General features: G+C 50.2%; 1 protein-coding gene across 1 annotated transcript; it reads left to right on the forward strand.

The window, feature by feature from the left end:
• The first annotated feature begins 12,057 nt into the window (after positions 1-12,057).
• LOC127587172 (dual specificity tyrosine-phosphorylation-regulated kinase 1A-like) lies at positions 12,058-60,550 on the forward strand. Its single transcript, XM_052045365.1, has 5 exons — positions 12,058-12,764; positions 46,340-46,572; positions 48,879-48,998; positions 54,936-55,124; positions 60,161-60,550. The coding sequence occupies exons 1-5, from the start codon at positions 12,629-12,631 to the stop codon at positions 60,548-60,550; spliced, it is 1,068 nt and encodes a 355-aa protein (XP_051901325.1). The 5' UTR covers positions 12,058-12,628.
• The last annotated feature ends 1,239 nt before the right edge of the window (positions 60,551-61,789 follow it).

Raw genomic sequence — 61,789 nt, forward strand, 5'->3', positions numbered from 1 at the left:
GGGTGGATTGGAGTCATACTCTTAAGTCCTAGAGTCATTTAACACAGAAACAGGCCCTTCGGCCCACCATATCCATACTGCCCAGCAAGTATTCGTCCCTACTAATCCCATTTACCAGCACTTTGTCCGTAGTCATCTAAGTCTTGGCAGTCCAAGTGCTCATCTAGACACTTGAACGTTGTGAGAGTCTCTGCCTCCTCTACCTTCTCGGCCAGTGCGTTCCAGATGGCAACCACCCTCTGGGTGAAAAATGTCTTCCTGAGATTTTCTCTGACATCTATGCCCCTTTGAGCATAGTCATAGAGTTATACAGCATCCCAAGGTTTTGGGCTGTGACAGAGAGAAATCTCTTCATTCAGGCAGTTGTGAACTTCTCCACCTCCGCAATGTACCTTGTACATTGAAAGTGGCAACACAAGTGGTTAGGGTGGTACAGAAGGCGTACGGCATACCTGCCCTCATTGGTCGGGGTACTGAGTATAAAGGCTGGCAAGTCATGTTGCCGTTGTATTAAACTTTGGTCAGAACACATTTGGAGTATTGCGTGCGGTTCTGGTCGCCCTCGTTACAGGAAGGAAGCTTTGGAGAGGGTGCAGAAGAGGTTCACCAGGATGCTGCCTGGATTAGAGATTATTAGCTATAAAGAGAGATTGGACAGACTTGGGATGTTTTCATTGGAATGTAGGAAGCTGAGGGGAGACCTGATAGAAGTTTATAAAATTATGAGGGGCATAGGTAGGGTCAGAATCTTTTTTTGCTGGGTAGAAAGGTCAAATACTGGAGGGTATATGTTTAGGGTGAAAGTTTAAAGGAGATGTGCGGGGCAGGTATTTTACATAGACTGGTGGGTGCCTGGAATGCACTGCCAGGGGAAGTGGTGGAAGCAGATACAATAGCAACGTTTAAGAGGCATTTAGACGGACACATGAAGAGGCAGGGAATGGAGGGATATAGACCTGGTGCAGGCAGATGGGATTACTTTAGATTGGCATCATGGTCGGCCAACACGGGCCTGTTCCTGTGCTGTACTGTTCTACGTGCCGTGATACGTTTCTCCTTGTTGAATCATCTAAAGCTTAGGGGGTCACATTCTCAAAACAAACGGTGGCTGTTTGGGACTGAAATGAGAAGAATTTTCCTCACAGGTTGTTGAATCATTAATATTCTCTATCCTGACGGGTGTAGAGGCCAATTTAACGAGAGACCAATAGATTCTTGAACGTTAAAAGGAACCGAGCAATGTTGGGAAGTAGAGTTTGGGTGAATCGGCCATGATCTCAGTGGCAGAAGTGGGGCTGAATTGCCTAGTCCTGCTCCCATTTCTTTTTTGTTCTTATGACAGGGTTATCCTGCTGAAGCTAATTTTACTGCATCCACTGGGAGCACGTTCTCTCCAGAGAGCATTTTGAATGCAAAGTTGCAGCTTCTATTTTGGACGCTGTTAGGTGCTGCACGAGAGCACTTTTTAACCCAGGTCATAGAGTTATAAAGCACGGAAACAGGCCCTTCGGCCCAACTGGTCCATGCCGACCACCGCGTCCTCCCTGCTAGTCCCAGTTGCCTGCGTTCGGCCCATAGCCCTCCAAGCCCCTCCCTTCCATGTACCTATCCAAATGTCTCTTAAATGTTGCAGTTGTACACACCTCAACCACTTCCTCTGGCAGCTCATTCCAGGTACTCACTCCCCTCTGTGTTAAGAAGTTACCTCTCAGATCTCTCTTAAATCTCTCCCCTCTTGCCTTGTATCTGTGCCCTCTAGTTTTGGACTCCCCAACCTGGGAAAAAGACTATGACTGTCCACCTATCTATACCCCGCTTGATCTTATAAACCTCTGTGAGGTCATCCCTCATCCTCCTATGCTCTAAGGAATAAAGATCCAGCGTGGCCAACCTCTCCCTATAACTCAGCCCCTCTAGTCCAGGCAGCATCCTCGTAAATCTCTTCTGCACCCCCTCCAGCTTGACAATGTCTTTCCTATGACAGGGTGACCAAAAGTGCACACAGTACTTAAAGTGCGGCCTCATTGTATCATCTGAGCTTCTTGCTGCACCTGACCTTTTCTTAAGAGGTTGGATTGCAGTTTTGATGTCTCATCAGGGTGATCTGGAACACACTGCCTCTAAGGGCAGTGAAAGGGTATTCAGCCAGAACTTTCAAAAAGGGAAATACTGTTTGAAGAGCGCTGGGGGGGGGGGGGGGGGGGTGGGGGGGGGGGAAGAGCTGCCACAGGCCTGTATCATCCTGCAAGTACAACTCTTGAGTACAGGAGTCGGGACGTCACATTACAGCTGTACAAGATGTTAGTGAGACCGCACTTGGAGTACTGTGCGCGGTTCTGGTCACCCAGCTACAGGGTGACCCTTCGGCCCACCATGTCTGTGCTGAACATGTGCTGAATTAAACCAAATCTCTTCTGCCTGCACGTGATCCATACCCCTCCATTCCCTGCGTATTTTAAGATTTTTTTAAGATACCTTTATTAGTCACATGCACATCGAAACACACAGTGAATTGCACCTTTTTGCGTAGAGTGTTCTAGGGGCAGCCCGCAAGTGTCGCCACGCTTCCGGTTCCAACATAGCATGCCCACAACTTCCTAACCCGTACGCCTTTGGAATGTGGGAAGAAACCGGATCACCTGGAGGAAACCCACACAGGCACGGGGAGAACATACAAATTCCGTACAGACAGTGGCCGGATTTGAACCCGGGTCGCTGGCACTGTAAAGCGTTACACTAACCGCTACACTACCATGCCTGCAAGCAGCCTGTCTAACAGCCTCTGGAACACCACTATTGTATCTGCTTCCACCACTCCCCCTGGCAGCCTGTTCCACTCACCCACCACTGTGTGTGTGTGTGTGTGTGTGTGTGTGTGTGTGTGTGTAAAAAAAAGTCCCCCATAGTTCCTTTAAATTTTTCCCCTCTCATCTATGCCCTCTAGTCTTTGACATTTCTACCCTGGGAGAAAGATCCTGACTGTCTATCTAATAATTTTATAAACATCTATCGGGTCTCCCCAGCCTCCGACGCTCCAGAAAAAACAAGTGTGATGCTATTACAGCGCCAGCGATCGGGGTTCAATTCCCGTCGCTGTCTGTAAGGAGTTTGTACGTTCTCCCGTGTCTGCGTGGGTTTCCTCCGGGTGCTCCGGTTTCCTCCCACATTGCAAAGACGTACGGGTAGGTTAGTTTGGGTTTAAAATGGGCAGCACGGACTCGCTGGGCTGGAAAGGCCTGTTACCATGCTGTAAATAAAATTTTAAAAAACCCCAAGTTTCTCCAACCTCCAATCCTGGTGAACTTCTTCTGCACCCTTTCCAAAGCCTCCACATCCGTCCTGTAACGGGGGAGGAGGGGGCTGGAATTGCATGCAGGCAATCCGTTATCCTAGTATCAGGAGAGACTGGACAGGCTGGGACTGTTTTCCCTGCAGCATAGGAGGCTGAGGGGTGACCTTATGGAGGTTTATAAAATCATGGATGTTGTGGATGGTCAACATTCTTTTTCCCCAGGGTAGGACAGTCTAAGACTAGAGGGCACGGGTTTAAGGTGAGAGGGGAGAGATTTAAACAGGACTCGAGGGGCAAGTTTTTCACACAGGGTGGTGGGTATATGGAACGAGCTGCCAGGGGAAGTGGTAGAGGGGGGTACAATTACGACGTTTAAAAGACATTTGGACGGGTACATGGATAGGAAGGGTTTAGAGGGATATGGGCCAAATGCAGGCAAATGAGACTTACTCAGGTAGGCACCTTGGTCAGTTGGAGGCTGAGCCCAGATGAAGGGTCTCGACCTGAAACGTTGACTGTCCGTTTCCCTCCACGGATGCCGCCTGACCCACTGAGTTCCTCCAGCATTTTGCTTTCCTTTGCTCCAGATTCCAGCATCTGCAGCCTCTTGTTGCCTGCAAGTTACCCGAGCTTGACTAACTCAATATCAAGTCCCGCAGGTTGCAACCGACCCAGACGAAAGGCGAGGTGCTGTCCTTCAAGCTTGTGTTGGGTGACCACCAACTTGTCCCTTGCTGGCTCCCGCAAAGCAGTGTGACAGTGATCAGGCTGCCTGTTTCTCAGTTCTCTGTTCCTCCCCAGCTCATGACAGTCCTGATGAACGGTCTCGACCTAAAACTACGACTGTTTATTTCCCTCCATAGATGCTGCCTGACCTGCTGAATTCCTCCAGCATTCCATTTGTTGTCTGGTACAATAGTTGTCCTTTAAAAGATGGCAAAGATGGACTGATGTGTTGATATGGACGGCATTACACACAAAAAGCTGGAGGAACTCAGTGGGTCAGGCAGCACGTATGGAGGGAAACGGATGGTCGACATTTTGGGTCAAGACTCTTCATCAGCATGCAAAGACTTTTGTACACTCCACCTCTGGTACATGTGACAATTATAAACCAATTCACCAGAGCTGTGCTCCTACTGAGCTGCCCCTCAGACAGTGCAAGGGGTTCCCATTGCAGCGTGGGGCTCGCGAAGGAGCATCAGTCAGATGAAGTTTCCCCAGGGCTGAAATGGTGGCCACAAGAGGACACAGGTTTAAGGTGCTGGGGAGTAGGTACAGAGGAGATGTCAGGGTAAGTTTTTTACTCAGAGAGCGGTGAGTGCGGGGAACGGGCTGCCAGCAACGGTGGTGGAGGTGGATACGATAGGGTCTTTTAAGAGACTTTTGGATAGGTACATGGAGCTTAGAAAAATAGAGGGCTATGGGTAAGCCTAGTAATTTCTAAGGTAGGGTATTGGTATTGGTTTACTATTGTCACTTGTACTGAGGTACAGTGAAAAACTTGTCTTGCACACCGATCGTACAGGTCAATTCATTACACAGTGCAGTTACATTGGGTTAGTACAGAGTCCATTGAGGTAGTACAGGTAAAAACAATAACAGTACAGAGTAAAGTGTCCCAGCTACAGAGGAAGTGCAGTGCAATAAGGTGCAAGGTCACAACAAGGTAGATCGTGAGGTCAGAGTCCATCTCATCGTATAAGGAAACCGTTCAATACTCTTATCACACGGCTTTGTGGGCCGAAGGGCTTGAATTGTGCTGTAAGTTTTCTATGTTTCTAAATAAGACCGGGCCACATCAGGGGAGATGAGGTGGTGGTTATTTTAATGTGCTTCTCGGAGAGGTGTGTATGGTGGGGGGAAGAAATTCCTGACTTTGTAGCGCATACTCCTGCTGAGGTTTGTGTCTCTATAAATACCCGTGTAATGTTTGGATTTGCATGGGTGCACAGTGACAGAAGCCGTTTGCGGTTTGATCTCTGGTGTATTTCTGGACCGCTCTGCATTGATTTCAGTCTGCCTGCATCTCACGGCCACAAGTCGCCAGGGCTCAAGTGTGCGCCCTCGGCCAATCAGCCGCCCCCTCTCCCCGCCGCCGGGCCCGTCCGATTGGTGCTCGCCGGCGGCCGGCGTCCAATCCCCGGGCCGGCTCCCGGGCAGCCGGCTGGTAACAGCGGGAGCGCGCTTGGTCGGGTGTGTGCCGTGGGGGCGGCGGCGCGGCCGGGAAGGGGTGCTCAGTCAATAAAAGCCCCTGGATTTGGGAGTTCCTTCACACCATTGACCCGGTTATAACCCAGGCTGTGTTGCACAAGATGCACTCGCCCTGGGTTACACCGACCTTCTTCAGATCATACACCCGCGCTGGAAAATATCTTGTATTATTTCACCGTGCTTTATTGACACACGGGTCTTCACCGTGATCATTGGACTTGCCAAAGCGCATTCTACCCAGTGAACTTCTTGTGAAGTGTACCTCCTGTTGCAATGCCAGGCAGTGGCTAGGTTGCACACAGCAAGATTCAGTAATACAGATTTAGATTAGTTTATTGTCATTAGGGGCGGCTGCACAGGTTGACTCTGTGATTAAGAAGGCATAAGGTGTATTGTCCTTCATCAGTCGTGGAATTGAATTTAGGAGCCGAGAGGTAATGTTGCAGTTATTATAGGACTCTGGTCAGGCACGGTAGTGTAGTGGTTAGCGTAACCCTATTACAGCGCCAGCGACCCAGGTTCAATTCCGGCCACTGTCTGTCAGGAGTTTGTACGTTCTCCCCATCTCTGCGTGGGTTTCCTCCTGGTTCTCTGGTTTCCTCCCACATTCCGACGACATATGGGTTAGGAAGTTGTGGGCATGCTATGTTGGTGCCGGAAGTGTGGCGACACTTGCGGGCTGTCCCCAGAACACTCCATGCAAAAGATGCATTTCACTGTGTGTTTTGATGTACATGTGACTAATAAAGAAATCTTATCTTGGAGTACTGTACTCAGTTCTGGTTGCCTCACTACAGGAAGGATGTGGAGGCCTTAGAAAAGGTGCAGAGGAGATTTACAACGATGTTGCCTGGATTGGGGAGCATGCCTTATGAGAACAGGTTGAATGAACTCGGACATTTCTCCTTGGAGCTACGGAGGATGAGAGGTGACCTGATAGAGGTGTATAAGATGATGAGAGGCATTGATCGTGTGGATAGTCAGAGACTTTTTCCCCAGGGCTGAAATGGTGGCCACAAGAGGACACAGGTTTAAGGTGCTGGGGAGCAGGTACAGAGGAGATGTCATGGAGCGGTTTTTTACTCAGAGAGTGGTGAGTGTGTGGAATGGGCTGCCTGCAACGGTGGTGGAGGTGGATACGATAGGGTCTTTTAAGAGACTTTTGGATAGGTACATGGAGCTGAGAAAAATGGAGGGCTATGGGTAAGCCTAGTAATTTCTAAGGTAGGGACATGTTCGGCACAGCTTTGTGGGCCGAAGGGCCTGAATTGCGCTGTAGGTTTTCTATGTTCTATATACACTAGGATGCAACGGAATTCCCTGCTCGCGTGAAGCTCCCAGAGTAAACCCTATGCATGGTAATAATAACTACAATACATATAAATCAGAATGGTGCAAAGATTGCAGTGCAATCCAAACATGGTGCAAAAGGAAATGCTAAAGTGACAATAATGGAATAACCAATAGATGGAGAGTTATGAGTCTGAGAACTGGGAAAGGGATGTGAGAGAGGTGATCAGTTCAGGAGCCTGACAGCAGTGGGGAAGAAGCTGTTCTTTAGTCTGGACGTCCGGGCTTTCGAGCTCCTGTATCCTCTCCCAGAAGGTAGAAAAGGGAAAAGGGAACAGCCAGGGTGGCAGACATCCTTGAAGCCAGGTCCTCCCCAGCTTACGACTTCCTGAGAGCTGCTCGTAACCTGAACAGTTTGCAAGTCGGAAATGGGGGTACCCCACCACATATTTAAATAGGATGACCTGCAGTTTAACTCGGCCAAGTTCCCACCCGGCAGAAGGTGCCTGCGCCCCTGCATCAGCCAGAAAATCCATCCACTAGTCTCTCAAACGCTCGTTCGCGTGTACGGACTGTACATAAGTTGGGGGTCCATAACCCCGGGAGGACATACACAGTAACTGAAAATCAAAAGAACTGCAGATGCTGGAAATATGAAACAAAACCCAGAAAACGCTCGAGGACCTTTTGCGTTCAGTTCTGCGAGCAGTTGGCTTTTGAGTTGAAGTCCAGTCCAAAAGGCAACAGGCAACCCTTTTCGTCATCTCTCCTGCAACAGTGGCTGCTTCCTCAGCACAGCTCGAGGGTGGTCCCACCTCCTCCCCCACCCACCACCCCCCCCAACCCCAAGGTGTTTATAGTGCAACCAGCTCTCAGTGTATGATTAAAAATGATCAATCCTGTGATCTTTAAAGAATTGCCATACGATAGAGTGTGGGTCCCACTCCTCTCTTTCTGGGCAGGCACGGTAGTGTAGCGGTTAGCATAACGCTATTACAGTGCCAGCGACCTGGGTTCAATTCCAGCTGCTGTCTGTAAGGAGGTTGTATGTTCTCCCCATGTCTGCGTGGGTTTCCTCCGGGTGCTCCGGTTTCCTCCCACATTCCAAAGACGTACGGGTTAGGACGTTGTGGGCATGCTATGTTGGCGCCAGAAGTGTGGCGACACTTGTGGGCTGCCCCCAGAACACTCTACGCAAAAGATGCATTTCACTGTGTGTTTCGATGGACATGTGACTAATAAAGAAATCTTATCTTTAATTCATCCCCCTCACCAGTTTGACATCACTCCATTAATCTGTATGCATGATACAATATGAAAGCTGATTTCATTACGAGGGTACAAAATAACAGCAGGAGTCAGCCATGGGTTCCCTCATGGCTGATCCTTTGCACCACCTGAATCCCCTTATCATTTCCAACAATCTGTCGATTTCACACAAAAGTGCTGGAGAAACTCAGCAGGTCAGGCAGCATCAATGGAGGGGGATGAACAGAATCAGGTTTATTATCACTGACGTATGTTGTGAAGTTTGTGGCAGTAGTACAGTGCAAGACATAAAATTACTATAAGTTACAAAAATAAATAAAGTAGTGCAAAAGAGGAATAACGAGGGAGTGTTCATGGGTTCATGGACCGTTCAGGAATCTGATGGCGAAGGAGAAGAAGCTGTACCTGAATCATTGAGTGTGGGTCTTCAGGCTCCTGTACCCCCTCCCCGATGGTAGTATCATGAAGTAGGCATGTCCTGGGTGGTGAGGGACACCACCTTCTTGAGGCACCGCCTCTTGAAGATCCAGTCCTGATGAAGGATTTCGGCCCGAAACGTTGACTGTTTATTTCCCTCCATGGATGCTTACTGACCTGCTGAGTTCCTCCAGCATCTTGTGTGGTTTGCTCCAGATTTCCAGCATCTGCAGTTTCTCTTGTACCTATCGATCTTGGCCTTGGAATACATTCTCTAACCCCTTGGGATAAGAGGGTTGTCCTACCAAGAGAGACTTTGGGTCCATATTCCTCGGCAGTTAGAAGAAGGAGGAGTGACATTCAGATGTACGAGATCCTAAGGGTGCTCGACGGTGTCGATGTTGAGATTTTTCCACTAGCGGGAGAGCTGCAAACAAGGGGGCACAGCTTCAGAATAAGGGGCTGGTCATTTAAGATTGAGGTGTGTAGAAATTTCTTCTCTCAGAGAGGAGTGAGTCTCTGGAGTTCTCTTGCCCCGAGTGTGATGCAGGCCAGATCGTTAGATATATTTAAGATGAAGAGAGATAAATATTTGAAAGATCGAGGAATTGAGGGCTGTAGGGGAACTGTCACAGGGGAAGGGTTGAGGCCACAATCGTATTGAATGGCAGGGCAGATGAAGCGTGGTCTACTATTTTTTTCTGTTCATGGTCCCTGGGGGAGAGAATTTCAAAGATTCACAAGCCTCCCATTCTGAAAGGTTACCCCACCGCGAACCTTGAAGTGTCTGACCACCTCTGGGGCGCAGGTTCCAACGGTGAAGCTCCTATTTCTGCTCCCATGGGTTCGGGGGGGGGGGCGGGGGAGGGAATCAAATGACTCTGGGCCAACACACAAAAGATGCCAGAGAAACTCAGTGGGTCAGGCAGTGTTACAGAGGGAAATGGACAGTCGATGTTTTGGGCTGAGACCCGTCATAGAGCAATGGGACATTCCAGCACAGTTCACTGGGATGTGGTCTGGGGTGATTTGCAGCCCTCTAACTGGGCTATGACCCATCTTTGAGTATTTCATTGTCCTTCTGTCTTTGATACCTACAATTAGCAAAAGTGTGTGTGTGTGGGAGCCATCCCCCAGTGAGGGTCAGTGTGTGTGTGTGTGGGACCCGCCCCGCAGTGAGGGTGTGTGTGTGTGTGTGTGTGTGGAACCCTTCCCCCAATGAGGGTCAGTGTGTGTGTCTGGGATCCATCCCCCAGTGAGGGTCAGTGTGTGTGTGTGTCTGGGATCCATCCCCCAGTGAGGGTCAGTGTGTGTGTGTGTCTGGGATCCATCCCCCAGTGAGGGTCAGTGTGTGTGTCTGGGATCCATCCCCCAGTGAGGGTCAGTGTGTGTGTCTGGGATCCATCCCCCAGTGAGGGTCAGTGTGTGTGTGTGGGATCCATCCCCCAGTGAGGGTCAGTGTGTGTGTGGGATCCATCCCCCAGTGAGGGTCAGTGTGTGTGTCTGGGATCCATCCCCCAGTGAGGGTCAGTGTGTGTGTCTGGGATCCATCCCCCAGTGAGGGTCAGTGTGTGTGTGTGGGATCCATCCCCCAGTGAGGGTCAGTGTGTGTGTGGGATCCATCCCCCAGTGAGGGTCAGTGTGTGTGTCTGGGATCCATCCCCCAGTGAGGGTCAGTGTGTGTGTGGGATCCATCCCCCAGTGAGGGTCAGTGTGTGTGTGGGATCCATCCCCCAGTGAGGGTCAGTGTGTGTGTCTGGGATCCATCCCCCAGTGAGGGTCAGTGTGTGTGTGGGATCCATCCCCCAGTGAGGGTCAGTGTGTGTGTGTGGGATCCATCCCCCAGTGAGGGTCAGTGTGTGTGTGTGGGATCCATCCCCCAGTGAGGGTCAGTGTGTGTGTGTGTGTGGGATCCATCCCCCAGTGAGGGTCAGTGTGTGTGTGTGGGATCCATCCCCCAGTGAGGGTCAGTGTGTGTGTGTGGGATCCATCCCCCAGTGAGGGTCAGTGTGTGTGTCTGAACCTGTAGCATTTTCAGTCTATTTTTCCTTTTGGTCGCCTCCAAGTTGCACGTCTATGTAATACTCTTGGATGGGGTGGTAGTCACAGTTGGTGTCGCGGGGCTGGGCTGAGAGGGAGGTGGGTGGCGCTGACCCGCCACTCCAAGCGTGGCTTGACATGACTCCACCCCAGCAGGGTGGGAGAGGGGCAAAGAGGCGAGGCGGTTCTTGACTTGCTTTCCACCCCCCCAGCCGGGGTCGCGTTACGGACCCTCCACCGTAACCCGCAGCCGGCTGGGAGGGCTTATATTCTGCACCTTTTCTCTCCCTCCCCTCCGCCTCTGCCTCCCCTATCCGAGGACAGGGATTCCCGAGGACATGCCCGGGCTGAGGAGGAGGAGGAGGTGGTGTGGGGTGCGCCTTTTGCTGCTAAATTTACCGCCTGCTCCCTGACTATAAATGGAGGTGGTGCGGGCGGATCCGACCATCCCGGGACCAAAAGGGGAAGAGGCTGAAGGGATCTCTCGGCACTCGAATGCAACCGCTTGCGTTGCCGCCGTTGCAATGGAGCCGGGGCTGCATCGGTGCCTCTTCTCTCGCCCGGAGGGGGAAAATGAAGCCCCCAGCGCCTGGCGTGCACTTCTCCCTCGGCGCTGCAGGTTCAGGGTGTTCTCGGTGGATTTTTTTCCCTCCACCCACTCCCTCTTCGCCACCCGCCCAGCTGCTGATGTCTGTTCCTCCTCCTCGTCGTGGATTGCACCAGCTCGCTTCAACCCAACCCACTCCTCCCCTTTCTCTCTCTCTCTCCCGGCCAGAGAGTGAGAGAGAGACATACACACACACTGCAAAAAAAAACACTGCAGCCGCTGAGTGAAGGCACCACTCGCCCGGGAGCGGCCTCCCTCCCCCACCCCCCCAAGCGCCGAGGCGATGTGGCCAAGCTCTGGCAGCCGGGAGACGGCGACGAGGGAGCGGCAGGCACCGCAGAGCTGTGAGCTGGACAAACTTTGCGTCCTCAACCCGTGAGGGGGGGCTCTTTTTCCGTAATATATAGACCATTTCTTTTGCATTTTATCCTCTGGCGTCGCGGCTTGCAGGCGAGCAACTTTTAACCCTGCATCTCAGTGGGGCGGATTTTTTTTTGCAGGAACACCCCACCCCTTAAGACCTGCGGACTAACTAACTGGGAAATTAAAAGGACACAAAAGGTCTCCACCTCTTTCTCTCTCTCTCTCTGTGCCGGGAAGTGATTCACACCAGGGCCCTGCCTCTCAAAGGCAGTTGTGAGAATCATCTTGTGTTCCGTCCACCCCCACCGGCTCTGTGTGTGTGTCTCTCTCCAAGACTCACCGTGTCAAGATATTTCGCCCGAAGAAGAGCCGCCAAGTGGGGAAGAGAGAGACTTGTTCGAGAGACTCAGTTCAAGTTTGGGGGGAGGGGTCTTGCATCCCGAAGGAAAGGGGAGTTTTCTCTCCCCCCCCCCCCCTCCAATAACACGGCAGAAGAAGGCAAGCTGGCCACCGGTCACATGAATGTGGCGTCTCTCTGGGATGTATTTATAAACTAAAGGAAGGACATTTAAACACGTGCAGTGTGTCCAGTTAAAACAAAAAAATATATATATACATATACACACCCAGTACCGGATCGATAGGCGTTTCTGAGCACAGGGAGCAGCAGTCTGCTTGGTTATCGCTCCTGCTATTTCCTTCTTGGAAGCAGAAACCTGTTTTATTTTTTTGTTGGTGGGGGGGTGTGTTGAGTGTGATCTACAGTCAACTTTGGCTTCCCACGAAGTCGCCTCAGCAACTCCCGTCTCCTGGAGCGAGAGGACTTGCCTGCAGCAGCCCGGAGTGGACCCTTTTATCCCCCCTCCCCTTGGTGGCGGCTTTGCGAGAGAGGCGGCTACTTTTTCCGGGAACAGGGAGAGGGATACACCCCGTGCCATCTGATTACTAACCTGCAGTATTGTCACCGGCTGCTCCTACATTGGGTTCGACATCGTTCAAGCACCTCGGTCACCAGCCACAGGGCTGACGTCCCCTTTGCTGCTCCTGAGGTGTACTCTGGATCCTAGGTGGGGTAGGGGGGGAACACAGGAACCCTTTTCTTCTCCGTCTTGTGGCCGCTGCGAGAACCTGCTCCGATGGTGATCACCTCAACCAGCGAGGTCGAGCCGTCTCCCTCCAGCATGCTGGCTGCCCTCCGGTCGGAATGGATTAAACAGGACCCCATCTGTTGCCTGCCAGCCACCTCTCACTGCAGCAAGAAGCCGTCACGAAGTTAGTAACGCGGCTTCGGGGCGGGTGGGAGGGTAAAGCGGTTGGCATGTCCTCTCCGTGACTTGTACCTCGAGGTTTCGCCCTTTCAAACCGCGGGGCTGTGTAGGACGAGACCGCTGTGCTATGTAACGCTGTGGCGTTGCACTGACTAGTGTTGGTTTGTCACTGGCAAAGCTAATAGTACAGCATGATACAGGTCCTTCGGCCCACAATGTTGTGCCGACCTTTAAACCTCGCCTAAGACTACCTAACCCTTTCATCCCACATAAATGATAGAGAAATGGAGGGCTATGTGGGAGGGAAGGGTTAGATAGATCTTAGAGCAGGATAAAATGTCGGCACAACACTGTGGGCCGAAGGGCCTGTACTGTGCTGTTATGTTCTATGTCCCACATATCCCTTTATTTTAAATTTCTCCATATGCTTATCTAGTAATCTCCTGAATTTGACCAATGTACCTGCCTCCACCACCGCCCCAGGCAGCGCATTCCATGCCCCAACCACTCTCTGGGTGAAAAAACCTCCCTCGGACATCTCCCTTAAACTTCCCACCCACTTTGGTGGGGGGGGGGGTGGTGGTGTGATTGAAGTGCCACACAATGGCATTGAGGTAATTTTTCTTCTATTCCCTCCCCGTTGGCACTGGTTTAGTTAACTTTCCAATAGGAATAATAATTGCACTTTGGCCCTGCTGTTCTCATCTCCCTCAGGACACCCAAATTTTTCAGCACTTCCAAGTACTGTCACTGTCGTAGGAAATGTGGCAACCAATCTGCACACAGCAAGCTCCCACAAGTCAAGCTTTGGTGATGGAGAGTAACATTCTCTTAATTTCTATCGGGGAGGGTACTTTAGGAAAAAAAATGCAAAACAGGTCAAATAATTTGGTAAATTTTGGCCCTGGGACTCCAGGGAGATCACAGCTGACGCCTTCATCAAATTGCCATTGGATTAGTCTGCCACAAACAGTCCCTGACCCCGTCTTCCCCCCCCCCCCCCCCCCCCCACCTCCTCATCCAAGAGTCGTGCAGCAGAAAGTTCTGTGTAGGAGCTCCCTCAGTAGGCATAGGGGACGTCAGCTTATTTTCTTGTGTTGAGCTTCCAGGGAGGATTTGAACTAGCAGACATCTGACTCATAGGTGAGGGTGTGACTCAAGAGCCTAACCTTCACAACTGTCGGTGCTCGTTCTGGGGTTTGCGTATCTCTCAAGATTCAAAGGCGCAAATGTTCTGGAGTGTTTCCACTTCGATCTGATTTCCTGCCTCCCCCCCACCCCCCCATGATTCGTGTTACTCCGAGAAGTGGGTGGCCGCAGACTTGTTTAGAAGCATAAAAGGATATTTTTCTTCACAGTGAGGAGCCGCAGGTTATCGCCAGTCTGAACTGGGAGGCTGGCTGTTTGTGTTTATAGGGACACTCAAACTCTTGGATTTTTACACTGGAATTGGCACGGGCTCCCTCTGCAACGTGCAAGCTGGCGTATCGTTGTTTGATTATGGCCAAGTGTGACAAGGCTGAACGAGGAAGAAATAGCAAGTTCCCCGATAGAGGTCTTCAAGGTTGTGAAAGGGTCCTATAGGCCAGATATGTGCACAGTTCTGGTTGCCTAGCCATAGCAAGGATGTCATTAAGCTGTAAAAGGGTGCAGAAAAGATTCACGAGGATCTTGAGGGCTCGCGTTATAAGGAGAGGTTAGGTATGCTGGGGCTGCTTTTTTTCCACTGGAGTGAAGGAGGCTGAGGGGTGACCTTGTAGAGGTATATAAAATCATGAGGGGCTCGGATAGCTACAGTCTTTTTCCCATAGTAGTGGAGGGCATAGAGGGGGAAAATTTATAGGGGAAAGTTTTTCACCCAGAGGGTGGTGGGTGTATGTACTGGGCTGTCAGGGGAAGTGGTAGAGGCAGGTACAATAACAACGTTTAAAAGACATTTGGACAATCCATGGATGGGAAAAGGTTCACAGGGATATGGGCCAAACATGGGCAAATGAGACTGGCTTAGATGGGAATCTTGGCCGGCATGGACCAGTTGGGCCGAAGGGTTTGTTTCCGTGCTCTGTGAGTCTGTGACATGGACGATTGTTAGAGGGACAGAACATAACACCTACAGTGGCAACTCCGGAGAACCTTGCTCATCCAGAGAGCGGTGAAAGTGGAAGTTTGCTCCCACAGCAAACCAATTGGGAAGAAACTCAACAAGCAAATAGAGCAGAAGGGAATGGGAGTGTGTCGTGGTGGCGTGAAAGGAGGCTTGTGTGGAGCCTGTGACAGGCTTGGGACAAGGCAACCAAGTGGCCTGCTTCTGGTTGTCAAACTCTGAACAGCAGGGTGCGTGACTAGTGTGGCCAGGTTTAAGTGTTGTAAATCCCAATAGCTTTCATCGTGTCACAGTGGCTGGTAGTTGATTCTGTGTACGTGGACAGTGCTTTCTTCTCTCCTGAGTTAGCTGCCTCTGGCTGTCCAGGGTTTAACAGTGATGTGGGTGTCAAATTCATTCAGCAGCTCCCTTTAATTCACCCCAATTATGTAATTATGGGTGGTCCTGTCTAGTGGTGAAGGTTAACAGCAGTGTGTGTGTGTGTGTGTGGGTTTCGTCCCCCAGTGAGGGTCAGTGTGTGTGAGGGTCTGTGTGTGTGTGTGTGTGTGTGTGTGTGTGTGTGTGAGTGGGACCCGTCCCCCAATGAGGGTCAGTGTGTGTGGTACCTGTCCCCCAGTGAGGGTCAGTGTGTGTGTGGGATCTGTCCCCCAGTGAGGGTCAGTGTGTGTGTGTGTGTGTGTGGGACCCGTCCCCCAGTGAGGGTCAGTGTGTGTGTGTGTGGGACCTGTCCCCAGGTGAGGCTCAGTGTGTGTGTGTGGGACCCGTTCCCCAGGTGAGGTTTTGTGTGTGTGTGTGTGTGTGTGTGTGTGAGAGAGACCCGTTCCCCAGGTGAGGCTCAGTGTGTGTGTGTGGGACCCGTTCCCCAGGTGAGGTTTTGTGTGTGTGTGTGTGTGTGTGTGTGTGTGTGTGTGTGAGTGAGAGAGACCCGTTCCCCAGGTGAGGCTCAGTGTGTGTGTGTGGGACCCGTTCCCCAGGTGAGGTTTTGTGTGTGTGTGTGTGTGTGTGTGTGTGTGTGTGTGTGAGTGAGAGAGACCCGTTCCCCAGGTGAGGTTCAGTGTGTGTGTCTGTGTGTGTGGGACCTGTCCCCCAGGTGAGGGTCAGTGTGTGTGTGGGACCTGTCCCCCAGGTGAGGGTCAGTGTGTGTGTGGGACCCGTTCTCCAGGTGAGGGTCAGTGTGTGTGTGGGACCCGTTCTCCAGGTGAGGGTCAGTGTGTGTGTGGGACCCGTCCCCCAGTGAGGGTCAGTGTGTGTGTGTGTGGGACCCGTTCCCCAGTGAGGGTCAGTGTGTGTGTGTGTGGGACCCGTCCCTCAGTGAGGGTCAGTGTGTGTGTGTGTGGGACCTGTCCCCCAGTGAGGGTCAGTATGTGTGTGGGAACTTTCCCCCAGTGAGGGTCAGTGTGTGTGTGTGGGAACCGTCCCCCAGTGAGGGTCTGTGTGTGTGTGCGCACACGCGCAATTATATGCCTTGGGTTGCTGAACTAAGGACCCTGGCTGACTCTCACCCTCCCCATGTTGGCTTCTGTCACTGAGACAAATTGGCCTGACCGAGATCAGCGAGTCCTGCACCTGTCGGGATCTGGAACCCGAAACCCGCAGCCTTCCCCATCTGCACGGCCCTGTGTAAACGCAGGGGCGGAGACTTCCCTTGCTCTGCCCTGAGCCAACCTCGCCAAAGTGATTGATTGCAAGTTAATCGCCGTCAGTTGCTCTTCAAGTGAGGTCCGATAGTGGTTGGAAAGTGAGAACAGTTCTGCCAGAGCAAATAATGAGGACTGTTTCCCGGTGCCAGGTTGATCAGTAACCAAAAGGGGAACAGGTTTAAGATGGTCATTGGGGGAGGGGGGGTGAGGGTTGGTGGGGAAGCACAGTGAAATTTATTGGAGCATAGAACAGTCCAGCACAGGAACTGACCCTTTGGCTCACAATGTCTGTTCTGAACAGGATGCCGAATTAAACTAAATCCCTTCTGCCTGCACATGATTCACATCCCTCCATTCCCTGCACATTCACGTGTCTGTCTAACAGCCGCTTAAACGGCACTGGACGTATCTGCTCCCACCACCACCCCTGGCAGCCTGTTCCAGGAGCCCAACACTCTGCATCACAGAGTCACACAGCACGGAAGCAGGCCCTGGCCCAACTGGTCCCCACTGGCCAAGATTCCCATCTAAGCCAGTCCCATTTGCCTGTGTTTGGCCCCTATCCCTCTGAACCTTTCCCCTCCATGTACCTGTCCAAATGTCTTTTGAACGTTGTTGTTGTATCCGCCTCTACCACTTCCATACACCCACCACTCTCTGGGTGAAAGACCGTCTATGCCCTCCCCTACCATGGGAAAAGGCCTGCTGCTATCCACGTTATCTATGCCCTCTCTTGGGGGGGGTGGGTGGGGGGGAAATAAAATTTGTCCTGCACATCTCCTTTAAACTTTCCCCCTCTCACCTTAAATGCATGTCCTCCAGTGCTGGGGAAAAACAGATTCTGGCTGTCTACCCTATCTGTGCCTCTCATAATTTTATAAACTTCTATCAGGTCTCCCCTCAGCCTCCGCTGCTCCAGAGAAAACAACCCAGGTTTGTCCAACCTCTCCTTATAGCACATGCCCTCTAATCCAGGCAGCATCCTGGTGAACCTCTTCTGCACCCTCTCCAAAGCCTCCACATCCTTCCTGTAATGGAGCGACCAGAACTGCACACAGTACTCCTAAGTGTGGCCTGAGCAAAGTTTTATACAGCTGCAACATGACTTCCTTACTGATTGCCCTGACCGATGAAGGCAAGCACGCCGATGCCTTCTTTACCACCTACGCAGCAAGTTGTTGTGATCTGAACCCCGCACTGCCTGAAAAGGTGACTACAGCAGATACAACAGCAACTTTCACCACAAGGGAAAAAGTTTGCAGGGTTGCAGGGAGGGAGAGAAGGGTGTGACTAATCTAAGAGCTGTGCACATTACGATGGACCTTATGATCCCCTGTGCTATATTCTTCATTCTCTCAGCCTCTTCATTTTTCAGCCGGATTGGTTAGTTTATAAATTTGCCACGCAGATATGCAGAGATGGTGGTTGGTAAAAGTGGCCATAAGTTGATTGCTGGGGCCAGTGTTTATCCCTGAACTAACAACACAAAAATAGCTGACCTGATCATTACCATATTGCTGTTTGTAGGAACTTGTTATGCATAAAATACTTCCCCGGATCCTATTTCATCATCTGTACGCTGGCTGTCGACAACATCCCTAGATCACATGCACTTGGTTTCCACATTATTTTCTGGTCTTCTCTTTTCTTGTAGGAAAACTGTTCAGCTCTCTGAGTCTACACCTGATTTGGGAGCATTTCCTCCGATCTAATCCCTCCACATTTCCCCATAACGCATTGTCTCTCACAGGCTCGATGAAATTCTCCCCCCCCCCCCCCCCCCCCCACCCTGGTCCCCCTGCCTCTCCCCAACACCAGGAGTAATTTTTAGTAACCCGTTAACCTAATAGCACGTCATTGGGAAGTGGGAGAAAAGCCGAGCGTCTGGGGGAAGCTCATGCGGCCACAGGGAAGAACAAGCCACCCCAGAATCAGATTCATTATCACCAACAAATGACGTGAAGTTTGTTGTTTTGTGGCAGCAGTACAGTGTAAAGACACAAAATCTATAAATTACGAAAATAAATAGAGCAAAAAAAAAGGAATAATGAGGTAGTGTTCATGGATCACCCAGAAATCTGATGGCAGAGGGGAAGAAGCTGTTCCCGAATCGCTGAGTTTGGGTCTTCAGGCTCCTATACCTCCTCCCCGATGGTAGTAACGAGAAGAGGGCACTTCCCGGGTGGTGAGGGTCCTTGATGATAGATACAGTCTTCTTGACATGCCACCTCTTGAAGATGTCCTCACTGGCGGGGAGGGTTGTGCCCGTGATGGAGCTGGGCTGAGTCTACAACCCTCTGTGGCCTCTTGCGATCCTGCGCATTGCAGCCTCCGTACCAGGCAATCAGTCGGAAAGCTCTCCACTGGACTTCCTAGAGAAATTTGTATGTCTTTGGTGACATAGCAAATCTCCTCAAACTCCTAACGAAGTAAAGCCAAGGTTGAATCTGGTATTTAATGTTGCATATTAGCGAATGTATTTAAGTACATTTCTAGACACAGAAGGCATCAAGGGGTATGAGGAACACATGGACAGCACCTGCTTTGGGTTTGAACCTAGAACATTACAACACAGTACAGGCCCTTCGGCCCATGATGTTGTGCTGGCATTTTATCCTGTTCTGCTATATATCTAACCCTTCCCTCCCACATAGCCCTCCATTTCTCTATTATTCAGGTGGCCATCTAAGAGTCTCTTAAATGTCCCTATTGTATCTGTCTCCACAACCTCCCCTGGCAGTGCGTTCCACACACCCACCACAAAAAAAACTTCCCTCTGACATCCCCCTTATACCTTCCTCCAATCACCATAAAATTATGCCTCCTCGTGTTAGCCATTGTCACCCTGGGAAAAAGCCTCTGACTGTCCACTCGATCTATGCCTCTTATCATCTTGTACACCTCTATCAAGTCGCTCATCCTCCTCTCCAAAGAGAAAAGCCCTAGCTCGCTCAACCTGTCCTCGTAGGACATGCTCTCCAATCTAGGCAGCATCCTGGTAAATCTCCTCTGCACCCTCTCTAAAGCTTCCACATCCTTCCTATAATGAGGCGACCAGAACTGAACACCCAAGCGTGGTCTGACCAGAGTTCCATAGAGCTGCAACATCACCTCGCGGCTCTTGAACTCAAGACCCCAACTAATTTGAATGTAGGTCGCTGGATCTGTGCTGTAGCAGCGCCAACTGCATCATTGCGGTGTTGCCCCCCTGTCACCTTTAGTCAGAGAGTCATACAGCATGGAAGTGGGCCTTTTGGCCCAAATGGTCCATGCCAACCAAAATGCTTACCTAAGCCAGTCCCACATGCCCGCATTTGGCCAATATCCCTCTGAACCTTTCCTGTCAACATACCTGTCCAAATGTCTTTTGAATGTTGTAAATGTACCTGCCTCTACCACTTCCTCTGGCAGCTCGTTCCATATACCCACCACCCTGTGCATGGAAGAACTTGCCCCTCAGGTCCCTTTTAAATCTTCCTCCTCTCACCTTAAACCTGTGCCCTCTAGTTTTTGCTTCCCTTTTCCTGGGAAAAAAGACTGTGTGCATTCACCCTATCTATGCCCCTCATGATTTTATACACTTCTAAAAGGTCACCCCTCAGCCTCCTATGCTCCAAGGAATAGTTATTCTTAAACCCTACTCAGTCCCTGTATCATTGAAGTGCATCTGATTTCCAGTGCTGGTTTAGCAAGAATTCCTTTCAACTAATTACTGGGGAGACCAAAGTCATTGTCTTCATTCCCTGGCAGCTGTCGGAACCCGAAGCAACTCTTCAAGCTCTGTCTCATGTTTGACTTCAAGATGAGCCCAAAACATTGATGCAATTGTGAAGAAGGCACGCCAGCGGCTCTACTTCATTAGGAGTCTGAGGAGATTTGGTATGTCACCAAAGGCTCATACAGATTTCCATAGATGTACGGCGGAGAGCGTTCTGACTGGTTGCATCACAACCTGGTACGGAGGATCCAATGCACAGGATCGAAAAAGGCTGCAGAGGGTTGTAGACTCAGCCAGCTCCATCACGGGCACAACCCTGCCCGCCACCGAGGCAGTGCCTCAAGAAGGCAGCATCCATCACTGAGGACCCTCACCATCCGGCTCACGCCCTCTTCTCGTTACTACCACCGGGGAGGAGGCACAGAAGCCTGAAGACCCACACTCAATGATTCAGGAACAGCTTCTTCCCCTCCGCCATCGGATTTCTGAACGGTCCATGAACACTACCTCATTATTCTTTCTATTTCACTATTTATTTATTTTTGTAATTTATAGATTTTATGTCTTTGCACTGTACTGCTGCCGCAAAACAACACATTTCACGTCATATGTCAGTGATAATAAACCTGGTCCTGTATCCAATCTCTTATTAAGATCTCTTTTTCTCTAAAACATTGCCTGGTTAAGTCTCACCTGTGTCTTTTTTAGTATTGCAACACACTGATTTCCCACCCTTGTGTCATCCAAAACCCTTGCACTGTCCGCTAAAGCACAAGGAGCCCTAATCACTAATACATTATTTTAAAATTCTCATTTTTCAGTTCTTCCCATCACCTCTTCTCTCCTTGTCTCTGATCTGCATCCTTCCCAAGTTCCCTGAACTCTCCCAACTGAACAAAGGATTCGGAGGCTTTGGAGGGGGTGCAGATATGATAGAGGCGTTTAAGAGGCTCTTAGATAGACACATGGATGTGCGGAGAATGGAGGGATATGGGCATTATGTAGGCAGAAGGTACTAGTTTAGTAGGCTACTAATTACTAGTTTAATTAGTTTGGCACAACATCGTGGGCTGAAGGGCCTGTTCTTGTGCTGTAGTGTTCTGTGTCGAACAAGTAGGTTGATGTAGCAAGCAGTTTAAGGCGGTTGTTCTTCATTGCAGAAGGTTTTAAGTGCAGGAGCAAGGATGTCTTACCAGTTACCCACAGTCCTTGGTGAGACCACACCCTGGAGTACAGTGTGCAGTTTTGATCTTAACTAGGAGAAGATTACATCATTGATAAGACACTTAGACAGGGACGTGGATAGGAATGGTTTATATGGGCCAATCATGGGGAAAGGGAACTAGCTCAGGTCAAGTTGGGCCAAAGGGCCTGTTTCTGTATAACTCTATAACTCAATGACTCTAAGATACACTTACCATTGAGGGAGTGCAACATAGATTCAGAAACAGAACCAGATTTATTTTCACTGACTGAGATGACGTGAAATTTGTTGTTTTGCGGCAGCACTACACTGCAAAGACATAAAATTACTATAAATTATAGTGCAAAAAAAAAGGAATAACGGGGTCGTGTTCATGGACCATTCAGAAATCTGATGGTGGAGGGGAAGAAACTGTTCCTGAATTGTTGAGTGTGGGTCTTCAGGCTCTTGTACCTCCTCCCCGATGGTAGTAATGAGAAGAGGGCATGTACCAGGTGGTGAGGGTCCTAGTGATAGATGCCACCTTCTTGAGGTGCCGCCTCTTGAAGATGTCCTCGATGATGGGGAGGGTTGTGCCCGTGAGCCTACAACCCTCTGCGGCCTCTTGCGATCCTGCACGTTGGAGCCTCCGTACCAGGCGGTGATGCAACCAGTCAGAATGCTCTCCACCATTTATCTATAGGTGTAGAGATATAGATATTCAGGAGAAAGGTTCCTAGGAGAGTGGAACAAAGGAGAGATTGAATCGACTGGTCCTATATTCAGTAGAATGTAGAAGAAGGAGAGAATATTTCATTGAGATGTACAAAGTACTGACATGATTCGGCAGTTTGGATGCAGATAGCATGATTCCTTTTGCTCTGTGGTTTAGAGGCAGAGTCTTAGGATACAGGATGAGAAATTTAGGAATGAGATGAGAAATCTTTTCACTCGGAGTTTGAATCTGTTGTATTTAGTGAATGAATTTAAGTAGATTTCTAGACACAGAAGGCATCGAGGGGTACGAGGGAGAGAGAGGGATGTGGCTGATCCTCTTATCTAAATACCATACTGAATACCAAACTGGCTCCAGTGCGGAATGGCCTTCTCCTGCCCCTATTTTTCCTAATTTGAAAATTCTGGCCATATGTTCACTTTTGAATGTAATTGCATTCAGCTAACAAGGCCTGAAGCTGTTGACACCTCTCTATTTCTCTCTCCCAGCTTCAAGATGCTCTCTATGCCTGCCTACATGTGCCTGCTTAAAACCTTGGCTGGTGTGGGTTCGCTTTGCCTAATATTCAGAATCAGTTTTATTATCACTGACATACGTCGTGAAATGTGTTGTTTTGCGGCAGCAGTACAGTGCAAGACATAAAAATTACTGTAAGTTACAAAAACAAATAGTGCAAAAGAGGAATAATGAGGCAGTGTTCATGGGTTTGTGGGCCGTTCAGAAATCTGACGGCGGAGGGGAAGAAGCTGTTTCTGAATCTATGAGTGTGGGTTTTCAGGCTCCTGTACCTCCTCCCCGATGGTGGTAACGAGAAGAGGGCATGTCCCGGGTGATGAGGGTCCTTGGCCTTCTTGAGGCACCACTTCTTGAAGATGTGCTCTGTGGTGGGGAGGGTTGTGCCCGTGATGGAGCTGGCTGAGTCTACAACCCTGTGCGGCCTCTTTCAATCCTGCACATTGGAGCCTCCGTACCAGGCATTGATGCAACCAGTCAGATGCTCTCCACTGTACATCTGTAGAAATTTGCAAGAGTCTTTGGTGACATCCCAAATGTCCTCAAACTCCTAATGAAGTAGAGCCGCTGGTGTGCCTTCTTCGTGATTGCATCATGTGTTGGGCCCGGGATAGATCCTTGGAGATGTTGACGCCCAGGAAGTTGAAGCTGCTCACCCTTTCCACCGCTGACCCCTCAATGAGGACTGGTGTGTGTTCTCCCAACTCCCCCTCCCTGAATTCTTGCAAAGCACCTTGTTTCGCTGTGTAATTGGCATTAAATGAGTAAAAAGATAAAACCCGTGGCTGCTGGAAATCTAAAATCTGAACTTGAAGTGCATGGGAGCACTCTGTAAGTCGGGTGGAGTGTGTGTAGAGAGAAACCAGCACTAACGATTGGAGTAGATGAACTTTCATTAAAATGTCTGATCCTAAAGTTGGTTTGCAGTCATAGGATAGGTCGGAAGGGATAGTGGATAGGAAATGAGGTGAGACTGGGAGGAAAGTTGAGGGGCTGTCTGATCTGGAGGGTGAGGGGAGGGGTTGATATTCAAGAGCTGACAAAAAGTCTTCAACTTTTTGCTGTCCAGCCACAAAAGCACCAATCGTTTCTACTAAGTGCTCTGCATAGTATTGTAATTGTGAACGTCTGCTTAAGTCCAAGCCCTTCCTCATTCCTTGCAAAGCCCTGTGCATCAAAATGTGGTACGCGGACAGGAAAAGTTTGGAGGGATATGAGCCAAACACGGGTAAAAGGGACTAGCTTAGATGGGCAGCTCGGTTGGCATGGACAAGTTGGGCCGATGGCCCTGCTTCCGTGCTGTAAGGCTCTATCTCAGTACCTTGCAGCACAGGCCCTATCTCAGTACTGATATGTCACACAAGATAGTCAGTCACAGTCGAGTTTATTGTCAGATGCACAAGTCCATGTGTGCACGGGTGCAATTAAAAACTTACTTGCAGCAGCACCACAGGCACCTAGCATCAGAGAGATAACATTCACAAGAAAAATATAAATTAAACAAATTATGCACAATTTTTACAAGAAAGAACACAATTAGAACAAAAAAAGTCCATTTTAGTGCAAAGTGTTGCTGTACTGAGGCAGTGATTAGGGTTGTGCCGGTTGGTTCAAGAACCGAATGGTTGAAGGGACGTCGCTGTTCCTGAACCTGGTGGTGTGGGGACTTCAGGCTTTTGTACCTCCTTCCCGATGGTAGCAGTGAGAAGACGGGACGGCCCAGATGGTGGGGGGATCTTTGATGGTGGACGTTGCTTTCTTGAGGCAGCGCCTCCTGTAGATACCACCGACGGTGGGAAGCTTGGCCTTCCCAAAGGCGCTCGATTATTCAAACACACCTTATTGACTATGCTGCCATAAACTTGTGGATTCCCTTTGCTCGTCTGGGGCTCCTCCTGTTTAAAGTGTGATGCTGGCCCTTTCTAGCACATCTGCACAGATGCTGCGCTGACGTGTGCTTCAGCTGAAACGCGGAAAGCTTGATGAAGTTGTCTTGATGATGCTCTACTCCAGACAAAACCCATTAGGAGGGGGTGAGTGGGATAAAATACTCTGCCCTTCCATTTCTTCTATCAATGTAGGTGATCCCGCATTACCTTCCCTCTGCCACATCTTGCCCCTTCACTTAGCCTGTCTGTGTCGCCACAAAAGATTGTCTTCTCCTCACCCATCGGTGGCGTTATACAGCACGGAAACAGGCCCGTGGACCCAACTTGTCCCTGCCGACCAAGTTTCCGACTTGTGCAAGTCCCATTTGCCTGCGTTTGTCCCATATCCCTCTAAACCTTTCCTATCCGCGTACCTGTCCAAATATCTTTTGAACTGTTGTAATTGTACCCGCCTCTACCACCACCTCTGGCAGCTCGTTCCATGTGAAAAATTTGCCCCTCAGAGGTCCCCTTTAAATCTTTCCCCTCCCACCTGTGCCCTCTAGTTTCAGACTTCCCCACCCTATGGGAGAAAGACGGTGACCGTCCACCTTATCTACACCCCTCGTGATTTTATAAACCTCCATAAGGTCACCCCTCGGCTTCCTTCGCTCCAGGGGAATAAAAGCCCCTGCCTATCCAGTCTCTCCTTTATAATTCAAGCCCCCCCCCCCCCCCCCCCCCCCCCAGACTTGGTAACATCCTCAGGAATCTTTTCTCCACCCTCTCCAGCTTAACAATTGCAAACTTGGATTTATTACATGATCCCTTCATCCAAATCATTGATACAGATCGTGAACAACAGGGCCCCAGCACTGATCTGTGTGACACCCAACCCGCTTAAGGCCTGTTTATATCTAATCTATCTTCTGTCCTGCATATAGAAATATAGAAAACCTACAGCACAATTCAGGCCCTTCAGCTCACAAAGTTGTGCTGAACATGTTCCTAGAAATTACTAGGCTTACCCATAGCTCTCTATTTTGCTGAGCTCCATGTACCTATCCAAAAGTCTCTTAAGAGACCCTATCGTATCCGCCTCCACCACCGTTGCCGGCAGCCCATTCCACGCACTCACCACTCTCTGAGTAAAAAACTTACCCCTGACATCTCCTCTGTACCTACTCCCCAGCACCTTAAACTTGTGTCCCCTGTCATCCCTGGGAAAAAGTCTCTGACTATCCACACGATCAATGCCTCTCATCATCTTATACACCTCTATCAGGTCCCCCCTCATCCTCTGTTGCTGCAAGGAGAAAAGGCTGAGTTCCCTCAACCTGTTTTCATAAGGCATGCTCCCCAATCCAGGCAGCATCCTTGTAAATCTCCTCTGCACCCTTTCTGTGGCTTCCACATCCTTCCTGTAGTGAGGCGACCAGAACTGAACACAGTACTCCAAGTGGGGTCTGACCAGGGTCCTATATAGCTGCAACATTACCTCTCGGCTCCTAAATTCAATTCCACGATTGGTGAAGGCCAATACACTGCATGCCTTCTTAACCACAGAGTCAACCTGTGCAGCTGCTTTGAGCATTGAGCGTTTGAGATATCTAATCCTTATTCCATTCCAGCGGAGCCACAGGTAGACTGGGTGGTTAAAAAGACGTCTAGCACGCTGGCCTTCATCAGTCAGGGCATGGAGTATAGGAGTTGGAACATTATGTTGCACTTGCATACGTTGTTAGTGAGGCCACACTTGGATTACAGTTTTGTAGAAAAGACATGGTTAAACTGGAAAGAGCACAGAAGATTTACGAGGATGTTGCCAGGACTAGAAGGCCTAAGTTTTAGGGAGAGGTTGGCCAGGCTTGGTCTTTATTCCTTGGAACGTAGGAGAACGAGGAGCAAACTTACAGAAGTGTTTAAAATTATGAGAGGCGTAGATAGGGTGGATGGTAGCAATCTTTTCCCCCAGGGTAAGTGGAGTCCAAAACCAGGGGGCATAGGTTTAGGGTGAGAGGGGAAAGATTTAAAAGGAACCTGAGGGGCAACTTTTTCACCCAGAGGGTGGTGTTTGTATGGAATGAGCTGCCAGAGGAAGCAGGTGAGGCAGGTACAGCAGTATCATTTAAGAAGCACTTGGATAGGCACATGGAGGGGCGGGGCTTGGAGGGATATGGGCCGAATGCAGGAAATTGGGACTAGCTGGGTGGGCACCGTGGTCGGCATGGACTGGTTGGGCCGAAGGGCCGTGCCTTATTGCTCTGTGACTGTATAATGCCCCCAGCACCATGCAGCCCAATTTTGTATGATAATCTTTGTGTGACACCTATTGACAGCCACCTTGATGTATAAATACATCACATCCACTGGCATGTCTTGTTGTGGTTGTTCAGACATCGAAAGAACTGTAACATATTTGTGAAACATGATTTCCCTTTCATAGATCCACACAGGCCCTACGTAATTCTTTTACTACTTTCGAAGTAACCCTTTACCATTTCCTTAATAATAGATTCCCGCATCAGATCCCAGGCAGCAAAGCTTTCTCCACATTTTGCTGGATGAATGTGTTTATCCCACATTTCAGATGCCAGTCTGCACTATAGAGTGAAGGTGCAAGAGAGACTGCAGAAGCTGGAATCTGGAGCAGCGCAGAAGTTGCTGGAGGAACTCAGTGGGTCGAGCAGCATCTGTGGGGTGGAGACCCTCCACAGATCCTGCCTGACCCACTTGCCTTCCTCCAGCATCTGGCAAGTTGCATTGTAGGCTGCTGTTAAAAATTTCCCCATGATTCTTGTGAACTTTGCAGTTTTACGACCATGGAGATCTGGGTGGAGGTCCACGCTTCTCGTTTTTCTCCAATCAATGGGTAGCGGACTCCTTGACACGTTACCACTGTACAAGGCATTGGTGAGACCGCACTTGGAGTACTGTGTGCGGTTCTGGTCTCCTGGGTATAGGAAGGGTGTCACTGAGCTGTAAAGGGGGCAGGAAAGATTCACGAGGATGTTACCGGGACTGGAGGGCTTAAGGGCAGGCCGGGACTGTTTTCTCTGGAGTGAAGGAGGCTGAGGGGTGATCTTATGGAGGTTTATAAAACCATGAGGGGCATAGGTAAGGTGGATGGTCACAGTCTCCCCCCCCAGGGTCGGGGAGTCTAAAACTAGAGGGCACAGGCTTAAGATGAGAGGGGAAAGATTTAAAGGGGACCTGAGGGGCAACTTTTTCACCCAGAGGGTGGTGGGTATATGGAATGAGCTGCCAGAGGAAGTGGTAGAGGTGGGTACAGTTACTTTTAAAGGCACTTGGACAGGTACATAGATAGGAAAGGTTTAGAGGGACGCGGACCAAACGCAGGCAAATGGGACCAGCTCGGACGGACACCTTGGTCGGCATGGACAAGTTGGGCCGAAGAGTCATAGGCTGGGACCTTTTTTTTCTCTGGAGTGTGGGAGGCTGAGGGGTGACCTTGTAGAGGTTTATAAGATCACGAGGGGTATAGATAAGGTGGATCGTCACTGTCTTTTTTTCCCCCAGGGTAGGAGAGTCTAAAACTAGAGGTTTAAGCTGAGAGGGGAGTGCTTTAAAAGGGACCTGAGGGGCAACTTTTTTTTCCACACAGAGGGTGTTGGGTGTGTGAAGCGAGCTGCCAGAGGAAGCGGTAGAGGCGGGTACAATTACAACCTTTGAAAGACATTTAGACAGGTACATGGATAGGACAGGTTTGGAGGGATACAGGCCATATGCAGGGAAATGGGGCTAGCTCAGGAGAACAACTTGATCGATACGTGTTGTGTAACTCACAACTATGTCTCTGACACTCCTCTGGGTGGCCTTGGTGCTCCGTCATCAGGTGACAGGACCGCGTGCTCCCCCCCCCCCCCCCCCCCCATGCCATCCACACCTAGCCGTATGAAATTACATCTGTCCAATACTAGGAAATCCCCCCCCCCCCCACCTATCAAATAAAAAAAACAAACAAAAACAGTGGCTCAGTTAGTTCCGGATAGTTGGGAGGATGGGGGATATAATTTCAGTCATGTGGATGGTGTAGCATCGGACCACAGGTTGGGAACAAAGTCTCTGGGTTATATTCCTGGACTTAGAAGATGAAGGGGTGATTACATGATGCTTTCGTGTGCAGGAGGTAAGATAGATAAGATTCTTTATTAGTCACATGTACATTGAAACGCAGTGAAATGCATCTTTTGCGTAGAGTGATCTGGGGACAGCCCGCAAGTGTCGCCACGTTTCCGGCGCCAACATAGCACGCCCACAACTTCCTAACCTGTACGTCTTTGGAATATGGGAGGAAACCGGAGCACCCGGAGGAAACCCACGCAGACACGGGGAGAACGTACAAACCCCTTACAGACAGTGGCCGGAATTGAACCTGGGTCACGGGCGCTGTAATAGTGTTACCCTAACCGCTATACTACCGTGCGAGCCATTGCAGTTGGATTCTATTTCCTCTGGTTGGGAATCCCGGATTAGGGGGCAGAGTCTGAAAATTCGAGTCATTCCTTTTGGGTGTGGGGTTAAGAGACCATCAGAAGTGGGAACAGGAGGTTGTCCAGTCTCATATTGCGCTCACAGTTGACCTGACTTCCCTCAAGCCCACCTTCCCTGCTGGGACTCCATTCCCCTACTGATTGGAAATCAATCACTGTCAGCCTTAAGTAGACACGAGGGTTTTGTGGCACAGACACACAACCCTCCGTAAGAAGAAAAAAAGTCCTCCTCGTCTCGGTCTTCTACGGATGCCCCCTTCTAGGGCCGTGTCCTCTGGTTCCAGAGTCTTTGAGAGGGAACGTGGTCCTCTCAGCATTTCTCCTGTCTGGCCTGCTACGAATCTTCTGTGTCTCAGTGTGATCTCCCCTTGTTCTTTGAACTCTAGTGAGTAGAACAACATAAAACATTGGACAGCACAGGAACAGGCCCTTCGGCCCACCATGTCTGTGCCGAACACGATGCCAAATTAAACTAAGTCTCTTCGTGGTCCATATCCTTCCATTCCCTGCATAGTAATGTGTTTATCTAACATCCTCTTAAACGCCACTATCACCTGCTTCCACCACCCCTCCAGCCGTCTGTTCTTCCAACCTGTTCAGCCTTCCCTCGTAGGACAATCCCTCCCTGCCCTGGATTATCCCAGTGAACCTTCTCTGGACTGCCTCCATAATATTGAAATTGCTTGATTATTGTCACTTTCACCGAGATATAGTGAAAAGCTTTTGTTTGCATGACGTTCCAGACAGACCATTCTGTACAAGTACATAAAGGTGGTAGAAAGAAAACTGAATGCAGAATATAGTGGAATCGGGATCAGTTTATTATTGTCACATGTACCGAAACTCTTGCTCTGCATGCCATACATACAGTTTGTCTCATTACAACAGTGCATCGAGGTAGTACAAGGGAAAACAATAACTGAATGCAGAATGAAGTGTTACACTTGCAGAGAAAGTGCAGTGCAGGTAGACAATAAGGTGCAAGGGCCACGACGAGGTAGATTGTGAGGTCAAGGGTCCATCTTATCGTACTAGGGGACTGTTCAATAGTCTTACAACAGCGGGATAGAAGCTGTCCTTGAGCCTGGTGGGATGTGCTTTCAGGCTTTTGTATCTTCTGCCTGATGGGAGGGGGGAGAAGAGAGAATGTCCAGGGTGGGAAGGGTCCTTGATTATGTTGGCTGCTTTCCCGAGTCAGTGGGAAGTGTGGATGGAGTCAATGGAGGGGAGGCTGGTTCGCGTGATGGACTGGGGTGTGTTCACAACTCTCTGCAGTTTCTTGCGGTCTCGGGCAGAGCAGTTGCCATACCAAGCAGAGATGCATCCAGATAGGAAGCTTTCTATGGTGCATCTGTAAATAAGTTAAAAAAATAGGAGATCAAACTTGTTCACAGTACTCTAGATATGCTCTCACTTGTGCATTATACAATTGCAGTAAGAATTCCCTACTTTTATACACCACCTTGTAATAAGACCCAACATTTCATTAATCTTCCCTATTAGCTGTTGCTAGCCCTCGGGCTTTCGTGTGCAGGGAATCCCCAGACCTCTCTGTGATGCAGTGTTTCTCTGTCATTAAACTGGAGAGGGCGTAGAAAGGATTTACGAGGATGTTACTAGAACTGGAGGGCTCGGGTTATAAAGGGAGACTTGGATAGCCTGGGACTTTTTTCCCTGGAGCATAGGAGGCTGAGGGGTGACCTTGTAGATGCTTATGAAATCATGAGGGGCATAGATCGGGTAAATGGTCAGTCTTTTTCCCCAGGGTAGGGGAGTCCAAAACTGGAGGGCAGGTTTATGGTGAGAGGGGAAAGATTTAAAGGGGACCTGAGGGACAAGTCTTTCACACAGGGGGTGGTGGGTATATGGAACGAGCTGCCAGAGGAAGTGGTAGAGGTGGGTACAACTACAGCGTTTAAAAGAAATTTAGACAGGTACATGGATAGCAAAGCTTTAGAGGGATATGGGCCAAACCCGGGCAAATGGGACTAGCACAGTTAGGTAACTTAGTCAGCACGGGCAAGTTGGGCTGAAGGGCCCATGTCTCTGCTGTACATTTGAAACTCCAAAGCGTTGGCTTTTCTCTCTGTTCCTTCTCCTTGTCAGGAACTCTTTATCCCTGGTCATGTATTCAGTATGTGTCTTTGGAACAGGAACAGCTTTAAGCACAGCGTAGCGGTTAGCATAACGCTATTACAGTGCCAGCGATCGGAGTTCGATTCCCGCTGCTGTCTGTAAGGAGTTTGTGCGTTCTCCCGTGTCTGCGTGGGTTTCCTCCGGGCACTCCGGTTTCCTCCCACATTCCAAAGACGTACGGGTAGGTTAATTTGGGGGTTTAAAATGGGCGGCGCGGACTCGTTGGGCCGGAAGGGCCTGTTACCACACTGTAAATTAAAAAATTTAAAAAAAATTAAAATCAGCAAGTTCCGAAATGTGTGGCAATTGTCCCAAGTTGTTGACCTTGTTAAAAGATGTTTTTTTAATATAAATGTGAGATATTGCAGTGCTCTGAGATACAGAGGGATCTGGGTGTCCTAGTGCACGGTTTGCTAAGAACTATTCTACAGGTACAGCCAGTAATCGGGAAAAGCTGTTAGTGCTTATTGTGAGGGCAAATTGATAAAAGCAGAATCCTGATGAAGGTTCTTTGATCTGAAACGTTAACTCTCTCTCCTTCCACAGACTCTGCTGGTGTGTCCAGCATTTTCTGTTTTTATTCCAGATTTCCAGCATCTGCAGATCTTCTTTTCTCCCCCGTTCACCACAAAAGTCAGGAGGTTTTCCTTCAAAGAGATTGCAGATGCTGGAATCTGGAGCAACAATCTGCTGGAGGAACTCCAGTGGCTCAGGCAGCATCTGTGGAGGGTATTGGGATTGGCTTATTATCGTCACTTGTACTGTGGTGCAGTGAAAAACTTGTTTTGCAAACCGATCGTACAGGTCAATTCATTACACAGTACAGTTACATTGAGTTAGTACAGAGTGCATTGATGTAGTACAGGTAAAAACATTAACAGTACAGAGTAAAGTGTCACAGCTACAGAGAAAGTGCAGTGCAATAAGGTGCAAGGTCACAACAAGGTAGATCGTGAGGTCAGAGTCCATCTCATCGTATAAGGGAACCGTTCAATAGTCTTATCACAGTGGGGTAGAAGCTGTCGTTGAGTCTGGTGGTACGTGCCCTCAGGCTCCTGTATCTTCTACCCGATGGAAGAGGAGAGAAGAGAGAATGACCCGGGTGGGTGGGGTCTTTGATTATGCTGGCTGCTTCACCAAGACAACGAGAGGTAAAGACAGAGTTCAAGGAGGGGAAGCTGGTGTCCGTGATGCGCTGGGCTGTGTCCACAACTCTCTGCAGTTTCTTGCAGTCCTGGGCAGAGCAGTTGTCGTACCAAGCCGTGATGCATCCAGATAGGATGCTTTCTATGGTGCAGCGGTAAAAGTTGGTGAGAGTCAAAGGGGACAAACCAAATTTCTTTAGCCTCCTGAGGAAGTAGAGGCGCTGGTGAGCTTCCTTGGCCGTGGCGTCTACGTGATTTGACCAGGACAGGCTGTTGGTGATGTTCTCTCCCAGAAACTTGAAGCTCTCAACCCTCTCGACCTCAGCACCATTGATTTAGACAGGTGCATGTACACCCCCCCCCCCCCCACCCTTTTCCTGAAGTCAATGACCAGCTCTTTTGTTTTGTTAAAAAGTCAATGACCAGCTCTTTTAGGAACTGTCGACGTTTCGGGTCGAAACCCTGCCTCGGTATTGAGAGTGGAGAGTAGAGAGGAGACGGGGAATGGTGAGGCAGGAACCCAAGGTGATTGGTGGACTGAGGTGGAGTGAAAGATGATGGGCAGGTTGCACCAGGTAGGGGAGGGGAGGATGGAGTTGGGAGACGGTGGCAGGTAATTGGTTTAATATTGTCAGATGCACTGAGATACAGTGATAAGCATTTGTTTGCGTGCCATCCAGACAGATCATACTGAGGAGTCTAGGACCATGGGTCCCAGTCTCAGAATAAGCTGGTTGGCCATTCGGGACTGAGATAGGGAGGAATTTATTGGAATTGTTTTATTATTGTCACATGTACCAAGCTACAGTGAAAAACCTAGCTTTGCAAACCATCCATACAGATAATTTCAAAACATAAGTACGTTGATAAGATAAGATTTCTTTATTAGTCACATGTACATCAAAACACACAGTGAAATGCATCTTTTTGCGTAGAGTGTTCTGGGGGGCAGCCCGCAAGTGTCGCCACGCTTCCCGGCGCCAACATAGCACGCCCACAACTTCCTAACCCCTATGTCTTTGGAATGTGGGAGGAAACCGGAGCACCCAGAGGAAACCCATGCAGACACGGGGAGAACGTACAAACTCCTTACAGACAGCAGCCGGAATTGAACCCGGGTCTCTGGTGCTGTAATAGCGTTACGCTAACCACTACACTACTGTAGTACAAGTGAAAAGCAATAACAGAATGCAGAATAAAATGTTACAGTTACCGAGAAAGTGCAGTGCAGGCAGACAATAAGGTGCAAGGGTATTGGTATTGGTTTATTATTGTCACTTGTACCGAGGTACAGTGAAAATCTTGTCTTACAAACCGATCGTCCAGGTCAATTCATTACACAGCGCAGTTACATTGAGTTAGTATAAGGTAGATTGTGAGGTCAAGAGTCCATCTTTACTGTATAAGGGATCCAATAAAGACTCTTAAAACAGTGCAGTAGAAGCTGTCCTTGAGCCTGGTGGTAGGTGATCTCAAGCTTTTGTACCTTCTGCCTGATGGGAGGGGAGAGAAGAGAGAATATCCGGGGTGGGTGGGGGTCTTTGATTATGCCGGCTGCTTTCCCAAGGCAGCAGGAAGTGTAGATGGAGTCCACGGAGGGGAGGCTGGTTTCTGTGATGCGCTGAGCTGTGTCCACGACTCTCTGCAGTTTCTTGCGGTCACGAGCAGAGCGGTTGCTGTACCAAGCTGGGATGCATCCGGATAGGATGCTTTCTGTGGGGCATCTGTAAAAATCGGCAAGAATCATCAGGGATGTGGATGATGATTGGAGATTGACAAAGGGGAAGAAAAAATGAGAGGCAGATGGAGAAAGGTGGGAGGGGAGGGTGAGGGTTGGAGCCGGTTGCTGAAGGGAGATAAGCATGAACACAAGGGGTTACCAGTGCTGGACTCTGATAAGTAAAGGAGGTGAAAGTGGGAACCATTAGGGGAGAGGTGTATGGCAGGAGCAACCTGAAGCAGATAAGGGAGGGAGGGACCTATGGGATGGATGTGTAGACAGATGGTTCCTCTTGTGGTAGAACTGGGACTGCTCGCCCATTTAAAACGGAGAATGTCTTTGAGACCCTCTGCACTTTGAGGAAGAGCCTTGAATAGTTTTGAAGCAGCGGCAGGCAAGAGGGTGAAACATTACTCAGGGAAGATGGAGTTGAGGTGATGGTCAGTTTAGCTATGATATGAGAGGGTGCAGAGGAGATTTACCAGGATGTTGCCTGGATTGGAGACCATGTCTTATGAGGATAGGTTGAGTGAGCTAGGGCTTTTCTCTTTGGAGAGAAGGAGGATGAGAGGTGACTTAAAATAAGATAAGATTTCTTTATTAGTTACGTGTACATCGAAACACACAGTGAAATACATCTTTTGCGTAGAGTGTTCTGGGGGGCAGCCCGCAAGTGTCGCCACGCTTCCGGCGCCAACATAGCATGCCCACATCTTTCTAATCCATACGTCTTTGGAATGTGGGAGGAAACTGGAGCGCCCGGAGGAAACCCACGCAGACACAGGGAGAATGTACAAACTCCTTACAGACAGCGGCCGGAACTGAACCCGGGTCACTGGCGCTGTGATAGCGTTACGCTAACCGCTACACTACCGTGACTGCGATAGAGGTGTAGATTGAGTGGACAGTCAGAGACTTTTTCCCAGGGTGACAATGGCTAACACGAGGGGACATAATTTTAAGGTGATTGGAGGAAGGTATAAGGGGGATGTCAGGGGTAAGTTTTTTACACAGGGAGCGGTGGGTGCGTGGAATGCACTGCCGGCAGAGGTTGTGGGGGCCCATACATTAGGGACATTTAAGAGACTCTTAGACACATGAATGATAGAGAAATGGGGGGCTATGTGGGAGGGAAGGGTTAGATAGATCTTAGAGTAGGATAAAATGTTGGCACAACATAGTGGGCCAAAGGGCCTGTACTGTGCTGTAGTGTTCTATGTTCTATGAACGGTCAAGGGGCTGTAGCCTACTCCTGATTTGAATGCAGACTTTTCCATTTGGGTTACAGGCACCTGTGGGTTGCAGTGTTTAGTGGGGGGAGGTCCAAGTAAAGTGATGTGTTGTGCCCCCCATGCACTGAGGGTGCTTGGGAGGGGACAATAGTACAGCGCTGGGGTTTGGACTGTTACTGCTTGTGGGGAGAGGGAGAGGGTGTGCAATTCCATGGAATCTCTGCTGTTCTACCTCCCCGAATCGAGTTATTAAGCAATACAGTACAGATACAGGTCCTTCAGCCCAACCAGTCCATGCCGACCGCGGTGCCCACCCAGCTAGTCCCAATTTCCTGCATTTGGCCCATATCCCACTGAGCCCCGCTCCTCCATGTGCCTATCCGTGCGCTTCTTAAATGATCCTGTTGTACTTCCCTCACCCACTTCCTCTGGCAGCCCGTTCCATATACACACCACCCTCTGCGTGAAAAAGTTGCCCTTCAGGTCCCTTTTAAATCTTTCGCCAAGCCCCCTAGTTTTGGACTCCCCTACCCTGGGGAAAAGACTGTGACCATCCACCTTATCTATGCCTCTCATAATTTTAAACACTTATTGCTCCCCCCGCGCCCCTCATTCTCCTACGTTCTAAGGAATAAAGACCTAAATGTGGTCTGCCACTGAACAGAACCACCCCTTCCCCTTTGGGCCAAAGGAACTAACCGAGCCCAGGTCCAGGTTAAATCCAGCTAATTCGTCCCGATGAAGGATCGCAACCCGAAACATTGATGACCATCTCCCTCCTCAGATGCTTCCCACTGAGTTCCTCCAGTGGTTTGGTTTCTTTTCCCTCCAGATTCTCGCATCTGGCAGTCTCTCGTGTCTCCTAGTTACATCATATTACACGAATTAAAACTAGTGGTGACTGTGAAATTATGGGATGTTGCAAAGGCCACCTGGTTCAGGTCCTTTGTGGGGCGGGGAGGGGGTTGGAATTTGTCCTTCCTTCCTCCCCTCCCCTCCCTTCCTCCCCTCCCTTCCTCCTCACCTTCCCTCCCCTTCCTTCCCTCCCATCCTTCCTTCCCTCCATCCCTCCTTCCTTCTCTCCTTCCTTCCCTCCTTCCTTCCTTCCCTCCTTCCTTCCTTCCTTCCTTCCTTCCCTCCTTCCTTCCCTCCCCTCCCCTCCCCTCCCCTCCCCTCCCCTCCTTCCTTCTCTTCCCTCCCCTTCCCTCCCCTCCTTCCTTTTCTCCCCTCCCCTCCCCAGCCAGGTTTACACGTCCCTCTGGAGCACCAGGTGTGTGGTTACAACTCACCTGTAGTATGATGCTACCCTGGCTGTTCAGGGGTAGAAAGGGATGGGCTTATAAACTAGCCTTCCTCTGAATGAATTTAAATGTCTATGAGATTTCATGTTCAGCATGAGTGAAAGGCCAGAGCCGGCGTTTGCTCGCTTGCGCAGGGAGGGTGTCTTCCCTGTGTTCAGCCCCATGTGCCTGTTATTGTGAACAGGTGGAGGTCATTTGTGTCACTTGATACAAATCTTGAAAGCTTCACTTTCAATACACACAGACAAGAGAGAGCAAGAAGTCGAGTTTACTGTCAGGGGCGCAAGTACGGGTGAGATACAATATGGTGCAAAATTTGCTTGCAGTTGCACCACCACCAGGTTCAGGAACAGTGACTTCCCTTCAAACATTCGGTTCTTGAACCGACCGGCACAACCCTAATCACTGCCTCAGTACTGCAACACTGGGACCACCTTGCACTGCAGTGAGCTTTTTTTTTGTTCTAATTGTGTTCTTTCTTGTATGATTTATGTTTTTCTTGTGAATGTGATGTCTCTGGTGCTATGTGCCTGTGATGCTGCTGCAAGTAAGTTTTTCATTGCACTGGTGCACACACGGACTTGTGCGTCTGACAGTAAACTTGACTTTGGTGTAGGTACAATCAACAACATAATATAAATTATACGATACAGTGGAGGGGGGAAGACTGTCCAAAAGCAAGACCTTAGTGCAAATAAAAAGCAAAGGTACAATCGAAGGCAAGTCCTTGGTAGTGCAAGGGGTGGTCTGTAGTGTTCCATTGCTGAGATAGTGATTGGGGTTGTGCCGGTTGGTTCAAGAACCGAATGGTTGAAGGGAAGTCGCTGTTCCTGAACCTGGTGGTGTGGGGACTTCAGGCTTCTGTACCTCCTGCCTGACAATAGCAGTGAGAAGAGGTCGTGGTGGGGAATCCTTGCTGATAGATGCTTGATGCAGAGAGCTTGAACTGCTTTTTTGGGGGATAGAGTACTGCAGGGGTGTGTGTGTGTGTGTGTGTGTGTGTGTGTGTGTGTGTGTGTGTGTGTGTGTGTGTGTGTGTGTGTGTGTGTGTGTGTGTGTGTGTGTGTGTGTAAATGCTTCTTGTCATCACCCTCTCAAAGGCCTGGTGTCACCCTTCTGATCGAGACCCAATTCTCACAAGAGGACATTTCTTTTCTATCCCTTAGACCTTGAGGCCTGAACTTACAGAGAGTACTGAGCAGTATTAGAGCCACTGCCTCATGGTGGCAGACACCCATGTTCAATCCTGAGCTTGGGTGCAGCGTGTGTGTGCGAGTCTGTGGAGTTTGCATGTTCTCCCTGTGACCTGCACAACCTTAATCACTCCCTCAGTACAGCAACAGTATGACCACTTTGCACTATGATGGACTTTTTTTTGTTCTAATTGTGTTCTTTCTTGTAAAACTTGTGTACAATTTGTGCTTAATTCATGCTTTTCTTGTGAATGCTGCTTATCTGATGCTCTGTGCCCGTGATGCTGCTGCAAGTAAGTTTTTCATTGCACCTGTGCACACATGGACTTGTGCATCTGACGATAAACTCGACTTTGCCATTGAGCAAGTGGGTTTCCTCCCACATCCCAATGACATGCAGGGTTGGTGGGTTAATTGGCTGCTGTAGGTGAGCGACAGAATCTGGGGGAAGCTGATGAGAACTTGGGGAGAGCGAAAGGAAGCGGGGTTAGCGTAGGATGAGTGTAAATGGGTGGTTGATGGCTGGCGTGTGTCTCTCTCTATGACTCTGAGGTGTTGGCAATGCACCTGATGTGGGAAGTGTGCGGAGCTCTTAACTTCATTATTGTGTGTGTAAGAAAAACATAAACCACTTCCTCTTTGCTGAGCCAATAACAGTGGTGGTGCTTGAACCACTGGGATCCTCTCCCACGGGCATCTCCCTCCCCTTTCTATAAAGGGGCACATCCTCAGCACGTGTGCTAGCGAGCTCTCCATTCAAGCAGCAGATGGTCCAGGCGTTAACGCTGCCAACAGGGCCTCACTTCCTGCTCCCATTCACTTCCCAATTAAGAACACAAGAAACAGGAGCAGGAGGAGGCCATCCGGCCCGTTCGAGCCTGCTCCGCCATTCAATAAGATCGTGGTCGATCTGTCCGTGGACTCACCTGCCTTTTCCCCAGAACCCTTAATTCCCCTACCATGCAAAAATCAATCGAAATCGAATATATTTAATGAGGTAGCCTACTCCGCTTCCATTCACTGGGAAAAGCAGTTCATAGAACATTACAGCAGAGTACAGGCCCTTCGGCCCACAGTATTGTGCCGACATTTTATCCTGCTCTAAGATCTATCTAACCCTTCCCTCTCACATAGCCCCCCATTTCTCTATCTTTCTTTCTTTTTCAATCTTTTTATTGAATTTCACATTAATTCAAATTAATATACACAACATTAATAATTATACATATGGTGCGAAGGGATCAGGATAACAATAGTAAGTTAATATTTATACTCACAAGGAGTAATATATGTAATTGAGACCTCCTGCTCTCTTACTGTGTACATAATGCAAAAAAAATTGAAAAGAAATTTGATTATATGAAAAGAAAACCCCCAAATCAAAAAAAAATATAATAATAGACAAAAGCAAACCAAAAACTTCAGAGAAAAAAAATTGGACTGATATTTCTTAGATTAAAAAAATCATTATTATGTCGTCAGCTCTGCTCCTCTATACTCACAGGTTATTGAAAGGGCTTCAAAAAAGGTCTGCCCCCATTTCTCTATCATTCATATGTCTATCTAAAAGTCTCTTAAAAGTCCCCAATGTATCTGCCCCCACAACCTCTGCCGGCAGTGCGTTCCACACACCCACCACTCTCTGTGTAAAAAAAATCTTAACCCTGACATCCCCCTTATACCTTCCTCCAACCACCTTAAAATTATGTCCCCTCATGTTAGCCATTGTCGCCCCGGGACAGAGTCTCTGACTGTCCACTCGATCTATGCCTCTTGAAGAGTTCTATGAGGAGCTCCGTCCTAAATCTATTCCCCCGAATCGTGAGGCTATGTCCCCTGGTTCTAGTCTCACCTCCCAGTGGAAACAACCTTCCTGCCTCTATTTCATCTCTCCCTTTCATAATTTTATAAGATCCCCTCTCATTCTTCTGAATTCCAGTGAGTATAGTCCCAGGCGACTCAATCTCTCCTCGTAGGCTAAATCCCCTCATCACCGGATTCAACCCGGTGAGCCTCTTCTGCACCGCCTCCAAAGCCAGTATACCTTTTCTCAAGTAAGGAGAGCAGAACTGCACGCAGTACTCCAGGGTGTGGCCTCACCAGTACCCTGTACAGTTGACCGAGCAGCCTGGCTCGAGGCCACTGTGCACGTTACTGCCCAGTGCTCCCACATCCTATTCCGAAATTTTCCCTGGATGTCACTCTTTTCCTTCTCCTACCTCTTCTGCACACCAATATCTTTTGCCTACAGAAGAAATATCTCTTATCAAAATCTTATAAATATTTAGAAACATAGAAAACCTACACCGCAATTCAGGCCCTTCGGCCCACAAAACTGTGCTGAAAACATGTCCCTACCTTAGAAATTACTAGGCTTACCCATAGCCCTCTTATTTTGCTAAGCTCCATGTACCTATCCAAAAGTCTCTTAAAAGACCCTATCGTATCCGCCTCCACCACCATTGCCGGCAGCCCATTCCACGCACCCACCGCTCTCTGAGTAAAAGACTTACCCCTGACATCTCCTCTGTACCTACTCCCCAGCACCCTAAACCTGTGTCCTCTTGTGGCAACCATTTCAGCCCTGGGGAAAAGCCTCTTGACTATCCACATGATCAATGCCTCTCATCGTCTTATACACCTCTGTCAGGTCACCCCTCATCCTCCGTCACTCCAAGGGGAAAAGGCCGAGTTCACTCAACCTGTTTTCGTAATTACCTACTGAATATTGAAAGGCCTGGATAGAGTGGACGTGGAGAAGGATGTTTCCATCAGTGGGAGAGTCCAGGACTAGAGGGCACAGCCTCAGAATAGAAGGGCGTCCCTTTAGAACTGAGATGAGGAGGAATTTCTTCAGCCAGAGGGCGGTGAATCTGTGGAATCCATTGCCACAGGGGGCTGTGGAGGCCAAGTCATTGGGTGTATTTAAAGCGGAGGTTGATCGGTTCTTGATTAGTAAGGGCCTCAAAAGTTACAGGGAGAAGGTAGAATGGGAGAAGGGTGCAGAAGAGATTTACAAAGATGCTGCCTGGATTGGGGAGCATGCCTTATGAAAACAGGTTGAGTGAACTTGGCCTTTTCTCCTTGGAGCGACGGAGGATGAGGGGTGACCTGACAGAGGTGTATAAGATGATGAGAGGCATTGATCGTGTGGATAGTCAGAGGCTTTTCCCCAGGGCTGAAATGGTTGCCACAAGAGGACACAGGTTTAAGGTTCTGGGGAGTAGGTACAGAGGAGATGTCAGGGGTAAGTGTTTTACTCAGAGAGCGGTGGGTGCGTGGAATGGGCTGCCGGCAAGGGTGGTGGAGGTGGATACGACAAGAAACTTTTGGATAGGTACATGGAGCTTAGAAAAATAGAGGGCTATGGGTAAGCCTAGTAATTTCTAAGGCAGAGACATGTTTGGCACAGCTTTGTGGGCCGAAGGGCCTGTATAGTGCTGTAGGTTTTCTATGTTTCTAAGGCAGGAGAATGGGGTTGAGAGGGAAAAATAAATCAGCCATGATCGAATGGTGGAGCAGACTCAGTGGGCCGAATGGCCTCATTCTACGCCTTAAGAGCCCGAGGGGGGTTGCCAGGGTGACTGGAAGGCCTAAATCCAGGGGACCCTATCTCGTGATGCTGAGGCAGCCCTTTCGCACAGGGACGACGAGACGTTGCTTCAGTCAGATGGTTGTGAACCTTTTGGCATTCTCCCCCTCAGTGGGTGCTCAGTTAATGTCAGACTTTATTGTCCTGTGCACAAGTCCACGTGTGCACAGGTACGGTGAAAAACTTACTTGCAGCAGCATCACAGGCGCATAGCCAGCATTCACAAGAAAAACATAAATCATCCACAATTTTTTCAAGAAAGAACACAAATAGAACAAAAGTCCACTTTAGTGCAAAGGGATTGATGGATATTGGGGTATTGAAGGTCATCTTGATACACATGGGACACAGGAGACTGCAGACGCTGGAATGTGGAGCAGCAAACAATCTGCTGGAGGAACCCAGCAGGTCAGTCAGCATCTGTGGGAGGGGGGGAAGGAACGGTCGACGGTTCAGGCCGGAACCCCTGCGTCAGGACCGGCGCGGGGTTCGGACCCGAAGCGCCGACCATTCCCTTCCTCCCACAGATGCTGCTCGACCTGCTGAGTTCCTCCGGCAGATTGTTTGTTACTTGGGATTGAAAGTCGGTCATGATCTAATTCAACGGCAGAGCAGGTGTAAGTGGCTGAACAGAGGCCTCCTTTCATCGCTTCTCGTATTTATCCAGCTACAATGTTAAGTTCTTTATACCGGCGGTTTTATTGTACTATAGGGTTCCTGTTCTTGTGCTATTTCTCTTCATTATCTTCCTCCCTTCTCCACGATCTCAGTCTCCTCTCCTCAGCTTCTCCGTGCACGCTCTCCCTCTGAATCTCGTGCTCCGTCCCGCCTCTCCTGCCGTCCCTTGCTTCTTCGTTGGTGCTACCTGCTCCTTCTCATCCCAGACCTCTTGAGTTCCAGAGTGCTGCGCGCTCAGCCTGTGACACTGTCCGACTGTGACCACAGGAAACCTGTGAGCACCTGAATAAATCGTTCTGCCCCGTGTCTCCACCCTCTTCCAGGCAAAAGCTGGAGCCTTGGGGAATCTGGGGTTTCAGGTTAAATTGAACAGAAAGGAGAGGACTAGAATATAAAAGCAAGGATGTAATGCTGAGACTTTATAAGGTGTTGGTTGGATCACATTTGGAGTATTGTGAGCAGTTTTGGGCCCCATATCTAAGGAGGATGTGCTGGCCCTGGAGAGGGTCCAGTGGAGGTTTACGAGAATGATCCCGGGGATGAAAGGGTTAATGCATGAGGATCTTTTGATGGCTCTGGGCCTGTACTCACTGGAGTTTAGAAGAATGAGGGGGGGGACCTCATTGAAAGTCCTGGAATGAGTGGACTTGGAGAGGATGCTTGCAGCAGTTGGGAGAGTCTAGGACCAGAGGGAACAGCCTCAGAATAAAAGGACGTCCCTTTAGAACTGAGACGAGGAGGAATTTCTTTGAGGGCGATGAATCTGTGGAACTCGTTGCCATAGACGGCTGTGGAGGCCAAGTCATTGGGTGTGGAGGAACAGAGGGATCTTGGGGTCCACGTTCATAGATCCCTCAAGGTTGCCACGCAGGTCGACAGGGTTGTTAAGAAGGTGTATGGAGTGTTGGCCTTCATTAGTCGGGGTATTGAGTTCAAGAGCCGTGAAGTGATGTTGCAGCTCTATAAAACTCTGGTTAAACCACACTTGGAGTATTGTGTTCAATTCTGGTCACCACATTATAGGAAGGCTGTGGAAGCTTTAGAGAGGGTGCAGAGGAGATTTACCAGGATGCTGCCTGGATTGGAGAGCATGTCATATGAGGATAGGTTGAGGGAGCTGGGGCTTTTCTCTTTGGAGAGCAGGAGGATGAGAGGTGATTTGATAGAGGTGTACAAGATGATAAGAGGCATAGATCGAGTGGACAGTCAGAGACCTTTTCCCAGGGCGACAATGGCTAACACGAGGGGACATAATTTTAAAGTGATTGGAGGAAGGTATAAGGGGGATGTCAGGGGTAAGTTTTTTTACACAGAGAGTGGTGGGTGTGTGGAACACACTGCCGGCAGAGGTTGTGGGGGCAGATACATTAGGGACATTTAAGAGACTCTTAGACACACAAATGATAGAGAAATGGGGAGCTACGTGGGAGGAAAGGGTTAGATAGATCTTAGAGCAGGATAAAATGTTGGCACAACATTGTGGGCTGAAGGGCCTGTACTGTGTTGTAGTGTTCCATGTTCTATGTATTTAAAGCGGAGGTTGGTAGTTTCTTGATTAGTGAGGATGTCAAAGGTTACGGGGAGAAGGCAGGAGAATGGGGTTGAGAGGGATAGATAAATGATCGAATGATGGAGCAGACTCGATGGGCCGAATGGCTGAATCCTACTCCTATGTCTTATGGTCAGCAAGACGAAAGAGGTGGTTGTTGACGTAAGGAAGCAGGGTTGAATGCAACCCCGTTCTCGACAACAGAGCTGCCGGAGAGATGGTCGATAGCTTCAAGTTCCTTGGTATCTATATCACCAGCAGCCTCACCTGGTCCCTTCGCACTGATGTGCTGATCAAGAAGGCATTTGTACTTTCTGTATCGTCTGAGATTTTCTTTGTCCAAGAGGATGCTCTTCAAACTTCTACAGATGCACCACAGAGAGTATTCTGACAAAGTCAAAAGTCAAAGTTGAGTTTATTGTCACATGCACAAGTACACCTACGCACAGATGCAATGAAAAACTTGCATGTGGCACCATCACAGGCACATAGCATCAGACAAGCAGCATTCACATGAATAACATAAGTATAAATTATACACAACTTTTACAAGAAAGAACACAATTAGAACAAAAAAAATACATTGTAGTGCAAAGTAGTCATAGTGTTGCTGTACTGTAGTGATTAGGGTTGTGCCGGTTGGTTCGAGAACAGAATGGTTGAAGGGGTGTATCTGTTCTTGAAGGGGTTGCATCTCAGCCTGATGTGGTGACTGCTGTGCTGTTGACTGACTGACAACCCGCAGAGAGCAGTAAACACTGCCCAGTCCGTCACAGGCTTGTCCCTTCCTTCCATCCAGTCCACCTTCACGGCGCGATGCTTCAGGAAGGCAAACAGTGATCAAGGAAGCCCACTCACCCTGGCCCTTCCCTTTTCTTTCTTCCACCTTCTGGGAGAAAGTACAGGAGCTCAAAAGCCCGGACATCCAGACTCGAGAGCAGTTTCTTCCCCACTGCTGTCAGACTCCTGAAACAACCACCACTTTCACATCCCCTTCCTGGTGGTGCTGCCAAGTTCTCGGACTCTTAACTCCACCTCTCTCGGTTACTCCGTTATTGTCACTTTAGCATTTCTTTTTGCACTACTTCAGATTGCACTGCAATCTTTGCCCCCTTCTGCTGTTTTTGCTTCTTGTTAGTATTTAGTATTAACATCCATGAGCTTCATGCAAACAAGAAATTTCTTATTCATTCTGGTACATATGACAATAAACTAGTCTAATTCGCTCTGGCTGGTATACAAGGCTGGCACCTGTGAAAGTCTTGCCACAAGGATATCCAGCTGTAGACTGACAGAGAAACAGTGGGGATAAATATGTCCGGGAATTGGAACTGGTTTACTATTGTGACGTGTACTGAAGTACAGTGAAAAACTTGTCTTGCATATCATTCATACAGATTCATTCAATACTCAGTGCATTGAGGTAGTACAAGGGAAAACAATAACAGAATGCAGAATAAAGTGTCACAGTTACAGAGAAAGTTCAGTGCAGGCAGACAATAAGGTGCAAGGTCGTAACAAGGTAGATTGTGAGGTTAAGATTCCACCTTATTGTACTAGGGAACTGTTCAACAGTCGTATAACAGCGGGATAGAAGCTGTCCTTGAGCCTGGTGTTACGTGCTTTCAGGCTTTTGTATCTTCTGCCCGATGGGAGAGGGGAGAAGAGAGAACGTCCGTGGTGGGTGGGTGAGGTCTTTGATTATGTTGGCTGCTTTCCTGAGGCAGCGGGAAGTGTAGACAGAGTCCACGGAGAGGAGGCTGGTTTCTGTGATGTTCTGAGCTGTGTCCACAACTCTCTGCAGTTTCTTGCAGGCAGAGCAGTTGCTGTACCAAGCTGGGATGCATCCAGATAGGATGCTTTCCGTGGTGCATCTATAAAAATTGGTGAGGGTTGACGGGGACATGCCAAATTTCTTCAGCATCCTGAGGAAGTAGAGGCGCTGATGAGCTTTCTTGGCCGTGGCGTCTACCTGGTTGGACCAGGACAGGCTGTTGGTGATGTTGACTCCGGGGAACTTGAAGCTCTCAACCCTCTCGACCTCAGCACCGTTGATGTAGACAGGAGCATGTGCACCGTCCCCTTTGTTTTTTTACTGGTGTCTATGCTGATCAGAACCTGCTCTGGTGTTGTGACGACTTGCTCCTAGCTGCTTGGTTCAGACCACACCTAGGAGACGGCGCAATTGATGATTTGCCCTCCTCCCCGCTGTGAGCAGTTTTAGTCTTTCCCTGTCAGATCCAAACCTTAGACCCGGAGCACTGGGGTCTGCTTCAGGCTGCGGGCAGTCGCACCTGACCTGTTTGAGGACACGCACAGAATGACGGCTGATAGAGATGTTAAATGTATTGGTTTATTATTGTCACTTGTACCGATGTCCAGTGAAAAACTTGTCTTGCATACCGATCGTACAGGTCAATTCATTACACAGTGCAGTTACATTGCGTTAGTACAGAGTGAATTGATGTAGTACAGGTAAAAACATTAACAGTACAGAGTAAAGTGTCACAGCTACAGAGAAAGTGCAGTGCAATAAGGTGCAAGGTCACAACAAGGTAGATCGTGAGGTCAGAGTCCACCTCATTGTATAAAGGAACCGTTCAATAGTCTTATCAAAGTCCTTAAGTCTGGTGGGTTTGGGACGTCTCGAGGCCTCTTGGGGGGGGGGTGGTGGCGGTGGGAGTATGTTGCCCCCTTGCTGACTGACGCGCCTTTTCTTTTTCCTTCCCCCCCCCCCCCACCCCCGTGTGTCCACAGGTGGGACCAACTCAGGATGCAAGCCACCCTCCTCTCACTGCTTGGCTGCCTCGTTTGGCTTCACCCCCGCTGAGCCCAGCATGTCGAGCCAGCACGGCCACCTGCCTCTCGGCAGCCTGCAGACCACGGGCGAGGCCCCCCAGGTCCGGCACACGGGGCCGCACTGGGGCCTGACCAATGCCCGCGCCCGAGGCCAGGCCGCTGACCACCAGAGAGGCAACACCACCGACAGGGTACGTCCGGATGTCAAATTGGGTTTATTCTCCCGTGCGGGAGTACGGTGAGGTACAGGTACAATGGAAAAACTTACTTGCAGGAGATTCACTAACATGTAGGTCCAGACAACACACAGAACATAAATCATACCTAACTTTACATAGAGCAGTACAGCCATCATGTCTTTGCCAAATTAAACTAATCCCATCTGCCTACACATGGTGCATAACCCTGCGTTCCCTGCTTGAGCAGGCACGGTAGTGTAGTGGTTAGCGTAACACTATTACAGCGCCAGCGACCCGGGTTCAATTCCGGCCGCTGTCTGTAAGGAGTTTGTACGTTCTCCCCGTGTCTGCGTGGGTTTCCTCCGGGTGCTCCGGTTTCCTCCCATATTCCAAAGACATACGGGTTAGGAAGTTGCGGGCGTGCTATGTTGGCACTGGAAGCATGGCGACACTTGCGGGCTGCCCCCAGAACACTCTACGCAAAAGATGCATTTCACTGTGTGTTTCGATGTACATGTGACTAATAAAGAAACCTTATCTTGTTCATTTGCCTGTCTATATGTGCGTTCCAGGCACCTAGCACTTTGTGGAAAAATTAATAAACGTCCTTTAAACTTTCTCCCCCTTAGTTTAAAGCTATGCCCTCTAGTATTTAACACTTCCACCATGGGGACAAACTCCCTGACTATCTGCTCTACCTGCACCTCTCATGATGTTATAAGCTTCTGTCAGGTCTCCCCTCAGCCTCTGAAGCTCCAGAGAGAAAAAAAATCCAAGCCTCTGCAATCTCTCCCTGGAGCCAATACCCTCCGATCCAGGCAGCTTCCTGGCGGACCTCCACACCCTCTCCAAAGCCCCCACATCCTTCCTGCAATGGGGGGGGCGATAAGAATTGCACTGCATGCACTTGTTCATAAAATTATACCACACAGTAGAAAAAAAAGTTTTTGTTCACACGAAGGTCTGGGTTTTGCAAAGGCATGTCCATGGTAGTGCAAAATGTGGTCCATAGTGTTCTTAACCTCCTAAGAATGTTAAGACACTGGGGCGCCTTCCTTGTGATTGCATCTGTGTTTTACAAGGAAGAATACAATTAGAGCAAAAAAAACTAAGTTCATTTTGGTGCAAAGTGATCAAAGCGGTCCCAGTGTTGCTGTACTGAGGCAGTGATTAGGGTTGTGCCGGTCGGTTCAAGAACCGAATGGTTGAAGGGAAGTCGCTGTTCCTGAACCTGGTGGTGTGGGGACTTCAGGCTTCTGTACCTCCTGCCCGATGGGAGCTGCGAGAAGACGGCACGGCCCGGACGGTGGGGGGATCTTTGACGACGGACGTTGCTTTCTTGAGGCGGCACCTCCTGTAGATACCACCGACGGTGGGGGAGGGCTGTGCCCGTGATGTATTGGGGCTGAGTCCACTGCACAGTCATGAGTGAGACGGGACACTCCCCACCTCCCTGGGTGAGTGCAGCTCGAACAACTCACGAGAAGCTCGACACCCCCCAGGGCAGAGCAGCCCGCTCGATCGGCACCCCATGCACCCTCCCCTAAGCACTCCCTCTCTCCGCCACCGGCCCACAGCGACTGCAGTATGCACTGTCTACAAAACTCACTGCGGTCACTCCACTCGCCTGGGCTACTCCAACAGCACCTCCCGAACCCGCCCACCCAGAGCAACAAGGGCAGAGGGCGGTGGTGGGGGAGGAGGGGGTGGGGGGAGGTGGGTGCAGGAAAACAGCACCCACTGCTGGTTCCCCAAATTGGAAATCTGTCACCCATTCCCTCATCCTCCCTAATTCTGTAACACCTCCCCGTCTCCGTGACCTTCTCCGGCCCCCACACCCTTCCCCATCTCCGTGACCCCCTCCGGCCCCTACACCCCCCCCCCACCCCATCTCCGTGACCCCCTTCCAGTCCCTACACCCCTCCCTGTCTCCGTGACCCCCCTCCATCTTTTACACCCCTCCTGCCTCTTTGCCTCCACGTCCCCCTCCCCAACTGCGTGTGTTTAACACCATTAGGTGGTGCAGCCCTTGGGGTGTTGGGGTGCGCCGTAGTTGTGGTGATCACCAAGTGTCTGGTCCCTGCAGGTCAGCAACGTTCCCCACTGCTGTGACCCCCACCTCCTCCTGTCAAATCGGTCTCGTCCCGCAACTGCTTTTGTTACTCGCAGCCAGAGTGGGTGTGCTCTCCACCCTCCCCCCAACCCCCCACCCCTCGATCTGTGAGATGGGCTGGGGGCCATCCCTGCGAATTGAGCCGGAGCCCGGCCCCAACACCACGGGACTCTAACCGCTCCGCTCTCTCTCTCTCTCCTTCCAGGTGCTATCGGACATGACGATCCTGCAGAGGAGGATTCCGCTCTGCTTCCGTGAGTCCGGAATGACGCCCCTCAGGAAATTGTCGGTGGATTTGATCAAGACGTACAAGCACATTAACGAGGTGAGCAGCCGGCTGTGGTATCCCATGTGTAGCCTTCCTCATTTCCCCAATCCCCCCTGGGCCTGCCCTTGATCCATATCCCTCCATTCCCTGCATATCCGTGTGCTTGATGGTTGGCATGGACCCGATGGGCCGAAGGATCTCTCTCCGTGTTGTATAACTTCACGACTGCTTCTGTATTCTGCTCCCCTTACAATAAATGGGAACAACAAACCTTCCCAGGAAAGAACATCTTAGTGGAGGAAGGTAGTTGGAGGGCAGGCACGGTAGTGTAGCAGTTCGCGTAACACTTTACAGCGCCAGCGACCCGAGTTCAATTCCCGCCGCTGTCTGTAAGGAGTTTGTACATTCTCCCCGTGTCTGCGTGGGCTTCCTCCGGGTGCTCCGGCTTCCTCCCACATCCCAAAGCCGTACGGGTTAGGAAGTTGTGGGCATGCTATGTTGGCGCCGGAAGCGTGGTGACACTTGCGGGCTGCCCCCCAGAACACTCTACGCAAAAGATGCATTTCACTGTGTGTTTCGATGTACATGTGACTAATAAAGATCTTGTAGCTGAACGCAGCGCGTGGCAGGAAAGAAAACGCAGAGACCGGCGACTGGACTGGAGCACACTTTACTGACTGAAACAAAGCACGCGCGCGCTCGCCTAAGTAACCGAGAGCCTCTCTGGCGGACGTGACGTGTGGTCCCCGCCGGAAGGCCCGCCCCCGCGGTTAGTTCGCGTCACGCTCCCGCACATGTGCCCACGGCTGCCGATGGCAGTTCGAGTCCTGCGGGTCGGGGCCGCTACAATCTTGTCTTATATCTATGTGCTTGATGGTTGGCATGGACCCAATGGGCCAAAGGATCTCTTTCCGCGTTGTATAACTTCACGACTGCTTCTGTATTCTGCTCCCCTTACAATAAACAAGAACAACAAGCTTTCCAAGGAAAGAACATCTTAGTGAAGGAAGGTAGTGCAGGGCAAGCACGGTAGCATAGCAGTTACCGTCATGCTATTACTGCTCCAGCGACCCGGGTTCAATTCTGCTCACTGCCTGTAAGGAGTTTGTACATTCTCCCCGTGTCTGTGTGAGTTTCCTCCGGATGCTCCGGTTTCCTCCCACATTCCAAAGACGTATGTGTTAGGAAGTTGTGGGCATGCTGTGTTGGCACCTGAAGCGTGGCGACACTTGTGGGCTGTCCCCAGAACACCCTCCACAAAAGGTGTATTTCACTGTGTGTTTTGATGTACACGTGACTAATAAATCTTACATAATTACACACAGCTCCCACAGACAGACCAAGCAATCTCCTTTAGCGACGTTGATGATGTCTAAATGTTGGTCAGGTCACTTTGAACTTCAGAAGAATGAGAGGAGATGTTATTGAGACTTACAGGGGGAATGTAAGGAGGGTGTTTCCCCTGGCTAACGAGTCTAAGGCCAGGGGTCCCGGTCTCAAAATAAGGGGTCGGCTGTTCAGGACAGAGATGGGGAGTGATTTCTTCAGCCCAAGGTTGCAGGATGGAACATGGAACCCTTCAGCCCACAATGTCTGTGCTGAACACGATGCCGAATTAAACTAAATCTCTTCTGCCTGTACGTGATCCATATCCCTCTATTCCCTGTCTATCTAACAGCCTCTTAAACACCACTAATCGTATCTGCTTCCACTACTCCCTCTGGCAGCCCGTTCCAGGCACCCACCACTTTGTGTATTTATAAAAAAAAACTTGCCCTGCACACCTCCCTTAAAGTTTTCCCCCTCTCACTTTAATAAGATAAAATATGTGTGGTGGGACAGTGTGGAGGGAGTTTCACCCTGTGTCTGTTCCCGGGAGTGTGTGATGGGACGGTGCGGAGGGAGCTTGACCCTGTGTCTGACCCCAGGAGTGTGTGATGGGACGGTGTTGATAAGTTATCTTTATTAGTCACATGTACATTGAAACACACAGTGCAATACATCTTTTGCGTAGAGTGTTCTGGGGGCAGCCTGCAAGTGTTGCCACACTTCTGGCGCCAACATAGCATGCCTCTAGCCCTTGACATTTCTACGCTGGGAGAAAGATTCTGATGGTCTACCCTACCTATGCCTCTCATAATTTTATAAACTCAGCCTCCGCCACTCCAGAGAAAACAACCCAGGTCTGTCCGTCCTCTCCTTATAGCTCACGCCCTCTAGGCAGCAACCTGATAAACCTCTCCTGCGCCCTTTCCAAAGGCTCCAAATCCTTCCTGTAATGGGGCGAGCAGAATTGCAACAGAATTGCCTAACCAAAGTTTTATACAGCTGCAACTTCCTGACTCACATACTCAGTGCCCCAACCAATGAAGACAAGCATGCCATATGCCTTCTTTACCACCCTATCTACTTGCTTGGCCGCTTTTAGGGAGCTATGGATAGGATAAGATCTCTTTATTAGTCACATGTACATCGAAACACAGTGAAATGCATCTTTTTTGCGTAGAGTGTTCTGGGGACAGCCCGCAAGTGTTGCCGTGCTTCCAGCGCCAACATAGCATGCCCACAGCTTCCTAACCCGTACGTCTTTGGAATGTGGGAGGAAACCGGAGCACCCGAGGAAACCCACGCAGACACGGGGAGAATGTACAAACTCCTTGCAGACAGCAGTGGGAATTGAACCTGGGTCACTGTAATAGCGTTACGCTAACCGCTACACTGCCGTGCCTGCCTTTGGAAACCGGAGCACCCAGAGGAAACCCACGCAGGCACAGGGAGAATGTACAAACTTACAGACAGCTATGGACTTGGATCCCAGTATCCCTCTGCACTCTTTCCAGCTTAATGAAGCAGTTTATGAATGGTTTAGAGGGATATGGGCCAAACACAGGCAGATTGGATTGGCTTAGACGGGCAGCTTGAGAGGCCTGCTGGTCATTAATGGAGTAACAGCTACTTGCCGTTGCTCCTATTTTATCTAACTTTTTCAACCCGGTTTGAAACTCTTTCTCCAAACACAGTATTACTTTACCATGACTACAAGGAGTGCCAAAGGTACTAAAACTACCAAGGAAGAAGACCCTCTTGCATCTCTGGAATCTATTTTACAATTGCTTCGAAAACATATAGATGGTTCTTCCGAGAAATTTGAACAATTTCAAGAGCAACTTCAACAGATTAATTCTAAATTGGACTCTATCCAAGAAACTTTACATAATCATGACGAACGGATTAAAGAGAACAAAGCATCTCTCTCGGTTTTGGATCAGAAAATTGAGCACGGTAGCGTAGCGGTTAGCGCGATGCTACTACAGCGCCAGCGATTGGGGTTCAACTCCCGTCACTGTCTGTAAGGAGTTTGTACATTCTCCCGTGTCTGCGTGGGTTTCCTCTGGGTGCTCCGGTTTCCTCCCACATTCCAAAGACGTACGGGTAGGTTAATTTGGGGGTTTAAAAAAAAATGGGCGGCGCGGACTCATTGGGCCGAAAGGGCCTGTTACCACGCTGTAAATAAAATTTAAATTAAATTTAAAAAATTAAATATGATTTGGAAAAGCTTTGTAAAAAGCAATCTAAATCCAATGAAAAATTAAAGCAGAAGATTATTGACTTAGAAACAAACGGGCAGCTTGGTCAGCATGGATGAGTGGGGCCGAAGAGCCTGTCTGACTCTGTGACTCTATCTGCTCATCAACCCCTTCACATCTGGATCCACCTATCGCTTGCCAGCTCCTTCCTTGTTCCCCCCATCCCTCACCAGTTACCTCCCCTCCACACTCTCAGTCCAGATGAGGGGTCTCCACCGGAAACATTGACCATCCGTTTCCCTCCAGCAGGTCCCAGCATCTGCATTCCTTTGTGTTATTCTTAACCTGTGCCAAAGCTGTCTGGGGCTGACTGGCATCCTACAGGTGTTGTAAGACGAGTTCGAAAGATCTCGGAGGGCAAGGACTCTGAACATAGTCTTTGGAGTTAGAATGATTTATTTATAAAAGACAAACGCAGGACAGGATAAACGGAAACGGACGCATACATACACGTACACGGGTGATCACGAACATGGGGGGGGTAGGATTGCAACAAGGGTGAGATGCGCACACGCGCGCGCGCAGACACACGCACCCACACACACACACGGTACAAACGAATCAAGGAAGAAACAATACTTTACACAATCATGACGCACGGATTAAAGAGAACAAAGCATCTCTCTCGGCTTTGCCTGCCACCCCTCGATCTCAGTGCAAGCGGGCTCTACGCTAGAGGGATATTCTAACTAATTATCACTTCAGCAGTGCACAGCTCACCTCAGCATCCCTCGGAGACAACAAAGAGGCAGAACCAAGCATGCGGCACTCTTTATCCTGCTGGAGGGCTGGGGGTGGTCCAGCCCAGGTAGTTCAAAGGGGCCAGTGGTAGGGTGTGCCAGGTACGAAATGCCAGAGGAACTCAGCAGGTCAGGCAGCATCTACGGAGGGAAATAAACAGTCGACGTTTCGGGTCGAGACCCTTCATCAGGGCTGAGTTATTTCTCTCCATGGATGCTGCCTGGCCTGCTGAGTCCCTGCAGCATTTTGTGTGTGTTACCTCCATCACCCTGTCTCTGTTCCCCCCCCACTCCACCCTCCATCTGCCCATCACCCACACAATCCACCCACTGGATCCCCTCCCCATCGCCCCCACCTGCCTCCCTTTATTCCATGCTCCACCTTCCTCTCCCATCAGATTCCCTCATCTTTGTCACCTCCACCTATCGCCTGCCGGCTTCTGTCTCTGCTCCCCCCCCCACTCCACCCTCCATCTGCCCATCACCCCCCCTTCCCCCGGATCCACCTATCGCCTGCCGGCTTCTGTCCCTGTCCCCGCCCTCTGCTCCCTCCATCTGCCCATCACCCCCCTTCCCCCGGATCCACCTATCGCCTGCCGGCTTCTGTCTCTGCTCCCCCCCCCACTCCACCCTCCATCTGCCCATCACCCCCCCTTCCCCCGGATCCACCTATCGCCTGCCGGCTTCTGTCGCTGTCCCCGCCCTCTGCTCCCTCCATCTGCCCATCACCCCCCTTCCCCCGGATCCACCTATCGCCTGCCGGCTTCTGTCTCTGCTCCCCCCCCCACTCCACCCTCCATCTGCCCATCACCCCCCCTTCCCCCGGATCCACCTATCGCCTGCCGGCTTCTGTCACTGTCCCCGCCCTCTGCTCCCTCCATCTGCCCATCACCCCCCTTCCCCCGGATCCACCTATCGCCTGCCGGCTTCTGTCGCTGTCCCCGCCCTCTGCTCCCTCCATCTGCCCATCACCCCCCTTCCCCCGGATCCACCTATCGCCTGCCGGCTTCTGTCTCTGTTCCCCCCCCCACTCCACCCTCCATCTGCCCATCACCCCCCTTCCCCCGGATCCACCTATCGCCTGCCGGCTTCTGTCACTGTCCCCGCCCTCTGCTCCCTCCATCTGCCCATCACCCCCCTTCCCCCGGATCCACCTATCGCCTGCCGGCTTCTGTCCCTGTCCCCGCCCTCTGCTCCCTCCATCTGCCCATCACCCCCCTTCCCCCGGATCCACCAATCGCCTGCGGGCTCTTGCCCCACCTCTTTTACACCAGCTACCTACAGTGCCTAATTGTATAACCTTAGTATCAGCAACGTACTTGTGGAACTTATGGTAATTCACGTAGGCAGGGACATTCACTGTACACAGTGCATGTGACTTCCTCAAAAAAATTCAGAGACAACATACCCTTCCCTACTCTCTCCAGTCCAGATGAAGGGTCCCGACCCGAAGCATCGACTATCCATTTCCCTCCACAGATGCCGCCCGACCCCCTGAGTTCCTCCAGCGTCTTGTGTGTTGCTCCAGCATCCTGCAGTCTCCTGTGTCTCCACCGGCAGTGGTTAACATGGAGAAGATCGTGCCAGACATTGAGTCGAGAGAGGGATTGCGACCGGCTCCTCTTTTCTGTTTGTCGTTCCGATTGAAATTCCCATTGTCTGCGCAGGTGTACTACGCCAAGAAGAAGAGGCGCGCCCAACACGTCCCTCCGGACGACTCCAGCAACAAGAAGGAACGGAAGGTGTACAACGAAGGCTACGACGACGACAACTACGACTACATCGTGAAGAACGGGGAGAAGTGGATGGATCGATACGAGATCGACTCCCTCATCGGGAAGGGCTCCTTCGGACAGGTAAGCTGGTGGGGGGGGGGGCGGGGGGGCAGGCCCGCCCGTAAAACAACCAACCAGACCTTCGACAGAGCACCTATAGGCAATCTCCCCCAGGTCCACGCCCCACCTTCCCCACCGGGCACTGCCTTGTGGTCAGAGTCAGATTTCTGAGCCCGGCTTCCTTATCATAGAACAGTACAGCACAATACAGGCACTTTGGCCCACAATGTTGTGCCAACCTTTAAACCTTGCCTAAGACTATCTAACCCCTTCCTCCCACATATCCCTCTATTTTAAATTCCTCCATATGCTTATCTAGTAATCTCTTGAATTTGACCAATGTACCTGCCTCCACCACCACCCCAGGCAGTGCATTCCACACCCCAACCATTCTCTGGGTAAAAAACCTCCCTCTGATATCGCCCTTGAACTTCCCACCTATTACTTTAAAGCCATGCCCTCTTGTATTGAGCATTGGTGGCCTGGGATAGAGGCGCTGGCTGTCCACTCTATCTATTCCTCTCAATATTTTGTACACCTCTATCATGTCTCCCCTCATAATAAACCAATACCAATACCAATCCTCCTTCTCTCCAAAGAGTAAAGCCCTAGCTCCCTTAGTCTTTCCTCATAATGCATACTATCTAAACCAGGCAGCATCCTGGTAAATCTCCACTGCACCTTTTCCAACACTTCCACATCTTTCCCATAATGAGGCGACCAGAACTGGACACAGTACTCTGTGTGTGGCCTAACCAGAGTTTTGTAGAGCTGCATCATTACCTCGCGGCTCTTAAACTTGATCCCATGACTTATGAAAGCTAACACCCCATAAGCTTTCTTAACTACCATATCCACCTGTGAGGCAACTTTCAGGGATCTGTGGATCTGAACCCCCAGATCCCTCTGCTCCTCCACACTCCCCAGAATCCTGGCATTTCGCTGAGCCCTTGACCTTCTGACTCTTTGACACATGAAGGTTCGTGTTATGAATATTATGGATGCCCCTCCCTCTGCTGACGTCACCCTGCTTGTTGACCCTCGCTGTGTGCACGTTGGCCACCCCATTTGATTTGGCGTTCCAACAGCGGCCAGACCTCTGAAGTCCTTGAAACTATGGCTCCCGGAACCCCGAAGTGATGCTATCCATGTTGCTGAGTGAATCCAGTACCTTGGTTCTCCCTCCAAGCCCTTCCCTTGGCCGTGAAGAGATTTGGGAACATCCTGAGATGGGGCTGTGGGAGTGCTCTCATCTTTGCTCCTGATACCGCCCCCCCCTCCGCCCCCCAACTGTGCCATTCACTTAGTCACAGAGCAACATGGAAAGGATACAGGCCCTTTGGCCCAACCAGTCCCGATTTGCTGCATTTGGCCCCACCCCTCCATGTACCTATCCAAGTGCTTCTTAAGTGATCCTGTTGTACCTGCCTCATCCACTTCCTCTGGCTACTCGTTCCATGGACACCACCCTCTGCGTGAAAGAGTTGCCCCTCGTCCCTTTCACCCTAAACCTATGCCCCCGCCCCCCAAGTTATGGATTCCCATACTCTGGGGAAAAGACTGCTACTATCCACCTTATCTCTGCCCCTCATGGCCTTTTAAACCTCTATAAGATCGCCCCTCATTCTCCTACGCTCCTAGGAATAAAGACCTAGCATGGCCTGCCTCTCAGGCCCTCAAGTTCTGGCAAAACCTTCTCTGCACTCTTTCCAGTTTAACCACATCTTTCCTATAGCAGGGCAACCAAAACTGCGCACAGTACTCCAAGTGCGGCCTCACCAACGACTTGTACAACTGCAACGTAGCGTCCCAGCTCCTTTACTCAATGGCCTGAGTCTGGGTTTGTACCTACTGCTCTCGCGTCACTGGCCTCTTCCCTCTAGGGCAGAAGTACCTGGATGATCTCTGAGGTGCTGCTGGCTGAAACTCTGTCCGTGCCCACTTGTACAGACACTCACCATAAGACATAGGAGCAGAATTAGGCCATTCGGCCCAAGTCTGTTCCGCCATTCAATCGTGGCTGATTTATTTTTCCCTCTCAACCCCATTCTTCTGCCTTCTCCCCATAACCTTAAACGCCCTTACTCATCAAGAACCAATCAACCTCTGCCTTAAATATACCCAATGACTTGGCCTCCACAGCCCTCTGTGGCAACAAATTCCACAGATTCACCACCCGCTGGCTGAAGAAATTCCTCCTCATATCCGTTCTAAAGGGACGTCCTTCTATTCTGAGGCTGTGCCCTCTGGTCCTAGACTCTCCCACTATTGGAAACGTCCGCTCCACGTCCACTCTGTCCAGGCCTTTCAATATTCGGTAGGTTTCAGTGAGGTAGGTTCCCCCCTCATCCTTCTAAACTCCAGTATCAAACGCTTCTCATACGTTAACCCTTTCACCCCCAGATCATTCTCGTAAACCTCCTCTGGACCCTCTCCAACGCCAGCACATCCTTCCCTAGATATGGGGCCCAAAACTGCTCACAATGTTCCAAATATGGTCTGACCAACGCCTTATAAACCCTCAGCATTACATCCTTGCCCTTATATCCTAGTCCTTTCGAAATGAATGCTAACATTGCATTTGCCTTCCTTACAACCGACTCAACCTGTAAGTTAATCTTTAGGGAATCCTGCACTCGGACTCTCAAGTCCCTTTGATTTCTGAATTCTCTCCCAGTTTAGAAAATAATCTTCGCCTTTTCTCCTCTTACCAAAGTGCATGACCATACACTTCCCGACATGTACTCCATCTGCCACTTCTTTGCCCTTTCTCCCAACCTGTCCAAGTCCTTCTGCCGACTCCCTGATTCCTCAACACTACCTGCCCCTCCTCCCATCGCAGGCGCACACCTCACGCCTGTGGTGTCAGTCTCTGCGTCCACTCCACCGCGTGGCGATCCATTCCGGCACCTAGACAGGGCAATGGTTTCTCCCAATTCTGGGCCGTAGAGAAGAGAGAATGGAATTGGTGCACTTCCTTCCGTCTCTGAGACTGATTCCTTCAAACATGGGAAAAGATAACGGGGCCAATACACACATACACACACCAGTGATAGCGAGTGTGGGAAAATCACAAGAAGGGTAAAACACACACACACACACACACACACACACACACACACACACACACACACAGCGAACTGGGTACAAACAATCAAGGAAAAGCAACATGCTACCCGCCACCCCTCGAATCAGTGCAGGCATGGCTCTCTGCTCCCGGGATCCTTAACTAATTTCTCTTAAACAGTACACAGCTTACCAACAGGGCATCCCTCGGAGACAAAAGAGACAGAACCAAGCATGTGGCACTCTTTATACTGCTGAGGGGTCCAGCCCAGGTAGTTCAAACAGGCCAATGGCCCGAGGCCAGGTGCCAAGCTGTTTGAAGCGGCCATTCGTCAGGTGTGCCCTGAGGGGCAGGGGTAGAGCCAAACCTTGATTGACAGTGGTGTGTCTTCTGACCAGGTGATGAGCAGTGCTGTTAGGGGCAGCGTTGTCACGTGACGGCCACGACCCTCCACAATACAAGCGGTGAGCTGCCTTTTTGACCCGCTGCAGTCCTCGAGGTGTGGGTACACCCACAGTGATGTTAGGGAGGGAGTTCCAGGACCTTGACCCAGCGATGGTGGAGGAACGGTGACATATTTCCAAGTCGGGACAGTGTGTGGCATGGAGGGCAACTTCCAGGGGGTGCTGTTCCCCGTGCGTTTCCTGCCCTTGTCCTTCCGGCTGGGAGAGGCAGTGGGTTTGGAAGGTGCCGCCAAGGAGTCTCCAGTTATGTCCAGTTTTGGTTATCCTGTAAGGGAGATGCCATTAAGCTGGAAAAAGTATAGAATTGTAGAACAGTACAGCACAATACAGGCCCTTCGGCCCACCATGTTGTGCTGACCTTTAAACCTCGTCTAAGACTATGTAACCCCTTCCTCCCACATATCCCCCTATTTTAAATTCCTCCATATGCTTATCCAGCAATCTCTTGAATTTGACCAATGTACCTGCCTCCAGCACCGCCCCAGGCAGCGCGTTCCATGCCCCAACCACTCTCTGGGTAAAAAACGTCCCTCTGATATCCCCCTTGAACTTCCCACCCATTACTTTAAAGCCATGCCCTCTTGTATTGAGCATTGGTGCCCTGGGAAAGAGGTGCTGGCTGTCCACTGTCTATTCCTCTTACGAATTAGATTTAAATTAGAATTAAATTACTGTTGCCAGGACTCAAGGGCCTGAGTTATAGGCAGAGGTTGGGCAGGATAGGACTTTATTCCTTGGAGTGTAGGAGACCGAACATAGAACACTACATCACAGTACAGGCCGTTCGGCCCACAATGTTGTGCCGACATTTTATCTATCTAACCCTTCCCTCCCACATAGCCCTCTATTTTTCTGTCATTCATGTGTCTATCTAAGAGTCTCTTAAATGTCCCTAATATCACCCTGAGGGGTGACCTTATAGAGGTGTATAAAATCATAAGGGCACAGACAGGGTGAATGTGCATGGTCTTTTTCCCCAGGGTTGGGGAATCAAGAACTAGAGGGCACAGGTTTAAGGTGAGAGGGGAAGGATTTAAAAGGGGACCTGAGGGGCAATTTTTTCCACACAGAGGGTGGTGGGTATATGTAACGAGCTGTCAGAGGAAGTGGAAGAGGCAGGTACATTTACAACATTTAGAAGACACTTGGACAGGTCCGTGGATGGGAAAGGTTTGGAGGGATATGGGCCAAACGTGGGCAAGTGGGACCGGCTTAGATGGGAATCTTGGTCAGCACGGACCAGTTGGGCCGAAGGGCCTGTTTCCGTGCTGTATGATTCTAAGTCTTGGCTCAGCCTGTGAAGCCCATGAATAAAAACAAAATTCCCGATTGTTTGGCACCAGCATTTGCTCCACCTCTGCCTGGAGTACCCTGAAGGTGGCATCGAGCCACTAACGCTGCTCACATCTCTCTCTCTCTCTCTCTCTCTTTCTTCCTGTCTTGCTCTCTTTCTCTCTCTCCCGCTCTCTCCACTGTTCCGTCACCACCTCCTTCCCCCCCCCCCCCCCCCCCCCCCCACGACACAGGTGGTGAAGGCCTACGACCACCAAGAGCAGGAGTGGGTAGCAGTCAAGATCATCAAGAACAAGAAGGCCTTCCTGAACCAAGCCCAGATCGAGCTGCGCCTCCTGGAGCTCATGAACAAGCACGACACCGAGATGAAGTACTACATAGGTAGGGACGTCCGTCCGCGCAGGTCGTGGGGCGTGCGGCGCGTCCTGGGACGTTGCCCGCGCTCTGTCTTCGGCCCCTGGGTTGTGAGTGGGAGGCTGCATTCAGCGATGGGAACACTGGCCACTGCTGTTGGTCCAAGCTGTCTTTGGCTTAATGTCAACTTGCCTAAATCAGTTGGGTGGCACAGTGGCTTCCAGAGACCCCAGTTCGATCCCAACCTGTGGCTCCGTCAGTGTGTGTAGTTTGCACTATGTTGTGCCAAACCAATTAAACTAGTAATTAAACGTTTAACTAACCTAATCCCTTCTGCCTACACAATCCTTCCATTCCCCGCCCATCCATGTGTCTGTCTAACAGCCTCTTAAACCCCTCTATCGTATCTGCCTCCACCCCCACCCCTGGCAGCACATTCCAGGCACCCACCGCTCTCTGTGTAAAAAAAACTTGCCCCGCACATCTCCTTTGAACTTTCCCCCTTTCACCTTCAATGCACGCCCTCTGGTATTAGGCATCCCGGCTGTCTACTCTATCTGTGCCTCTCATAATCTTATAAACTTCCATCAGGTCTCCCCTCAGCCTCCGCCGCTCCAGAGGAAACAACCCAAGTTTGTCTGACCTCTCTTTATAGCTCATGCCTTCAGCATCCTGGTGAACCTCTCCTGCACCCTCTCCAAAGCCCCCACATCCTTCCTGTAATGGGGCGACCAGAACTGAATGCTATAATCCTGCAGCCTAACCAGAGTTTTATAAAGCTGCAACGTAAACTTGACCATTAGTGATAATAAATCTGATTCTGACTCTTGGACTCAGTCCCTCGACTAACGAAAGCAAGCGTGCTGTACGCCTCCTTTACCACCCTATCAACCTGTGTAGCCACTTTCAGGGAGCTATGGACTTGGACCCCAAGATTCCTCTGTACATCAGCGCTGTTAAGGGTCCTGCCATTAACTGTGTACTGTTCCCTTTACATATGAAATGTTTGAATGATCAGGGGCTGGAGGGGATATAAGACCTTTATAAGATATCGTTATTCGTCACATGTACATCAAAACACACAGTGAAATGCATCTTTGCGTAGAATATTCTGGGGGCAGCCCGCAAGTGTCGCCGCGCTTCCAGTGCCGACAATTGAGGGCGATGGGGAACTGGCACAGTTTCCCTGTGAACCCGTGGGATTCCCCCACCCTGGGTGCTCCAGTTTCCTCCCACATCCCAAAAAAAAGACGTGTGGTGTGGGTGGGTTAATTGGCCGCTGTGAATCGCAGCCCCCCCCCCCCCCCCCCCGCCCCATAGTGTGTGGGTGAGGGGTAGAATCTGGGGGGAGTTGATGGGAATGTGGGGAAAGTATCAGTGGGACATCAGGAAGGTGGCAGCACGCAGAGCCGCTGCCTCTCAGCTCCGGCGACCGGGGTTGGATTCCGACCTCGGGCACGGCGTGTGTGGAGTTTGCATGTTCTCCCTCTGACCAGCATTGGGATCCC

Source organism: Pristis pectinata, chromosome 39 (assembly GCF_009764475.1).
Source record: "Pristis pectinata isolate sPriPec2 chromosome 39, sPriPec2.1.pri, whole genome shotgun sequence".
Lineage (NCBI taxonomy): Eukaryota > Metazoa > Chordata > Chondrichthyes > Rhinopristiformes > Pristidae > Pristis > Pristis pectinata.

What these genes read in the sequence shown, in the direction of transcription:
- LOC127587172 (XM_052045365.1), top strand. Translation starts at nt 12,629, where the DNA reads ATGGTGATCACCTCAACCAGCGAGGTCGAGCCGTCTCCCTCCAGCATG. An exon ending in CAGCAAGAAGCCGTCACGAA is followed by an intron (nt 12,765 to 46,339) that starts GTTAGTAACGCG and finishes GTGTGTCCACAG; the next exon opens with GTGGGACCAACTCAGGATGC. An exon ending in GGAAGGGCTCCTTCGGACAG is followed by an intron (nt 55,125 to 60,160) that starts GTAAGCTGGTGG and finishes CCCACGACACAG; the next exon opens with GTGGTGAAGGCCTACGACCA.